Source organism: Telmatherina bonti (genome assembly GCF_933228915.1).
Source record: "Telmatherina bonti genome assembly, chromosome: 3".
Classification (NCBI taxonomy): domain Eukaryota; kingdom Metazoa; phylum Chordata; class Actinopteri; order Atheriniformes; family Telmatherinidae; genus Telmatherina; species Telmatherina bonti.
The window spans coordinates 6,681,003-6,753,091 of record NC_136621.1 but is presented as its reverse complement, the minus strand read 5'-3'; positions in this window follow the sequence as shown (position 1 = coordinate 6,753,091).

Below are 72,089 nucleotides of genomic sequence, written 5' to 3'. Positions count from 1 at the left end.
TGTCACAGTAAATGCTGGAAAATGAATAAATACATGAATCGGCAGAGCAGGTTACAAGAGATTGAGTTATCGTGTGGTGATATAATGCTTGATTATTTCTCCAGGCTTCTTTTGGGGTCGACTTATCTGACTGTAGCTGGTGAAGTTGTGTAAAATAAAACCAGATTTGAGAAAATGAGAAAAATGTTTTTGAATATGAATCAGATTTTTGTATTGTGGCATTGCAGGTTGGCAGATTCTATAATTCTCACTACAATCTACAACCTCTTATTAAAATGCAAATTGATCGCAGTTAAAGCTGGGGTAGGTAATGTTGGGGAGCAAGCTCGATTTAAAAGTGGCGCCCTGTCTTGGCTCCTCCCCCTGTCTTGGCCACTCCCCCTCTGGTTCTCCTCCTTGCATGATCCGAGGCTTTTTTATTCGCAGCTTTTTCCACCAAAGATTTTCTCTTTCTCGGCTATTTAGCAGGAGTCAAGCCAGCACAGATGTGTTTGGTGACATGCTTCAGACATGTTTTAAAAGAAATAAAAGCCTTGAATGTTAAAATGTGACATTTTTTGTTACACTAAAAATTAGATCTTTGTTTTAAAACCACACATTCATCGATGTATTTAAGTAAAATGTGAAATGATTAGATTTGTAATGTTATTATATTTGTATTGGTGAGGTAACTTCAGAAAGGATGGGTCATTTATTACAACCTAATGAAATCTTACACAGTTATAACAGCAATAATAACCACAGTCACAATAATGTTCACATAAACAGATTTGGTATCGGCAGATCTTCAAATTTCATTTATCTGTATCAGATCGGAACTCCTAAAAAGTGGATCGGTGCATCCCTAATATCTTCTTTAAGTCTATTGTGGAGAGTGCAGTCAGCTTTGCAGCATCTGCTGGAGTAGTAGCATAAAAACCAGAGACTTGCATCAAGCTGACTGGCCTCCACGTATTTGATAAACATGGATTTTTACTGACAGACAATAAACATCTCAACATTTGATGGAAAGAACAGCAGGACTGTACATAATAAATATCTGTATCATGAAAACACGTCATTGTTGAGGTCAGAAAGTTACATCAAACATCAATTCACCGAACAAAGCAAACTGACAGGTTTGTTATTTTTGCTGGACATCAGATCTATTTTTTTTTCTTTCTGTCATTTCACAGACAGGCAGAAATGAAAAAGCTTATTTAAAATAACGTATAAATAATATAGTTGCATTTGAGCAGAGAAGCATTGAAAACCTGCAGGACCACAGCCCTCAGTGAAAAACCCTAATTCAGCCTTGTGATCATGTACATAATATAATTTTTTTTTTTTTTAACCTGTCCTGTCCAGCATCTCAGCATACAGAACAGCAATCTGCGTGCCATATTTTTGCCAGACAGATTTGCTCTGTCAAGGGAGACATCTCATGTATATAGCTGCCCTTGATAATCTGAATATTTTTATTATTATGATAATTATTTTATTTTATTTATTTATTTTCCTTTTATCATTTTGCAATCATCGTCAGTCTTGATATGGCCTGGCAGGGAAAGAGGAAAAAAAAAAAAAAAAAGAGGAAATGAAAGGAGGAAAAAGAGAGACAGAAAAGAAAGGCGTGTCTAAGCTGCTAAGGTTACAGTATTTGCAAAGCAATTTAAATTACTGAAAAAATACAACAAGACATAAGTAGGATAGTGACAATATTCAAAAACAGACAAAAAAATGAAAAATGAAAGTAAAAAAAGTAAATGAATGAATAAAATAACAATTACAATACCAACCGTTATTAAACATACCTACAGAGAGTCATCAGCAACATTTAGTAGGAAGCAGAGGGGAAGATGAGCGCTTTGTGGGCGTGCACGTGTGACTGTTCAACCTGTGATCATGCAATCAAAGATCAGCTGAGTGCTTGTAGGGGAACACGACCACGACCCGAGGTGTAGGGGAGGAAGCCAAGGCCCCCAGGGCCCGGCAAGCCCACCGCGCACAGAGCCCGGGCAGGCAAAGCAGAGAGAGCCTCCGTCCCCCGAGCCCAGAGCAGTGGAAGCCTCCGGGCAGGCGCCACCCGGCGCGACGAGGCAGGGGCACCGGGTAGCACAGGGCGACTCCTCAGCTGGCCGCAGTAGGTGCCCCCACCTCACCGGGACAGCCCCAGGGCAGAAGGGCAAGCTCCGGCCCGCCAAGTGGAGCAGGAGGCAGCACCCCGGTTGTCCCCCCATCCCCGGCGGCCCAGCGCCAACACTCCAGGGGCCGGAGAGTCCCCGGCTCCAACCCAGACATCCATCCAGGTCCGGGGCCCGGTGCCACCAGCAACGCCAAGACTGCCGCCGACGGGAGGAGACAGAGCCAGAGGGAGGATCCCCTCCGCCATGGACCCTATTCCTACCCCACCCATTCCCAACCATCCCCCTCCCTCCTTTGCTTTCCGTTTATTGCAGGGAATCACACCAACAATGTCATCTTCTACCCAGTTACATTGTTGTCAATGTAATCAATATTGTTGTCAATATTGTTTCTATCACTACCCAATTTTCCTTTTACTAACGTGGAAATGCAGTCACGTGTTTTGATTTCCCAGTCTACACGTGTAACTACTCAGGTTGAAAACATGATCAAATAAGTTAAATACAATTTTTCTGCAATGCCACATCAGCTTAATGTTTTGATACTTCACAGGCATTTAAAGGCACGACTGCCAGAGTTGATATGTTCTTAAACATGGACAGATAATTCCCGACAACATCAAGCAACTCATTAGCTTTAGTTTTATTGGGGTAACTAGGGCACATTCACATCAGCCTTTTTTATCCGAATCCTAGTCTGTTTGCTTTGAAAGTCCGCTTCGTTTGGGGAAATGTGAATGCACCAAATGAATTCTGATTTAGATCAAAGAAGCAGACCCGGTCTGCCTACAAACACAAGTATCAGTCAGTTTCAAGTGGACCAAATACAGGAAGTGGAGTACAAAATCACAAAAATAAGGATTGCATTGTGGGTAAATCCTTAGCAATGGCGTTAAGGGTCCTCTGCCTCGTCTGGTGTCCATACTGCGTCCATTGTTGCAGTGTATTTCTGCAGTATACTTGCATAAGACACAATAAAAACCCAAAACAGTGAAGGTTTGTGTTTATCTCGCACGTGGATGAAACAGTTTTCTTCTTCACGTGGGTCTTGTCTTCTCTTTTGCTAAATCCTAGTGCAGCGCCACCTTTAGTGGGAATGAGGATATATTATTCTAATGGTTTGGCTCACTGGACCAAGGTGCAGCGTGAACGCCATCTCGGTCCGCATGGATACACCATGCTGAGTCTAGCGGACCCTTAGTCTCCAGTTGTGTTTTAGCACCACCATCTTTCCCACCATTCAGTCATGATGCTTACAGCGGTTTTACCACAGAAATGGCTGCTTTAGGTAGAAATGGTTTGCATTTCATTGATCATTGATTTATAGTTTAGTTGACTAGAAAGAAAAATAAATAAAAACATGTTTGTTTATTCATTCATTCATTATACAAACCGCTTAGTCCAATGAAGAGTCGCGGGGAAGCAGGAGCCTATCCCAGCAGTCTTTGGGCGAAAGGCAGGGTACACCCTGGACAGCTCACCAGGCCGTCGCAGGACCATGTTTGTTTAGTGTCCCAGTGAATGTGTTGCTTCTAGACCAGCTTTAATGAAAAACAGAAAGTGGAAAGATTTTGTTTTTCTTGCCAAAGGTATGCTGATTTCATCCCAGAGAAGCACAAACCTGTAGGTTTTAGATGTCTTCCTGCTCCAACACACCAGATTCCAGCCAAATGGATCCAACTGCTGACAATAATATGAATCAGGTGAGTTGAAACAGGGAATCTAAACAGCATCTAAAATTTGGACGACTGCATCTCACACCTCTTCCCTACCGCTGTCCTTGGAAAAAGATATTCACAACAGTAATATTACTTTCTCATCAGTGATTAGCATTGTAGATCAAAACATTCCAAAGATATCATGATGTAACTTTATGTGATTGATGAATTCAGTGGAAAAGACTTTGAGTATTGTGATGAATGAGCTTAAAATGTTTTGAATATAGTAAATGTTACCTATCATAATTAATTATTCTTTCTACTGGAATGCTCTTCCATCCAGAATATAATGATAATAATAAAAAAAAAGATTTAAAAGAAATAATAATTAGCCTTGGCATTCTCAGTCAAACAACAGTTCTTTTGCAAACACTTTCTGTTGATCATTCAAAAGGATAAAAGATTAAAGAAAAACAAAATGCAAAAAAAAAAAAAAAGATAAGTGACTGTCTAAAGCAGGACCTTTTCCCACTAATCCACTTTGCACTTTCCATACCTCCTGCTTGTCGTCTTCAGGGTGGCCTTGAGGGAACATAAAAGCCAGTCAAGTCACTTTAACTGTAGGGGATTGTTCCTGTGGGACCATCAAGAATAGTAAAATGGTTTGAAATTATAAGAGGAAAAAAACAAAGGATCTCTTTTTAGATGTTAATCCCTACTGTCTTTTTGTTGGACTTTTCACATTTACAAACACAAACCACCCTGTGATTACCTCCATTTTCTTCCAGTTTCCTTCCAATAGAGATGGATTCTTGGAACAAACACTGGTACCAGCTCACCCAGTAATTTGAACAAGGGATTTAAATACCTCACACCGTCCGTCCATGCCTCACATCTTCCATACCTTGCACCGTTCAAACCTGACACCATCCATCCATACCTTAGACCAGGGCTACTCAATTAGATGTTCAGGTGGGACAGATTTTCAAATAAAAAAAAAAATTATCAGAGCCACAAAATAAAATAAAGGAAAATAAACCAGTAAAAATAAATAAATAAAAAAGACACATTTACATTTTGAAAAATAAGTAGTTTATTAATTTTTCTATTTTAAATTCAGTCCCACATGACAAATGCACAAAATAAAATAAGGAAAATTCCAGTCAGAGCCTATTTTTCTCCTAACTTTTAACATATAAAGGTCATATCAAACTAAACTCTCGATGTGGTGTCTCCTCACATTATAATTTTTACACACCGCCACACACTCATTGCATATTAAACACATCGGTTTGGAGCTCGAACAGCAAAATAGACAAATACTGATCAGTCCAGGCGGGGTTAAATCTGCGGTTTTTGTTGTCAATTTAGCATTTTGGGACAGAGAGTGACATGCTTGCTAGCGCTACTCTTACAACTTCAAAACACAACAACATGCGCTGGGGTTAATGTTGCTAGGCAACCAAGTGTTGCATTCAAGTTCTCCTTGACTGTAGGATTGTGGGCCACTTAATCAGAGTAGGAATCACTGAAGGTTCTTGATTAATATCTTTGTTCTTTTACACAAACTGGGCCACATAGAAGTTGATTCTGGGCCACATGTGGCCTGCGGGCCGCCATTGGAAAAGGCCTGTCTTAGACCATCCGTATCTCACACCATCCGTCCATACCTCATACTTCACACCACCCGCACCTCATACTCTGTCCATATCTTACACTGTCCATACCTTACACCATCCATACTTCACACCATTCATACCTTACACCATCCATTGCTCACACCATTCATACCTTACACCATCCATACTTCACACCATTCATACCTTACACCATCCATTGCTCACACCATTCATACCTTACACCATCCATACTTCACACCATTCATACCTTACACCATCCATACTTCACACCATTCATACCTTACACCATCCATTGCTCACACCATTCATACCTTACACCATCCATACTTCACACCATTCATACCTTACACCATCCATACTTCACACCATTCATACCTTACACCATCCATACTTCACACCATTCATACCTTACACCATCCATTGCTCACACCATTCATACCTTACACCATCCATACTTCACACCATTCATACCTTACACCATCCATTGCTCACACCATTCATACCTTACACCATCCATACTTCACACCATTCATACCTTACACCATCCATACTTCACACCATTCATACCTTACACCATCCATACTTCACACCATTCATACCTTACACCATCCATTGCTCACACTGTGCTTATATCATGCAGTCCATCTATACAACACACCATCCATACCTCACACATCACACCATCCATTGTTGTTACTTTTACAGTAAACTGTGTTTGTTAATGTGTTAGGCCCACCGCCAATACGTCACATCATTCTTATTCCGATCATACCTCACACCATCCATCCTTACCTCACACCATCAATATCTTACATCATCCAGGGCTCACAAGATCTATCTCACACCATCCATATTTCACGCCTTCTTAACCTCACACTGGTCATCCATACCTCATGCCTCACACCATCCATCGTTGATCTTTTAACAGTAAATTGTGTGTTTGTTGATGTGTGATTTTTAAATGCTGGGTTAAAGATGTAATGTTTTGCAGACCTGGGATTTTATGGCCAGTGAGTAAAACCCGTTCAAATTAAGCTCATCCAGCCAAGGTAAGCTGGCAGCAATTTGCTCGCTTTCTCAGATGCCAACCTAACGTTAGCTGTTCCACATGGATCAAGAAGCAGCCTCCAAGAGAGTGCCCCATTTGAAGCCAACAGTCCTGATCTCTGCACAAGATCATCGCTTTGAAAAGACATTACTTATTTGACCCATGATGAGTGTTAACTGGTTTGACCTCTAAATTATGACCATTTATAACCATTAATGCTTTATATAGATATGGTAGAACCAGAGCACAGAGTAAATCTTATCATAAAGAACATAATTCTGAGAACCTCATAAATAAGGTGAGAAATACACAAAAACTGGTTCATTTTGAAGCCATGAAGCAAATTCCATCTTGTTTAACACAACTGCACAAAAGTGGCTCTGTGCCATAGGTGCGTGACCTCATCAAATAACAAGCTGGCAAGGTGTGTTATGCCCTGACCGCACAAACATCAGCTCCCTGAAAGCTTACTCATAAACTCTGACTCCCTGTTCTACATCTGGACCCTACAGATTTTTGTTTAAACCCAATAGACAAGCCAAGCTTTCTTCTTTTGTTTAAAATTAAATTAAATAACTGATAAAACATCAACCCATCCACTGTCTAACCCCACTTTGAGGTCAGGCAGGGGCCTGGATCCCATTCCAGTTGATACTAAATGAGAAGCAGGATAGACCCTGGATGGGTCGCCAGTCCATCACAGGACCGACTGATGAAACAGAGAAAAGTAAAAGAAATGAAGAAGAGAGCCAAGTGATAAGCTGCACACACAGGACATTCGATTTCTTTTCAATTAGAGGTAAGCGAGTGGGGGGGTAGGCAGTGGTACGGAGGACAGACTGAGTCTTGAGAGACTGTAAACCTAGAAAGAATCAGCCAGTAATATTGCAGAGGTTGTAATGTAAATGTAACTATTAAAATGACCAGATGTGATACTTTGAGCTTCAGAATGTAAATATAAAGATTTATACTGATAATTAAAGGTGAGTATTTTGTAAGTTGCCAGAGTAGTAAATTAAATCCTGATCATTTTCACAGCATGGGTTTCTGTTCTTCAGATCTGCGTTGGGTATACAATGAGAGGATATACTCATCATATACATTTGACACATGGTAGCATGACTCATTTTAGTTGACATCCTCCAGTTGGATAAAACCAAACTTCCATCAAATTACCACAAACATTGTCCAACTGTTCCCCTGTCTAAACAGGAGTCTGAGAGGTAAAATATGTCTGCAGATGTGAAAGGACTTGACTTTAAAGAAAATCCTTATTTCCAGCTGGTTGCTGTTCACATGTTTTAAAGGCAGTATTTGTTTTTAGCAGCTTCATTCTTCTTCCCAGGTATTTTACCTGTTTAAATCTATTATTTATGTATTTTGTGTAAATTAAACAAAGAAATTTAAATAAATAGTATGTCTTTGTGACAGATTCCACAAACAAAGTGCCTGAAATATAATTCCGAAGGGATTCTCTATGTTTTTTCTGCTATGTGTCGACACGTGATCATCCTTTCAGGTAGGAGCGGTCTCGTTAACCCAGCACACAGGTTTTCCCATATGTATGTATAGAACACATATTCCTGGTGCGGAGCAGTGTGGGGTGAACATGCTGGAGGATGAGCACTCATTATCCAGACTCACAGCCCTGACAGCCCCTCATAGAACGGTTGCTAAAACCCACTTCCAATAACGCCTGGCTTCTGGGAAACAGAATGGAAGGAAATGGAGAATTGTGCCACCAACATCTTGTTGTAAAACTGTTTTCAGATTTTACTGTAAAAGCAGCCATTTAGATTTGATTTTATTCTGCTAAATAATCCATGGATACATGACTTCTGAAAAATAAAAAAGACAAAATCTAATATTTCTCAGCTTCACATCCTGTTCGAAGGCCTGAAGTTAAAATTTAGTTTGGATTACTTTGTGTCTTAATGTGTCTTAATTTTTTTAATAAGTTCTCCGTTCTGTTAAAACAGGGCCTACTGTCACATTTTACTCTATAAATAGTCTTGATACTGTAGCTCATTTGAAAAAACAGGAAGATGGAAAAACCGCCGAAAGTCAAAAGAGCAGCATATTAACTGACTGTGTGTACAACAGAACAGCTTAAGCACTGAGAAAATATTAATATATCAATATATTTGATCTATTTGTGTCCTGCTTTCCTGTTCGCTATAAGCTTTTTCCATCCTGCCAAGGAAGCAGGACAACATTCTGATCGTAGGAGGGCTGGCTGAGCCACGCTGTTCCTTTTCCATATTTATGACTGAGAGGTGTGCAAGGAGTACCCCCCCCACCCCCCACCCCCCACTTTCTGTCTTCATCTTCCGAATATCTATCCATCTGTCCGTCTTTTCATAGTAGTTTTTCCACCATGTTGACAGTAAATTAATGGCTGTAACTTATATGTGTTTTAAACAGCTCTGTCTTCATAGTCCATGTTTTTTGTCTGTTCACGACATTTTAGTCACCATTACTGAACTTCCATCACTCCGCTACAGCAACAGCCCTGTGATAACCCCTCACATTGGGAGACTGGTCATCTCAAAATCTCACCCAGTGCAATAACACAGCCTTCAGAAAGACACTGAACTGCCACATTTCCCACAACATCCTCACCAGCATGTAGTTGTTTAGAATGTAAAACTTAAATGTGTAATAATAGGTACTGTGTTAGCGTTTGCAGCGCTTACAGCTCATTAATGGAGTCACCTGTAATACTGAATAAGGAAGATAAATTATACATTATATTGCAAATAAGAAAAAATCTCAAGTTGACTTGAACTATTATATGTTGAAATGTTGCTGGGAATGATGTAGACATGATCTATACAGTAAATATATTTTATTTAAAAGAAAAAGGAGAGAATATACTTTTTTCTCTTCCCACCATCAGTAATTTACCTAATCATACTCAATAACCATGCACTCATTGCTGACATAAAACAACACATTTTATTTATAATATACTTATAAAACACTACATTTTGAATCTCAAAGTGCTGCAAGTTAAAAACAAGAGAAACATAAAAACACATAATTTCATATAAGATTTAACTGTTTTATTAAACTGTTATAAGAGGGCTTATGGCAGAGAAATGTTGCAGAGAGGATCCAGTGTCCCTGTTAATGTGGATAGAGTCCAGTGGAGGACAGACAGAACAGGCAGATGAGGTGTTAAAAATCCTGTAGACCCGACAATAATTTTCATCAGGATGACAATTCTAGTGTCAACTTACCCATCCAGATGTTTGGGCTAGATAGAGGACAGCTCTTACACTTTATAACCTAAATCCATAATTAAATTAAATATTGGCACAAGCAGTTGACTTTGTTTGTCATACCTTCCAGAAACATACTGACAAAAACTCAGACACTAAAATAACATTAAGCTCCTTCCCCAACCCCAACATCCAGACAGATGTTTGCAAAAATATTCATGACAAGCAATACCAATGTACAACTTATGCAATATAAAATTATTCACAAGACTCATATCATGCAGTAGCAGACACCTGTTCACACCTCAGATAGCAATGAAAATGGCCTTCATTCAAACTGTTCTGAAGGATACTGAATACAGCTTGTGACTCTTCTATTATTATATAACAATAATCAGAATAATTTGACAACCGAGATTGTGATCTTTAGTTTTAAGGTAGCATAGTTATCATCTCTTTCTCTTATTAATATTCTATATGTTCCTCTTTATTTATTGAAGCTATTATTATTTCTGTGACAGCTAAGATTGTGATTTTATTTGGTTTTGGATATTAATATCACTGTTTTAGTTCTTGTGTTTCATTCTGATATATTTTCATCTCGACTCAGATGCAGCATGAACATGTAAGTCGTTCTCATTTATCACCTTGTTTATTCATGTGCAACCTTTTTCCCTTCACTGTTCTCTCCAATGTGTGTGTGTGAATAATAATAATAATAATAATAATAATAATAATAATAATAATAATAATAATAATAATGATAATAATAATGAGAAGACTCTGATTCACACTTTTATCCCTGAATTGGGACAGAATTGATTTCCTCTGCAGTGCTAGTTAGGGAAACTTGCAGGATGGAGGTTGACTCAAGAGGCCCACAGCTGCACTGAATCTCCTTTTCTTTCCTTTTCTTACCAGAAACACTGCAGTTCTCTTTCTGTGCGTCAGAGGAGCAGATGGAGACATTTTAAGTAGACGGACTGAAGAACCCCTTTATTTTCTGGCCCTTTAGGACACAAATCTGAACATAGCAACGTGTTTTTGTCCCGTTCCTTTTTTCCATTTTTTTAATGCATCCCCAAGGGGCAACAAATTGTAGCAGGTCAGACCACAATGAGGTTCATATTTAGACTTTAATTTTTTCAATTAAAATGTTAGGTAGCTTTTGTCATGCTGGTTCAGTCACTGTCATCTGCTCAAGTGGCTCCTCCTCATATGTTGGATTGGTCCACGATCTGTATCCATGGCAACAAAGAAGCTGTTTACTTGCAAAATCAACTGATTTAGCTTCCCAAATCATATTGAGTGAAATAACACAGTAAATCCAACACAAGTTGAAAAGGAAACAAAAAAGAGGAAATTTAAACTGTTTCTTCCAACCACTCTGATGTAAAAGTGAAATCACAAGCCAACCTAAAGGAAACATTAACAGGGACACAGAAGGAATACTGAGAATGTTGATGTGTTTTACTGAGACATGGCTGCAGGAACATATTCTGTCTGTCCACTGCCTCGTGACTGTATGAGCTGATGAGGATTTAAAAGTCTGTAGAAAGCCAAAGGAAAGTGGCCCTGCAGAGGTTTGTGTCCACCATTGAGACAATCCTGGAAATCACTCAATCAATCACTGTAAAGGACAGGATCTGCACAACAGGCATCAAACTGTCAGCCACAAGTTTTCTGTGATGTAACTTTAATTTTTCAAGTGCTTTTAACAGAATTCAGCTGTTCTGTAATGTTAGAAACTTCGTAAATCCAGGTGGAACGTCCACCAGCCACCAGGATTTATGACTAGCGTTTAAACGGACTGAAAGGTTGGGTGTCAGCAGTACTGGGGCACCACAAGAAAGTGTTTTCTCACCACTTCTCTTCACACTGTACACCTCATATCAGTACAACTCTGAGTACTGTCATCTGCGGAAATACATCAGTGATGGACTTGAAACCTACACAACCTCATAGATCATGTGTTTCTGCCTTTGAGAGGTCTCCTCGACACAACCTGCCCTACAGGTGGAGGAAGGTATTGCATATATCTGGACTGAGCATTTCCACAATGGAACAAACATCTTCCGCATCTGATTCCTTAATCAGGATGTTAGGTCCTCCTCAGAGACAGTAAGGAATGAATATTACATGCAGCACTTTCATCACACTGACTCATATTTGATTTGTGATCATGATAAAGGTAAATAATGAAACACTTTAATGAAAAACATTTGTGTTATGGTGGCAGTGGAGATGTGGACCCAAACGCAGAGATGATGGAAGCAGGGATGTAGGTTCCAGAAGGTTTAATTCAAACCAAGGCACTCAGGGGACCAACCAAGTACAAGTGATGCAACAAAATGATCCAGCAACCAAGGAATCAAACTGAAGGGTATAAATGCACAGAACAAAATGAGACACAGGTGAAACAAATTAACTAAATGAACCCAGGTGAACTAAATCAATAGAAAATCTAAGAAGCTAAACAAGAACCAAGGGAACTAAACAGGAAATCCTACAAAATAAAACAGGAAACCAGAAACTAAGACACTGAACGGAACCACATCATGACAATTTGTTAATTTAGCTGAATTTAATTGAGTTGTAGTTTATTTATTGTTAAAGTTGATTATGTTGTATGTGGCTATAAAAAAATCTGTGTATTGTTTGACATGAGCAGAGCTGCTGATGATAAAAGTACTTACAACACTTTAACATGTGATGTAATATGACAGAAACTTTAAATATTTCAAGACTATGAATGACAGTGATTATAAATGTGGAGGATGACAACAAACACGACTCAGTGACATGAATAACCCATGGAGTTCAGGAACATGTCAGAAAGAAGCATTAATATGGAGTGATCTAACTACTCATGATACAATCCACTTCAGTCAGCTGTTTTCAGCAAAAATGTATCAAGAGATTAACTAATTGATTTCAAAATTTGTTTTTTCAGCATCATAAAGATGCAGTGATAAGAAATAATCTTTTTTTTGTGAATATGAGACAGTTGTATGGAATTATTACTTGAAGATGAAGAAGCCTCTGGTCGAACATGCCTTGATTTTTGGAGATGGTGTGAAGACAAGTTCAGAACCAGAACTCGATCAGGCCCCAGGACAGACCAGAACAGAACCAGAACTCCTGGATCAGTGTTTTCAGAGGTTTGAAGCTGAAGTCAAGAAGATGCATAAAATATAATAAATATTCATCAAGAATTGCAAATAAAACAGTGTTGAAGAATAGATTACTGTAATCATTTATAATAAGTATGTCAATTAGATTAAATATTCAACTTAATCTGGCTGCTGTTTTTTTTTTAAACTTTTAACATTGATTTTTATTTTTGATTTTTATTTCTACCCATATTTTTCTTTATTTTTTATTCCAATAATCATATCTATCATATTTGCCTTGAAATTCATACAACACAACTTTCCATCTGTAAAACTCTTCATCTGACTCCTCTACTTTACATTCCTGGAGCTGTTGTTGCCCTGCAGCGTCGCAAGGCTGAGAAAACACACTTTACAACTTCTTTTTTCCAGCCCAGAGCATCACGTTGCAGCTACGTTTTGCCTTAAGACAGCATGTCTCTTCTCCCCTCAGCTAAATGTATTCATCCAGCTATATGCAGAGATTAACTTCAGTAAGCACTCAGGAGACGTGCTGCATTCTGCAGAGATTTTACTGATGCAACACATTACGTACTGTGTAAAACTGTAATACGGAATAAAGAATAAAGCACATTCAGTGTCTTCATAAATACAATGTACAATCATAAGTACAATGTAAAAAAAAATTATCCACAGGCATAATATAAGCCCCAGACTTAACATGTACATAATGTAAAAAACAGAAATGCTACATGCTATCATGTCCCATACTAAACAGTACAACAGTGAGGTTTCACCGATTCAGTACCAAACATATACATCAACAAAAACACAAATAAAAGCAGCCACTTAACATGACTAATTTACATAAAAGCTCAGTTATAGTCAGCAATATTCCAGATTGCGCCGTCTGTTGGCAGCACATTGTAGTAGCTCTGACTTGCTTTCTTGATTTTTTTTTTTTAAAGTACAAAGTCTTCTTGCATAAATACTACCTCAAATTAAGTATTTTTTTCTGAGGATTTCATGCCGGTTCGGAGGGTGTGCTGCAAGGAGGATTTTTCTGCATATTTTTGCTCTTTCAAGGATTGTTATGATGAGTTTCCATGGCAACTTGTTTACAATCGGGATCAACTGATTAACCTCTCCTAAATCAGGATTATCAGTAAAACAACACATCAAATCCCGATGGAGTTGAAAAGAAAGAGAAGAGGATGCAGAGCAGGAGCCAGAGAGCGGAAAAAGCGGTGGAGATAATAACCATTTCTCCTGACCGTCGTCATGGGTAATGTGAGATCGCTAGCTAACAAAACAGACGAGCTTGAGATGCTCACAAGTTCTCAGAAAGAATAGAGAGAGTGCAGTATTATGTGCTTCACCGAGACATGGCTGCATGAACACATCCCTGACTGTAATGTTTCTGTACCGGGCTTTAAAACGGTCCGTGCAGACCGCAGTAGACAACACAGCGGAAAGCTAAAGGGTGGTGGAATTGCAGTGCTGGTTAACCAGCGTTGGTGTCATCCTGGACATGTTACTGTCAAGGAGAAGATATGCACAAGGGACATTGAACTGTTAGCTGTGAGCTTCCGTCCATATTATTTACCCAGAGAGTTTACCTGTGTTATTCTGGTAGCGGTTTATATAATACCTGGTACCGCACCAGACACAGCCTGTGACGTCATCAGCTCCGTCGTTACTCGGCTACAAACACAGCATCCAAACTCATTCATGGCGACCTCCGGAGACTTCAACAACGTCTCCCTCTCTGCAACTCTACCTACTACCTACTCTATTTTATGCAAATATGAATAATGGATACAGTTGTTCTGCCCTGCCTCCTTTAGGAAGATCTGACCATAATCTAGTTCTTCTCACCTCCACCTACAAGCCCATCGTTCAGCAGCAACCAGTCATCACAAAGACTATCAAAATCTGGTCTGCTGAAACTGAAGATGCTCTTAGAGGAGGCTTTGAGGCTACAGACTGGAACGTCCTCTGTGAACCTCATGGAGACGACATCAACGCCATGACTGAGTGTGTGACAGATGACATAAACTTCTGTGTGGACAGCATCGTCCCAACAAGAACAGTGAGGCGCTTCCCCAATAACAAACCCTGGATCACAAGGGACCTGAAAAATGCTGCTGAACATCAAAAGAAGAAAGCCTTCAGGGTTGGAGACAGGGCGTTATTGAGGGCAACACAAAAATAACTTAAAACACAAACTAAGAAGTGCAAGGAGGACTACAGGAGGAAGTTAGAAAGTCAGCTCCAGCAGAATAACCTGAGGGATGTGTGGTCTGGAATGAAGAAGATCACCGGCTTCAAGATAAAGGGGGACCAGCCTGATGGAGGTCTGGACAGAGCTAATGAGCTGAACATATTCTTCAACAGGTTCAGTTCACCCCCTACCTCCAGCCCAACAGACCACACACCCTCCATAAGCCCACTGCTTTCCTGTCACGCCTCCAATCTGTCACCCTGCAGCTCAGTCATGGACCAGAACACAGCTTCATCTCCCTCCACATCAGGACATCCTGAGACCTCCACCTTGTTTGTCTCCTGCAATCAGGTTAAGAAGCAACTTGAGAAACTGAACCAGAACAAGGCTGCAGGTCCAGATGGTGTCAGTCCCAGAGTTCTCAAGACCTGCTCAACACAACTATGTCCGATTCTTCAGCACCTTTTCAACACCAGTCTGAGACAAAATAGAGTCCCAGTGCTGTGGAAAACCTCCTGCATTGTTCCAGTGCCTAAAAAACACACAATCAGCTGAACCAAGTGACTACAGACCAGTTGTCCTGACATCTCACATCATGAAAGTCCTGGAGAGACTCTTACTGGCTCACCTCAACAAGCAAGTAAACACCTTTCAGGACTGATTACAGTTTGCATATTGTAATGGACTTGGGGTTGAAGATGCCATCATATACCTGCTCCAGAGAGAACACTCTCATCTGGACCATTCAGGCAGCACTCTGAGGGTCATGTTCTTTCATTTCTCAAGTGCTTTTAATACCATTCAGCCTGCTTTGTTATGTGAGAAGCTCCATACATTCCAGGTGGATACCTCCACAACCACCTGGATCTATGACTACCTCACAAACAGACCACAGTTTGTGAGACTGAAAGGTTGTGTGTCTGAGATGGAGGTCAGCAGCACTGGTGTACCACAAGGAACTGTACTCTCACCATTCCTCTTCACACTGTACACCTCAGACTTCCAGTACAACTCTGAGTCCTGTCATCTGCAGAAATACTCTGATGACTCTGCAGTTGTGGGGTGTATCAGGGATGGACAAGAAGCAGAGTACAGAGAACTGGTCAGTCAGTTTGTTAAATGGTGCGGTGACAATCATCTCATATTAAATAGCAGCAAAACAAAAGAGATTATTGTTGACTTCAGGAGGAACAAGAATAAACAAAGCACTGTTTCCATCCTGGGAGAGGAGGTGAAGGTGGAGGAATACAAGTATCTTGGAGTTCATTCATTCATTCATTCATTTTCTGAACCGCTTAATCCAATTCAGGGTGGCGGGGAAGCTGGAGCCTATCCCAGCTGGCTTTGGGCGACAGGCAGGGTACACCCTGGACAGCTCGCCAGTCCATCGCAGGGCCCTTGGAGTTCAGCTGGACAACAAACTGGACTGGAAATGCAACACTGAATACATCTATAAGAAAGGTCAGAGCAGACTGTACTTCTTAAGGAAGCTGAGATGGTTTAACGTCTGCACCAAGATGTTGCATATCTTCTATAAGTCTGTTGTGGAGAGTGCAGTCAGCTTTGCAGCATCTGCTGGGGTAGTAGCATCAGAACCAGAGACTTGAAGAGAATCAACAAGCTGATCAAGAAAGCTGCTTCTGTGCTTGGAGTAACTCTGGAGCCGCTGGAGCTGATTGTCCAAAGAAGAATGCTGCACAAGCTGATGAAGATGATGGAGGATTCTTCACACCCCCTCCACGACACAGTGAAGAAACAACAAAGTGTGTTCAATGAGAGGCTTCTTCAGGTCCACTGTAAGCCTGAAAGATCCAGAAAATCGTTCTTACCAGCAGCCGTCCACCTCCATTATAAAACCTCCTCAAGTTAATTATTATCTACTGCAATATTGAATTTCCCTTTGGGGATGAATAAAGTATTTTTCATGTAATTAATTTTCATTTCGTGATGTGGTGGAACTGGACATTCTCATCATGAAGAGGTGGAGCTGGAATTTCCCATTGTTGTGGAAAAACGTCTCTCCCTCTAGGGTATAGGACTGCCCTGCATCCCTGTAGTTGTTGAAGTTACTTAAATCAGTCAGTTAACATACAATATTGTTTTCAGTGATGATTATAGCAGTATTAACATACATTTTTCTCTTTTCAGAACAGAGTTCTTATCTGTGATGGATGATGAAGTACTCCTCCTTAACAGAAAGAGCACTTCATTTGGACCATCTGACTTTTTCAGACAACAATCTGGATGACCAAAACCGATATTTAGGAAAAACAATACAGTACTAGCAATCTGCTGGGTCAATACATCCTGGACCAAACATAATGGGCTCATGCCCAGACTATCCTGGGCCAAGCGTGTTCTCTATGCAAAAGCAGCCAGTCAGCAAAAAGGAATTCAGCAGATGCCAGACAAAAGTTTCTGCAAAGGTAATAAATGGAAACTATTCATTTCTGAAAATGAATTGTTTTCTGTTTCCTGCTAAGTTTTGAAGCAGAAACTCTTTCCAGCAACTCAGAGCTAACCTTGGTATGATAGAAATGATTGTGTTGGTTTGAAGAGCAGCATTATTTAATGTGCTTTAAGTGAACTGATGTAGCTTTTTTTCTTCTTTTACAGATAGTATGTGTTCTTTAGTTCCTCCTGAGCCTCCCTCAGTTATTCTGTTCCTCACTTGAAGCAAATTCAGAAACATGCAGCTTTCTCTACCGTCAGATAATCTGTGATTGACCTTGTGGTCTTTTGAAGACAGCTGTGAGCATGTACTCTGTAGGATTACTTCCATCTGGTTTCGTTTAGCTGCTCCTCCAAGGCAGTTGGTGGATGTTCCAACAAAGGTTAGTCAAGCCCCGCTTTCCTTTCTTATCCTGGATTATTAAATTCTACTCATGTAGCAGCGCTCAGGTCTCTGGTTGTTGGCAAACAAGCCACATAAGACACCCAAGTACGTAGGAGGCCGGGGCTGTCCGACAGGGAATGATACAGGGATAAATATATCCATTATTTAAAAAGGTTGTTCAGATGTTTAAATAAAATATATTTTAAAGTATAAAGTACACAAATATTTATGGAAATAATGGACAATGAAAAAACGAAAAAACAAATGAAGAACAATCCCTCTGTACTAGAATAAATCTATGAAGAAAAAAATCTATAAATAATTCAATTAAACCGTAAAAGCAAAAAGTTTAAAGATAAGAATTCAGTTACCACAACAGTCATAAACTGTTTAAGTATTATTAAAATTAAATGTAATCACACACACACACCACACGACACAGACTTTTTGCTACTTTGGAGCATACTTTGGCATAAGTTTTACAAACTTTTGTTACACCTTATACACACACACGCACACACACATACGTGTATATATATATATATATATATATATATATATATATATATATATATATATATATATATATATATATATATATATATATATATTAGATTCTCCCAATATTCGGTTTGATTTGGATTTTGATTATAGGGTCACGATTCAACTCTTGATATTTTTCTATCTTTCTTACAGCAGACACTTTTTAAGGCTCGTCTCGTCTATGATTATTTGTTTTCAATAACTTCTGTACAGTAAATCTTATGTCAAAAGATGGGCTACATTTAGGTGATGCAGTTTTCATTATTCATATGTAGTGTATCACATTAGACACTTAAGGTCTAATTAAAAAATAAATTATAATATATAATATATAAATATATAAAGGGTAAATTGTCTATCCTCCCTTTCATTAGACATTTATATGTGTATGTATATATATATATATATATATTTCTCCCCAACACATCATTCGAACAGGGTCAATACATAAACTATGCTAGAAATAAAATAAAACATTTCCAAGCATATATGAGTGATGCCTGACCACATCCGCCTATTGATGATGTCACACACAAGCATTTTAATTTAAGGTTGGAATCAAATAAAAAACCGTCCAATAATCTTTTGTAGTTTAAAGGATAAGTGAGTTTCCTCCTAACGAGAATCCCTCTGTGGTTCAAAGACGTAGCCGTGGCAACGCACAGCAGGAGTCAACATGGAGCCTCGAATTGTCGGCAGGTAGATCCAGATGTGGAAATGGCATCTGCACTTCCCTCATTCACTGGAAAGACAGAGAGTCTGGAGTTGCATCCCGAGGCATTTTCAGTCATGATTTTTTCTCATTTTCTTTTATATTCTCCCAGTTTTGATGAAAACAGATGAGTTTCCAGGGGACAGATACCTGCTGGGCTGGGACTTGGGTTTAAACCTAAAAGCATCAGTCAAAACTGGAGCAAAGTTAAGGTTCCATCACTTCCAAATGCTTGCAGACACCTTCCAGAGCGAGCTGCTCATATTCAGTCACCTGTTGATGTGATTGATGGTGCAATGTGGTATTTTATCAGATATACACATGCTTAGGAATACAGAAATACTACACTCTATCCAGTCACCACCTCACATCCAGTCAGCTACTGCAAAGGGAGTCAAAGCTACAGCTCCAGATGACCTTACATGAGCCCCACGGTTGTCATGGCAACCCTATGCTTGTTCCCACAACAACAGGGCAATATTCCATTACTGAGCAGCATCATTTATTTATGATTTCTTCACTTTGAAGATGCTGTGTGTGTGTGTGTGTGTGTGACAGTGTGTGTGTGTGTGTGACAGTGTGTGAGTGAGTTTTTGTTTCTCTGTGTGGAAACACTCAACTTGTGTTTGTGTGTTTCTGTTTAATGTGTAAAGAAACACATTAAAGGCCTTTTCTAAAGCTGAAACTTTATGTTTGTCTATCACGGGCCTAGCTTTGAGTTTTCTGCAGTGTAATTTTATAAATAAAAGACTGTTTCCTGCCCGATGAAGTGTATAAATCAGGATGGACAAAGCCGGGGGACATGACGGCATGAATGACATGAACAGTAAGAATCTTAATGGATCAAAGATTGCCAACCAGTAATCAGTGTAAAGATGCATCAGGTACTTGAATTTAATTGAAAGTTGAACTTCATGATTTATAGAGATTTAAAAGAGAAATTCTTTGTGAAGTTCTGGCAAACACTCAGTACCAACAATCGGAATGAACATTTGGAATATTTAGATTTTCCCAGCTGCTGTAAAGGATTTCTGAAACTACAAGGAACAAAACAAATATCGTCTTCCAGCTAAAATGTATCAGTATTATTATGCAGTGGAGCTTATTGAGGATAAAAATAACATTTAGAAAACGTAGTGTTGTGACAACACATTTATAACCTGCTGCTGATAAGACCTGAACTGATCTTACATTTCAGCCTTAATTACTTAAAGGACCGGCTGGCCGTTCGGGGGAAGTTGATTTATTTTATATTAAAACAATAATGTATCATACTTCACAGAATGTGCCATAAACATCTACGTGTGTGTGTGTGTGTGTGTGTGTGTTTGAGTTGCCAATAACCTTGCATGCGTCCGCTTTCTGTCACCATCGGAGGCGCCTGCAGTCTGAAGGGAAGCATCTGGTTTCAGCATCTGTACACATACACACACATTGGAAATGTGTTTGATAGAGTCAGTGAATGGATACTGAGAAAGGTTATCTGTGATCATAGCTCGCAGTTAGAACACACACACACGATGGGGAGTGAAAGGAATACAGACATGGACACACATGCACATGTCTGGACACTTACACATGGGTTAATCAATCCATGCAGACGAGATTAGTTCCGATAAAACATGCACATTTACATTAAAGTGCAGGGTTTAAATATGACAGAGCATGTGCAGCAAATAATTACCGTAATCAAGTATTATCTACTGCTGTGAAAGTAAAGTCAGAGGATTTAGGCAGAAAAAGAAGCATTTTCATGTCAACTCACCTTTTGGAAGTAAAGAAACAACATGTCCTCGTTCATAAATCCTGACTGAAGAATAGAAATAAAGGATTATTACAAGTTACCAGAAAGCCTTTCTTTTGAAAACTGCTTGTTTGGAAGTGTTTGCATTTCGGTGAACACAGGACTGTTAACTGCTACATGGAAAGATTTCCACTGTAGATGATGTGATGACACCATGTGCTCAGACAGCAGTTGAAATGGGTTATTTAACATTTAGGTACATCTCTTTTTCCACTGTGACTTGTATCTGTAGCACAGCAGAACAAAGCTCAAGCACCAAAAAACACAGACACACAGCCAAGATGAGTCTGCAGGATGCAAGAGGACAATATTGCATTCATCCACACAGTGGAGTGAAGGAAAGAGCAATTATATACACTGCTAAGGGAACACTTAAACAACACAGTGTAACTCCAAGTCAACCACACTTCTGTGAAATTGAACTGTCCAGTTAGGAAGTAACACTGATTGACAATCAGTTCCACATGCTGTTGTGCAAATGGAATATACAACAGGTGGAAATTATAGGCAATTGGCAAGACACACCCAATAAAGGAGTGGTTCTGCAGGTGGTGACCACAGACCACTTCTCAGGTCCGATGCTTTCTGGCTGATGTTTTGGTCACTTTTGAATGCTGGTTGTGCTTTCACTTTAGTGGTAGCATGAGACGGAGTTTACAACCCACACAAGTGAATCAGGTAGTGCAGCTCATCCAGGATGGCACATCGATGCCAGCTGTGGCAAGAAGGTTTGCTGAGTCTGTCAGTGTAGTGGTTAGGGCATGGAGGCGCTACCAGGAGACAGGCCAGTACATCAGAATGTGGAGGTGGCTGTAGGGAGGCAACAACCCAGCAGGAGGACCGTTACCTCCTTCTTTGTGCAAGGAGGAACAGGAGGAGCACTGCCAGAGCCCTGCAAAATGAGCTCCAGCAGGCCACAAATGCACATGTGTCTGTTCAAACAGTCAGAAACAGACTCCATGAGGGTGGTATGAGGGTCTGACATCCACAGGTGAGGGTTGAGCTTACAGCCCAACACCGTGCAGGACGGTTGGCATTTGCTAGAGAACACCAAGATTGGCAAATTCGCCACTGGTGCCCTGAGCTCTTCACAGATGAAAGCAGGTTCACACTGAGCACATGTGACAGACGTGACAGAGTCTGGAGACGCTGCAGAGAACGTTCTGCTGCCTGCAACATCCTCCGGCATGACCGGTTTGGCAGTGAGACATGTCCCATACCATCCAATGAGACAAAAGCATGGTTGGAAGATTTGTCAACCGTACTCTGAGAAAAGCAGGGTAGCATGTCTTTTGGAACTGTGTCCTTTAGACAAATGACACACAGACCAACACTGCAAACCTCAATGAACCGAAACAACATTTGAAAGAAGAGAATGTGCAGAAAATTTAGGAGTTTTCTATGAAAAATGTTGTTTTATTAGCTATGGAATCGTGTTCTTACTTTTCACGCTCTGACTGAACTTTGGTTCAGATGTAGTTATTATGAAAAAAATAAAATATTCTTACAATTGTATTGGAACAGTTTGGTAGTTTCGAGTATGTTCAGGCCTCCAGGGGGTCACAGTTCTTTTACCATTGCTTTTTCCATGTAGTTTAGTGCTGCTGCCTCAGGCAATGGTAAGTCACAGGAAATGATGCAATAGGAACTTTATCTAATCTATATGACGAGTGGTGTTCTTACAATGATGTCTGTCTGAATGTCCACACTGTTGCCTAACCGATCATTTACTACATAGGGCTACACTGCTTTGTGCACTCATTCTGTTAGCAATTATGGCTATTTTCTCTTTGTCGCGGATCATGTGACTGCCTACAGTCACCACGGTAACCACTACGCGTCTTTCCAAATGATATTTGGTTTCCTCTTGCTGTGAAGGAACATTCACACCAACATGCAGACCACACAGGATCCTCCTGTTAGGCAATTTATTCATTTTATAAAGAATGAAAAAAGTCTGAATATATTTGAACCTGAATACCATCCGGTCAAAATGAATATTTTCCTTTTGGCCAGATAGTAACTAGTAACCGAGAAATAAACCATTTCTGAATTTCAAGGTCTTAATTGTGTGTATTAAACGTGAAGGGAGCCATTAAGAGGCCTGTAAAGTATTTGGCTGACTTGCTCCGGCTGCATCTTCTCCTCTCGGGGTTTGTCTCGGGGGAATTAACTGAGTGTTAAAAGCATTTGCTGCTAGTTTCTGGCTAAGTGTGGCTGTGATGAGGAATCGCTTGACTTCAACACATGACCCTGTGTCCTCTCCACAACACTGCCTGCTCTCTCCTACCAACAACTCATTCACTTTTTCTGCTGTTCCTTTTCTCCATGTGACCTTCATCCCAACCAGTGTAAATCCCCATCACTGTACTTCGTTTTTTCTCATTTGGTTATTTATGAATTACAGTTTTACAGTTATTGAAAACGAACAGATTTAGCGCTGGAGGTCGACAAACTTGTCTTATCTTCTCTGGTGGAGCAGCTGACAAACTGCTGGAATGTTGGTAAAGTTGCATGTAGGAAGATGTTGTTGAAGTCATAGACATCATATCTACATAGACACCGCATTGTATAACGCTGCCGATACGACATCTCATCACACCGCCATCTTGGATGGGTCTCCCATGTGCCTCCAATGCATTATTTGTAAGGTGTAGGCCCAACCACAACAATAATTTCACATATTTTTACCTGATTTTTCTGACAGTTTGGTTTGTTACAAAGAGCAGAGATATTGTTATGATACAGATCACTGTAAAACATTAAAAACAACGTGCTTTTATGCTAAAATAGTTTTTATAATGCTATTCAACTGAGACATAAGGTAGCTACAATATAAATAATTGTATAAATTAATTCAATACTAACATGTTTGATTATTTATTGATGCATTTGGATTTATCTATCTATTTTTATCTGGTTCAATCAATTATTATTCAACCTTGTGAAATGTAATTTCACACAATCTGTTTTCAATATTTTGCCTGTTATTGCAACCGTATGCTGAACAAAATACGGGAATAGTTTCTTGCTTTCTCTTGACTACGGTTGACTGTTTCTTTTATTTATGTTTATTAATTTATCAAAATAGAGATATAGTTGTACAAAGTCTGAAAATAAAGTATTGTATCAAAACCGTGCATTTCAAAAGTTACCCAGAAAAACACTCGGAGAGCGTAAACCTTTAAAAGTTCCTTGATCCAAACGGTGATCTGAATCACCACCAAAATTAAATCAGTTCTTCCTTTTCACATTTCCAACAAGTCCTGAAAATTTCATGAAAATCCATCCACAACTTTAATTATCTTAAACACGGACAGACAAACAAATAAAGCCGGTAAAAACAGAACCTCCTTGGCGAAGGTAATTATGCTACCATATAAAACTCTCATTGTGAAACATCAATATATTTTTTCATAAACACTGTATTGGAGTAAAATGTATAATTTGCATCTAGTAGATCATTCACTGTGTCACATTATTTATCAACCAATTATGTATAAGTGTTTTGTTTGTGTGTTATATTTACGCGTTGTTCTACAGAAAACAGTTGGGGAAACATGTGGGGAAACCACATTGACTCTGCAGCAAAACTCGAAAGCGGAGACCCATCCAATATGGCGGCGATGCTGGTTCACTCTCTAGCGGTCAATGAGGCGTCTACAAATATATGATGGTTGAAGTCTCCAGAGGTCATAATGAATGTGTTAGGATGCTGTGTTTGGAGCCTAGCAATGGCAGAGCTAATGACATCACAGGCTGCGACTTCAGCAGTATCAGGTATGATGTAAACAGCTACCAGAATGACAGGTAAACTCTCTGGATGAATAATAATGAGGGAAACTCAAACATGACAGTTCGATGTCCTTTTGCGGAGAGATGTCCGTGATGGAGCCAACAGTGGTGAAAAGCTCTGCAGTTCCACCTCCCTTTAGCTTTTCTCTGGATTTCTCTTGCTGGTCTGTTCATACAGTCTCACAGCAGGATCCAGACACACATAATCCTGCATCCTGTCATTTATGTTAGCACCTCAAGTTGGTGCATTTTGCTAGCTAGCAATCTGACGTGACCCATCAGGACGGTTGGAGGAACCTGTTTTTCTCTCTGTTTGCTCCTGCCCTGCACCCTTTTAAATCCTTTGGGACTTGGTGTCTTATTTTGCTGTTTATCTTGGTCTTAGAGAGATTATTCGGTTGACTCCACTTTTAAACAACTCATCTGTTGCCATGGAAACTAATCATAACAAGTCTTGCAAGAGTTCAAATGATGGAGAAATCGACTGAGCAGCACAGCCTTCAAACCAGCCTGAATTTAATTGTCCTGAAAAAAACCATTGATTGTATCCAAGAAATGAAAACGGTTCCATTTGGACATGCTATAGTTTTCATTCATTCATTCATTCATTCATTCATTATCCTAACCGCTTAATCTGATGAAGGGTCACAGGGAAGCTGGAGCTTATCCCAGCTGTCTTTTTGGCAAAGGCAGGGTACACCCTGGACAGCTCACCAGTCCATCGCAGGGCCGTATGGCACATTGTGGGGGGGAATTGAAGAAATACTTGTTGTTGGAGGTATTGGGGTGAAATGGGGTACCTTTAGCATTATTCATCACCTTCAGCTTAGTCTCACGGCTACCATCTTTGCAGTTATCATGTTCTTTCACAAGCTGTTTCTGGTCCGTACTGGTTGCCGGATAATATGTCCTTACTGTGCAAACTGCTTACATGGTAGTTTGTGTATAGTTTGAGCTAGCACACAGATAAATGGATCTACATCTTTGTGTCCCTTTGTGCTGGAAACCATCAGGACAGATTACAGGCCCTCATGGGGACGTTTGAGCCCAGGAACGTACACTTGTGCTAATTAGCACCTGAGGAGTTGCAGAAGAAGGATAGATCTGCATGAATGCAGCATATCTGTGATTCATTTATTAGCACAGTTTGTTAGCACCCTGCTTCTGGCAGGTCCCCACCGGACAATTCCATTAACGTGGTTCAATGAGCGTCAAGTCCCAGGATGCTGATGAGGCTTTTTTTCTAATAATACACATTAATAAAATTCATTTTTACTTCATTAATCACGATTAGGAAATTCTGCTCTGCATTTGACCCGTCTGTAGATGCACTGGAGAGCAGTGGACTGACATGTTTCAGCACTGGGGAGCCACTGGGAGGAGTTAAGTGCCTTGCTCAATGGCCCACAGGGGTTCACCTCTGTTAGCACACCAGGGACTATAACCTGAGTTATTTAGACCCAAGTTCACCTCTGTAACCACTGGGCTACCACTCCAGCTTTAACATAATGTCCTATATCATTCATAAAGGAATTGATATCTCTTGTGTGAGATACATCAATATAAACAAATAAACATATGAATAAAATAAATATAAAATAAATCACACAGAAACTGAAGTAGTTTAGTTGTAGTGAGGAGCAAAGCGTGGTTGAAATTTGAAGGAATCCCTGTGGATACATTGATGTCTTTTTGCTTTGATAAGGAGCTGCAGAATCAACAGGTAGTGCAGATCTTGTGTTATTTTCAGCGCAGTGATCAAACTGTAACAGGACAGAAGCAGTGTAGAAACTCCTGGACCAGCTTTTCACTTCTCTCTCCTGCAGCTGTGCAGTCTCTTCAGTGTTGCTGGATGTCAGATCTCCTCCCAACTGGAGGAAAACAACATCATTCCCAGTCAAAAGGTCAGAGATCAGATTGTTGTTTATAAGGAAAGAAGCTTTTTCAGTCTCGCATCACGACTGGACTGAAGATGTTCAGAAAGTGAAATTCTCACCAAGGCACTTGCAAGAAATTGGATTAGCTGACCAGAAGTGACCACAGCATCACAGGATCAATACCAGAACCAAGAAGGCTGGTGGTCTCGGAGGATGGGTGACATCTTTACATCACTTTAAAGATGGCGAAAAGGGTAAATAGCTGAGACATTTTGACTTTTCAGCCAATAGATGACTAACCGTACTTGTTAAACCGTCATTTGTAATGAGATGAAGGCTAGGAGACAGAATGATGCCCAGACTGGAAACTCTTCATCCTGAAGAACACCAATCAGCAGTGATTTTTTCAGAACAATACTCTGATCTGGGTTGTTTGGATTGATTTGTCCTGGTTTGGGTTAATGAACCTCCAGGTACTTCAGAGTTTTGTGGCGGGGCCAGAAGAACAGAATGGAAACTATGCTGAAGAGGAAGGAGCAGAGGAAGCTCTGCCTCAAACATATGAAACTGAGGCTGTTTATTTTGTCCCATCAATTAATATCCTACAGTATCATCTTACCAATTTACACATGAACAGAGTCAGCATCTCCTCCTGCTGTGTTGCTTCTGGTTTGGATGATGTGTTTTAGTTCTTCATATGTGAAGAATAACTGTCTGCTCCTCCAAGGTGACGTAGCTGCTTTGGAGTGGTTTTCCATGCGTGTGATTGGTTGGACGCTGCAAACTCCCCCCCATTTGGATCAGTGTGCGCACACTGATCCAAATGGAGAACCCTGGTTGGATTACAGAGTTGATAACCATCCAGATCCTGCATGTCTGGGTTAAGGTTAATCCCGCTTCGTCTGTTTTGATCCGTATGACGTGTTGTTAGATTTAAGTTGCATTTACACCTGGATAGTCTGGGATCCTTGGTTGCATTGAGCTGGGAATACTGGAAAACGTTGCGTCTTTGGTTTCATGCAGCTGTTTAGTGAAGCTAAACCACCTGAACAATCTGGTGCGATTACACTGATGGCAACGCTTTGTTTCTCTAAAACCACTGCTGAGCAGAAAGAATAAAATCCTCCTCATTTGAATCTCCGCCTGTTTACTTTACCTGCATTTCTTACTCCATGTTTAGCAGGATTTTACTGCAATGGTGTTTTTTAATAACAGTGAGTAAAGTCACATTATTTCATGTTTTTGTGTTCAAAGACAAATAAAGTTCATCTTGAATGTTGAAACAGAAACATTTTCCGCTTCAGTCGTGAAGTGGTGAATTCTCGGACTCCAAACATGAAGCAGACCAGCATTTGTCTAAATTTCTACTGATCTGTCTACTAAACTGTCTAAGTTTCACTTTTATTAATATGTTTATTATTTGTATTCATATTTCCCAGTGAGACAGTCTGATGTTGGTAACGTTCTGCTGTTCTGGTCGGGTTTTCTGAGGTTAGATTAATGAAAGATGTGGTCGTATGACAGAGGGAAATAAAAACTTCCTCTTGTTGCTTCATGTCTGATAAAAACTTGTTTCTGCCCAGTTTAGGAATCAGAGACGACAATGAGAGGATTCTGCAGCAGCTCAGCGCCGTCACACTGCTAAACCGTTCAACAAGTGGGTAAGTTCCACTCCCGTTCATCCACTTTGTCTCACAGCTGCTCAGAAAGTCGGTTTATAAAAGCACATTCATCTGAACGTGCTGTGGGCTTTATAACCCTGAAAGGAGACGCAAACCGACTGTTTGCACTGTGGTCTGATCATATGGAGGGAAGATGTGATCTGTGAAAGCAGGTGTGGACGGAAGGATGAGTGGAAACGATAAAGAAATTAAATGCAAATTTGTGCTTGTGGAAGGCAGCTCTTGAGTTGAAGCTGTTTGTGTGTAATTTGTGAGTCATCTCAGAGGTGGGGAAGGTGGTGCAGCATCTGTTTCAGCCTGCTCCCCACTCATCCACACTCTACCTCCTCAGCGTACTTTCATAAATGTGGAATAATACGCTGGATTTTAATATTTTTTTGTTTGCTTGCTTTTCTTTCCTGCCAAAAACAAGTCAAGCACCAGGTTATTAAGGTGTAATTAACCTAAATTTCTCCCAGAGTGACTGCAAAGTGCTCACCTGTTCTGGCCTTTTAAAAAGCCTGGAGCTGAATGACAGTTAATTCTCCCAGGTCACCTTTACTGCAGGGTGATGAGTCACTTCACAGTTTCCTCTGCTGCTGTGACAATTTATTATGTCTAAAAATGATAAATAATATAAATGATTTGGTTTATCTCCCATATTTGGTTTATCTCCCAGTGGAATAAAAATGTTGCTTAGTTACAAATTATTCATTTTACAAACTGGAGTTCGGTCCATAATGATACAAGCATTGAAAATATTCACAGATTCTGCCAAACGTGAGGGGTTCAGCAAGTATTCCTGTTATCCTGCACACACACACACACACACACACACACACACACACACACACACACGTGATGCGGTTGTTTAGAGCTGGTAGGTGAAGAATCAGCTGCACGTGAGTCACTGTTGTGCATTGTAAAGCATCTGGTTGCATCACAGGAAAGAGTACAAGGGCTGTGTCCAGATGTTCTCACCATTTTCTAGGGGTGTCTGAATGTCCAGAGAGAAAAAAGTATTGCACTCAAATTTTACCCACAATGTATCTTGAAAAGTAGTGAGCATCAATGGTCACTTGTTGGGTCAAAATAGACCACAATGCATTGCAGAAGTGGTGGAAAATGTTGCAGGTCACACGAACGTCAAAGCAGATTAAAAAAAAAAAAAGAAAAGCTGTAAATCCTTCATTTTTTATCTTGATTAGTTCATTAGATATGTAACAAAGAAAGAATAAATACAATGTAAGAAAATGGAATATGTTCACACACGTGTGGATCACATTTGGAACGGTCAAATCATTGATTTGAGTTTCTTCACTAAAACATGATAAAAGTTTTGTGGTTGTCAATATTTTCATGTGTTATGGAAACATGAATTATATTGTTTTTCATTCATGTTATATGGTTTAAACTATAAAACACAAAATATATAAAACTACTCATCGTGATTTTATATATAATTTGGACATGACATACATCATGTGACCAGTTCATTTCAGGTAAAGATGGCGCGCTACATATGGAGGCAGAAAACTTTTTACAGATCTTGAAAGAGAAAATTGTAACTTCCATCTTTTGTATCTCCTTCCTGCTCAAAGTGGAGCCTCGCAGGATGAGATTTTACCAGAATTACAGCTTATATGCTAAACACCTGGGGGGGGCTGTAGTTCAGCAGAAAGAGCAATCGTCTTCCAACTGAAAAGTTGGGAAATCGATTCCAAGCTTCCCCTGACTATGTGCTGAAGTGTCCTTGAGCAAGACACTGAGCCCCAAGTTGCCCCCTGATGTGCCTTTGGATAAAAGCGACTGCTAAATTACTATAAAATAGAACATCTGCTAATCGCTGTTGTTCTGAATATGATCAAATGAAAAGACGGCTGTTTTGTGGAGAATGTTGGTTATATTGAAATTTTATTTAAAAGCAAGATTAAAGACTGAACACTGAGTTGGCCGGCAAGATTAAATAAATGACAGCTAGCTTGGCAAAGCTGCTCTTTATTTCCAGTCTGCTGATGTTTGTTTGACTGTTGAAATAAAAAGGAACAAAAGAACTGGAATACCAACAACACGTTTGACTACTATCATCATCAATAAATCTCTTAGTGTAAATATGTAAAACGAATTTAGGAAAACAGGTTTAAAAAAAAAAAAACATATATATATATATATATATATATATATATATATATATATATATATATATATATATATATATATATATATATATACACATATATAAATATATATATAGTATATAAAAATTAAAATAAGCTGCTTGAAGGAGGTCTGCGGTCTCACTGCGATTTTCTGCACATGGACACAGAGTCTCAATGGCGACGTCCTCACGTGGACACAGAGTCTCAATGGCGACGTCCTCATGTGGACACGGAGTCTCAATGGCGACGTCCTCATGTGGACACGGAGTCTCAATGGCGACGTCCTCATGTGGACACGGAGTCTCAATGGCGACGTCCTCACGTGGACACGGAGTGGAGTCTCAATGGCGACGTCCTCATGTGGACACGGAGTCTCAATGGCGACTTCCTCACGTGGACACGGAGTCTCAATGTCAACGTCCTCACGTGGACACGTAGTGGAGTCTCAATGGCGACGTCCTCACGTGGACACGGAGTCTCAATGTCAACGTCCTCACGTGGACACGGAGTCTCAATGGCGACGTCCTCATGTGGACACGGAGTCTCAATGGCGACGTCCTCACGTGGACACGGAGTCTCAATGGCGACGTCCTCATGTGGACACGGAGTCTCAATGGCGACGTCCTCATGTGGACACGGAGTCTCAATGTCAACGTCCTCACGTGGACACGGAGTCTCAATGTCAACGTCCTCACGTGGACACGGAGTCTCAATGGCGACGTCCTCATGTGGACACGGAGTCTCAATGGCGACGTCCTCATGTGGACACGGAGTCTCAATGGCGACGTCCTCATGTGGACACGGAGTCTCAATGTCAACGTCCTCACGTGGACACGGAGTCTCAATGGCGACGTCCTCATGTGGACACGGAGTCTCAATGGCGACGTCCTCATGTGGACACGGAGTCTCAATGTCAACGTCCTCACGTGGACACGGAGTCTCAATGGCGACGTCCTCATGTGGACACAGAGTCTCAATGGCGACGTCCTCATGTGGACACGGAGTCTCAATGTCAACGTCCTCACGTGGACACGGAGTCTCAATGGCGACGTCCTCATGTGGACACGGAGTCTCAATGGCGACGTCCTCATGTGGACACGGAGTCTCAATGTCAACGTCCTCACGTGGACACGGAGTCTCAATGGCGACGTCCTCATGTGGACACGGAGTCTCAATGTCAACGTCCTCACGTGGACACGGAGTCTCAATGGCGACTTCCTCACGTGGACACGGAGTCTCAATGTCAACGTCCTCACTTGGACACGGAGTGGAGTCTCAATGGCGACGTCCTCACGTGGACACGGAGTCTCAATGTCAACGTCCTCACGTGGACACGGAGTCTCAATGGCGACGTCCTCATGTGGACACGGAGTCTCAATGGCAACGTCCTCACGTGGACACGGAGTCTCAATGTCAACGTCCTCACGTGGACACGGAGTCTCAATGGCGACGTCCTCATGTGGACACGGAGTCTCAATGGCGACGTCCTCATGTGGACACGGAGTCTCAATGGCGACGTCCTCATGTGGACACGGAGTCTCAATGGCGACGTCCTCACGTGGACACGGAGTCTCAATGGCGACGTCCTCACGTGGACACGGAGTCTCAATGGCGACGTCCTCACGTGGACACGGAGTCTCAATGGCGACGTCCTCACGTGGACACGGAGTCTCAATGGCGACGTCCTCATGTGGACACGGAGTCTCAATGGCGACGTCCTCATGTGGACACGGAGTCTCAATGTCAACGTCCTCACGTGGACACGGAGTCTCAATGTCAACGTCCTCATGTGGACACGGAGTCTCAATGTCAACGTCCTCACGTGGACACGGAGTCTCAATGTCAACGTCCTCACGTGGACACGGAGTCTCAATGGCGACGTCCTCATGTGGACACGGAGTCTCAATGGCGATGTCCTCACGTGGACACGGAGTGGAGTCTCAATGGCGACGTCCTCACGTGGACACGGAGTCTCAATGTCAACGTCCTCACGTGGACACGGAGTCTCAATGGCGACGTCCTCATGTGGACACGGAGTCTCAATGGCGACGTCCTCACGTGGACACGGAGTCTCAATGTCAACGTCCTCATGTGGACACGGAGTCTCAATGGCGACGTCCTCATGTGGACACGGAGTCTCAATGTCAACGTCCTCACGTGGACACGGAGTCTCAATGGCGACGTCCTCATGTGGACACGGAGTCTCAATGTCAACGTCCTCACGTGGACACGGAGTCTCAATGGCGACGTCCTCATGTGGACACGGAGTCTCAATGTCAACGTCCTCACGTGGACACGGAGTCTCAATGGCGACTTCCTCACGTGGACACGGAGTCTCAATGTCAACGTCCTCACTTGGACACGGAGTGGAGTCTCAATGGCGACGTCCTCACGTGGACACGGAGTCTCAATGTCAACGTCCTCACGTGGACACGGAGTCTCAATGGCGACGTCCTCATGTGGACACGGAGTCTCAATGGCAACGTCCTCACGTGGACACGGAGTCTCAATGTCAACGTCCTCACGTGGACACGGAGTCTCAATGGCGACGTCCTCATGTGGACACGGAGTCTCAATGGCGACGTCCTCATGTGGACACGGAGTCTCAATGGCGACGTCCTCATGTGGACACGGAGTCTCAATGTCAACGTCCTCACGTGGACACGGAGTCTCAATGTCAACGTCCTCATGTGGACACGGAGTCTCAATGGCGACGTCCTCATGTGGACACGGAGTCTCAATGGCGACGTCCTCACGTGGACACGGAGTCTCAATGGCGACGTCCTCATGTGGACACGGAGTCTCAATGGCGACGTCCTCATGTGGACACGGAGTCTCAATGTCAACGTCCTCACGTGGACACGGAGTCTCAATGGCGACGTCCTCATGTGGACACGGAGTCTCAATGGCGACGTCCTCATGTGGACACGGAGTCTCAATGTCAACGTCCTCATGTGGACACGGAGTCTCAATGGCGACGTCCTCACGTGGACACGGAGTCTCAATGGCGACGTCCTCATGTGGACACGGAGTCTCAATGTCAACGTCCTCACGTGGACACGGAGTCTCAATGGCGACGTCCTCACGTGGACACGGAGTCTCAATGGCGACGTCCTCACGTGGACACGGAGTCTCAATGTCAACGTCCTCACGTGGACACGGAGTCTCAATGGCGACGTCCTCACGTGGACACGGAGTCTCAATGGCAACGTCCTCACGTGGACACGGAGTCTCAATGTCAACGTCCTCACGTGGACACGGAGTCTCAATGTCAACGTCCTCACGTGGACACGGAGTCTCAATGGCGACGTCCTCATGTGGACACGGAGTCTCAATGGCGATGTCCTCACGTGGACACGGAGTGGAGTCTCAATGGCGACGTCCTTACGTGGACACGGAGTCTCAATGTCAACGTCCTCACGTGGACACGGAGTCTCAATGGCGACGTCCTCATGTGGACACGGAGTCTCAATGGCGACGTTCTCACGTGGACACGGAGTCTCAATGTCAACGTCCTCATGTGGACACGGAGTCTCAATGGCGACGTCCTCATGTGGACACGGAGTCTCAATGTCAACGTCCTCACGTGGACACGGAGTCTCAATGGCGACGTCCTCACGTGGACACGGAGTCTCAATGGCGACTTCCTCACGTGGACACGGAGTCTCAATGTCAACGTCCTCACTTGGACACGGAGTGGAGTCTCAATGGCGACGTCCTCACGTGGACACGGAGTCTCAATGTCAACGTCCTCACGTGGACACGGAGTCTCAATGGCGACGTCCTCATGTGGACACGGAGTCTCAATGGCAACGTCCTCACGTGGACACGGAGTCTCAATGTCAACGTCCTCACGTGGACACGGAGTCTCAATGGCGACGTCCTCATGTGGACACGGAGTCTCAATGGCGACGTCCTCATGTGGACACGGAGTCTCAATGGCGACGTCCTCATGTGGACACGGAGTCTCAATGTCAACGTCCTCACGTGGACACGGAGTCTCAATGGCGACGTCCTCATGTGGACACGGAGTCTCAATGGCGACGTCCTCACGTGGACACGGAGTCTCAATGGCGACGTCCTCATGTGGACACGGAGTCTCAATGGCGACGTCCTCATGTGGACACGGAGTCTCAATGGCGACGTCCTCATGTGGACACGGAGTCTCAATGTCAACGTCCTCATGTGGACACGGAGTCTCAATGGCGACGTCCTCACGTGGACACGGAGTCTCAATGGCGACGTCCTCATGTGGACACGGAGTCTCAATGTCGACGTCCTCACGTGGACACGGAGTCTCAATGGCGACGTCCTCACGTGGACACGGAGTCTCAATGGCGACGTCCTCACGTGGACACGGAGTCTCAATGGCGACGTCCTCACGTGGACACGGAGTCTCAATGGCGACGTCCTCACGTGGACACGGAGTCTCAATGGCGACGTCCTCACGTGGACACGGAGTCTCAATGGCGACGTCCTCACGTGGACACGGAGTCTCAATGGCGACGTCCTCATGTGGACACGGAGTCTCAATGGCGACGTCCTCACGTGGACACGGAGTCTCAATGGCGACGTCCTCATGTGGACACGGAGTCTCAATGGCGACGTCCTCACGTGGACACAGAGTCTCAATGGCGAAGTCCCCATGTGGACACGGAGTCTCAATGGCGACGTCCTCACGTGGACACGGAGTCTCAATGGCGACGTCCTCATGTGGACACGGAGTCTCAATGGCGACGTCCTCACGTGGACACAGAGTCTCAATGGCGACGTCCTCACGTGGACACAGAGTCTCAATGGCGACGTCCCCATGTGGACATGGAGGCTGCTGTCCATGCAGGAAAACCATCAGACCGCCAGCCTTTCTTTCCGTTTGAACTCAGCCTCTGCGTGGAGGCGTCTGCGCTCTCACAGCGATCCTGGATTCAGATCAGTCTCACAGGAAATGTTAACACAGGAAAAATACAAACATGACAAATGTGTGTAAAGAAGTTAAATAAGCAGAGAGAAGCTCAGAAAGCAGAAAAATGCATTGAATACAATAAACGTTCCATTTTTTTTTTGTTCTGAAACTTTAATGCCTTCTACAGTTTATCCTTATCTCTTTACTCCCAGACATTTCTGCTCTTCAGTGAAGAAAAATAACATTTATCCACTTAAAGGGACGGATAAGCCTAATTTCTATGAGGAGACATACTTAACTTCAAAGGAATTAAATGAATGCTGTTAATGCAGAACACTGGGGACAAAACAAACAAACAAACATAAAAATCCAAGTTGATGGAGATCTTGTTTTTCTCGTTTGTCTGCACTCTCCTCCTTACACACACAAACACACACACTCAACTCTGCATTGTGGCTGCTTGTATAACAGTAATGAAATTTTAACAGTGGTTGTTGAAGGTTAAACAGCTGTTGTGTTGAAGGAATTTCAAGTTAAATGCTGAAACTAAAATATCAGGATTTCCTTCAACAGGATTCATGTTAAGTTGGGGATTTTTTTTTAACAATCTTTAAGTTGGACATGAAGAACAGAGTCGGTACCTGCTGACTGATCACTTTTGGGCTCCATTTTTCTGCTCCCTTACATACATAAACATGGACGCTTGTTTCAAACATTGTCTTACGTCTCCATCCTCATACTTCCATGCATCTTTTATGTTCATCCACTAGTTGGCAGTGCTGAGTTCAGAGTTCACCTCCACGTTCTGACATATCTGTTAGTAGCTGTAACACATAACACATCGCTATAAAGTTATTTACAACCGTCCAAAATCACCGGAAGAAGAAGAAAACCACAAAGATATTTTTATTGCTCTCAGGTTCATCTTCTTCTTCATTTTTTCCTGTTTCTTTCTTTCTTCTATGGTTTGCTCCTTTCTCTGGTTGAGTGTGAGCTATACAACTCAACACCACACCGTGGGTTCCGGTGGTTTTCTGCATCAACTAACAGACAGCTAAGCTCCTTGCAAATGGACCATATTACAGCATAAACGATGCAGAAAACTGTCCGTCTGTCTGCATGTCCATCTTCTGCTGCTAAACATGCTGAAGCAAACCACGGTTCAACCTGCTTTCAGTGCTGCATTGCAGCGGTTTGTAACAGGAAGTGGTGTGTATGATGTGATGAAGGGGATTGGACAATGACTTGAAGCTGACTTTTGTACAGCATGTAGAGGTATCTGAAGATGTTCTGGCTCAGTACCGTAAGCGTATTTATATGCAGTATGAGCCAAATACACAAGTTAATGTGAACACTTTCTTCTTCATGTGGATATTGATTGTATTGTAGAATTTAACACAAAGGCTTTACAACTAAAAGCACAACTTCCACACTTTTCTTAATCCTACAACAGCTGTTGAACCCACCAATGATATTTCCTATACACACACATATACCACCCCCCTTAGTCAGCTAAGTGTTCCACCTGGATCTCCTGGGACTGCCTCGTATCCAGGCTGATCCACTTCTGCCTCATACGTGCGCCTTAAGTTAATAATAGAACATTTGTACATGCAGGATAAATTCTGCAGCAGCGAGCTTGCAGGAAGGTAACGTGGATTTCAACCTGACAGATGGATCAGATCATTTAAGTCTTTTTTTTTTTTTTTTTTTATCCCTGAAGCACAAAGGGAAATATAGAGGCATGATTTTTCAATCTTGTTTTTTTTTTTTTTTTCTTTCATTATGGTCTGTTGATTGATGATTACAACCAATTCTGATAAGTTTTATCTTTTATTATCAGCCCAATGTTAAAATTGTTTTTACTTTGTGCAGTGGGTTCAGCTGGAAGGATGGTTACATCAAATCTAAAATGCTGTTTGGGAAACAAAAACGCTTCCAGATTTTCTCCTTTCGTACTCACATCCTGGGTCTGAAGAGATGGACAGTTCTGCAACACATCAAACCAAGCTGTTTCAAAAGCACCTGAACTCTAGTTTTGATGTGTAGACGTGTCCTTGCTCTGCTCTGAGATTCTATTCATGTATTTGCTGTGATTTCATTTTAAAGAAGCTGCTTTGCAGCAAAGGCAATACCTGTGACAATCTCTGTGGCAATACCGTCATTTTGGCCCATTTTAATGATTGTGTTTGCTCTACTCCAGTTACTGCCAGAGAAAGATGGTAAATCTGTGTAGCATCTGTGTCCGTCTCCACTATGTACTATTCTGTGATCTTGTCAAAATAATCCCATTCATGAATCAGATGCTTTTAACAGTGTGGAGAGCTGCGACTAACAGACTCTGTCTGAAATAAACCTGTAAAAGCAGCAAACTCCTCAGGTATTTACAGGGATAAACATGTTCGCTCAGTTTAAGAAATCCACTTTTCCATGTTTTTAAACTTTTCTTAGAATCTTATGTATGATGTACATTTTACATAAACCAGACCTGCTCATAAATAAAGCTGTGTGGTGTGAAGAAACATGAATTTTCCAAATTCATCTCCTGACACAGATGAAGAGAGGGACACATGCAGGCTAGGTGGAGGACAATAGATCCTTTGTGCTGGACAAGCTGAAAGCTTCTACCTGAACAGGAAAGACGAGGGGGCATTGTATCATAAAAAAGAAAGAAGAAAGTAAGCTGTGAGAAGTAAATCAAAAGTTCACCTCAGTAAATACACTTAATGTGATGTGAAGTTTAAAATTCTGTGTGAGGAGAGCTGCAGAGGAAACAGCAGGAAAAAGAGATGGATTATATGAAGAGAAAGGAGAGAATGAAGGACTCAGAAGAGCTTGGAACTTGGAATCAATGAACTCATTGTTAATGGGAGCTGACCTTCCCCTTCCCCCTGCCAGCATCAGACTGTCACCCCCGCCCTTCTCAGGGTATCTGTTCTTGTGTTAGGTATCCAACGGCCACTTTACATTTCAGCTAATAGCCAGATGCTTGTGGGAAATACAGTCATTATGCATGTCGGGTTTGTTTCTCTACACAGTTTGAACACAGTAGTAACGAAACCAGTGTTGTTTTCATGTTTTGCAGGATTTGAATGTCATTTCTAATCAGAGGGGTGGTGTGTTGTCCAAAAACTTTCATCTTGTTGGTTTCTTTGTTTCAGTACCATTTCAAAGTTTTCACAAATTCTCGTTCACACTCACCTGGTAGGCGTCAAAACTCTACTGGTTTATAGATAGATGTATAGATGATTTTATGCATGGATGGAAGTATCTGATGCTCCATGACCACTTTATCCCCCTCTGGAATATCGTCCTACTGCACAAGGCAGTCACAGTCCAGCCTGTTCTCAGCTGTGATTTCAGCATGGTGGTAATGAGCTAACATGTCTTCTTAGACCCCATCGGCCCTCTCCACCTTCAAGAATCTCTTCAAGACTCCGGGGTTCAGTTGAGTAGTCAAAAGAATCACCTCCTATCATCTTTTCCCGAGCTATTTTCTTTGACCTTGCTGGGAAATGTCAGAGGGTTAAGGAGAAGTGGCAGTAGAAATTCAGAAGGACTGAAGGAAAAAGGCCTGTGCTGCAATCCAGTCCGACTGTACATCATAAAGTCTGCAGCATGGCACATTCACTAAATATTCTACTTCCACTAAATTCAATACTTGATCTGATGCAATCGTCTCACAATATTAGAAGCAGTCTTTTTTTTTATAAGATATATTAAAATAATAAAATAGAACTGGTCAACAAGGTGTCATATACCTCTCACTCTGTCATCATGTGTCTTTTTGAATCACGCTGAAAGAAATAAGAAAGGGATAATTTAAGCTTATTTACTTTGTAAAGGAGCTCAGAGAATTCACACAGTTCTGAAGAAAACCGATGCCAAAGCCCTGTTTCTACCAAACAATAGTACCAGACGGTACCAGACGGTTTGGTTCGATAAACCCTGAAATCTGTTCCGTTTCTATAGCAAATGCACCTTGATACCTTGATACCGTGATAGCTGCATCAGCTACATAACAACATGATGATGTGTAGCAGTGCCACACCTTCCTTCAGTAATAGCTAAAAGGATAATGACCCAGAACCAATACAAGACATTGAGATGGACATCTCATAGAGAGAGATTCAGATAGATAGATAGATAGATAGATTGAAAGTATATATATATATATATATATATATGTGTGTGTGTGTGTGTGTGTGTGTGTGTGTGTGTGTGTGTGTGTGTGTGTGTACATTTAGTTTATAAATAGAAGAAAATATCTGACAGTTGACAATTGTATTTATTAAACAAATTAGGACAGGCTGTTTACTATGTATAATGTTGGCTTGACTGTATTATTAAACAGTCAATAAAATATTACAGTAAAAAAGATTTTAGGTTTATTTAGATAAATCCTTTAAAAACAGCAGATTAGAATTACATATTTGTAGGGTAAAATGGAAAAATAGAAAAATTGATTTTCCTGCTTAGTTTTTTTTTTTCCAATATTTTTTGGTTTATTATTACTTTATGTAATTGAACCCGCCATTTTTCAAAAGCTGATAATCTTAAACATGATAAAACACATTCATCTTTTTCATCCCTTCTTTTTTATCTTTCCTATTTTTCATTCTGCGCTTCTCTTGCTTGTAATTATTTTTTCACTTCTGATGTCTGTTCTTTTCTTTCAAGAGAGCCAAGTGTTTCTCTTTTCCTCATCCCTCTCTTTTTTCTAATCTGAGTAGAGAGGGGGGATTAGGTGGGAGAAAGGGAAAGGTAGGAAATAGAGAGGCAGAGATTATCCCTCCAGATTTCCACTTGTGAGCTCAATGAAGCCGGTCAGATAACATGAGAGGAAAGGAGGGAAATGAAAAGAATGAAGGGGGATACTCACAAGGTCAGGGAGGAGAGAGGGATGCCAGAGGAGAAAAAAACATAGAAAAAGAGGAGAATATTAAAAAAAAATAAAAATGACAGATTTAAATAATAAAGCAATGCTTGGATTATTTCATATGATTAGTAAGGCTAACCTAATCGTTGTGGGAGCAACTGGGACAGATGGACAGAAAACCTGAGGTAGGATAAGATAACAATGCAAGGCAAATAAAACTGTATTGAGCCATTTTAATACCCAACCCTATCTATATCTAGCTTCCTGTTGATAATTATAGATAACATGTAAACTTTAACTCTACTAAATCTTTTGTTGCTGTGCTTTATTTATGTCATTCATCTTAACTGGCAACACGTTGTCAGACTTCCTAATGTAAATTTGTAAAGCAGAAGTAAATTACTTTATGTTGCCTCTTGATTGGTCCAGAAGGAAGTGAACTTGCTGAAGCACACTCAGCTCTGCTGAGATTAACTTGACTTCTATGACTTTCATGATAAATTGAGATGTTTAGAAAACTGGTTTGTAGTCATTGGGTCCAGTTGGTTGAGAGGAGGAAGCAGAGGAGGTCTGAGGACAGACAGGCTAGAGTTGAAGAAAGAGAAAGCCTGAGGAAGCAGACAGGCTACTGGTGGAGACAGATGGGATCTCAGTTGATGTGGAGGGACATAAGTCTGTCTTCAGGTCTATGACTGAGCTGTAGATGGAGGTCTAATGGGAAAGTTGTAGATCATGGAGTGTACCTGGTCTGTTGGACTAGAAACAGGGGGTAAAATAAACCTGTTGAAAAACATGTCCAGATTTCCATTAATCTGAACCCACTATAACTTGATGCCAGTGTTCTTCATTTGTATGCCTCATGTCCGTCACATGGCTGCATAAGATTTGTTAAAAAGGAAGGTCTTCAGCTTGAATTTAATTGAAAAGAGGATGTCTGCATCCCGAACCTACATTGGTAGCTGATTCCATAAGAGAGGAGCCTGATAGCCGAAGGCTCTTCAACCCAAAATACTCTTATACTCTGGAACCAAAGTACCCTTTCAGTCTGAGAGTGAAATGCTTAAATGAAATTAAATTAAATTAAATTAAAAAATACTTTATTCATCCCCAAGGGGAAATTCAATATTGTAGTATATAATAATAACTAGAGGAGGTCTTGTTCTGGAGGCTGATGGCTGCTGGCAGGAATGATCTTCTGTATCTTTCAGTCTTGCATCGGACCTGAAGAAGTCTCTCACTGAACACACTTTGTTTCATCACTGTGTCGTGGAGGGGGTGTGAAGAATCCTCCATCATCTTCATCAGCTTGTGCAGCATTCTTCTTTGGACAATCAGCTCCAGCGGCTCCAGAGTTACTCCAAGCACAGAAGCAGCTTTCTTGATCAGTTTGTTGATTCTCTTCAAGTCTCTGGTTCTGATGCTACTACCCCAGCAGATGCTTTAAAGCTGACTGCACTCTCCACAACAGACTTATAGAAGATATGCAACATCTTGGTGCAGACGTTAAAAGATCTCAGCTTCCTTAAGAAGTACAGTCTGCTCTGACCTTTCTTACAGATGTAGTCAGTGTTGCATTTCCAGTCCAGTTTGTTGTCCAGCTGAACTCCAAGATACTTGTATTCCTCCACCATCTCCACCTCCTCTCCCAGGATGGAAACAGTGCTTTGTTTATTTTTGTTCCTCCTGAAGTCAACGATAATCTCTTTTGTTATGCTTGTATTTAATATAAGATGATTGTCACCGCACCATATAACAAACTGACTGACCAGTTCTCTGTACTCTGCTTCTTGTCCATCCCAGATACACCCCACAACTGCAGAGTCATCAGAGTATTTCTGCAGATGACAGGACTCAGAGTTGTACTGGAAGTCTGAGGTGTACAGAGTGAAGAGGAATGGCCAGAGTACAGTTCCTTGTGGTGCACCAGTGATACTGACCTCCATCTCAGACACACAACCTTTCAGTCTCACAAACTGGGGTCTGTTTGTGAGATAGTCATAGATCCAGGTGGTTGTGGAGGTATCCACCTGGAATTTATGGAGCTTCTCACATAACAAAGCAGGCTGAATGGTATTAAAAGCACTTGAGAAATCAAAGAACATGACCCTCAGAGTGCTGCCTGAATGGTCCAGATGAGAGGGCTCAGTTTTAGGCCCTCTTCTCTTTTCTCTCTACTTGCTTCCACTTGGTTCCATACTTAGGAAGCATGGTATTTCTTTCCACTGTTACGCAGATGACAGTCAGATTTATGTCCCTCTCAAAAAGAAAGATGCATATTCTGTTAAACCACTACTCAGGTGTCTTGACGACATAAAGGCCTGGATGGCTATAAACTTTTTAAATTTTAATGAGAAAAAGACAGAGGTGATGGTTTTTGGTGGCACCACTGGGGCCCCCCTTGTAGATCTGGGTCCCTTGGCCCAGTTCATTAAGCCAACCATCACAAATCTTGGGGTTAAAGTGGATACTGATCTCAAGCTCGACTGTCAGATCAGTTCAGTCGTTAAATCGAGCTTCTTCCAGTTGAGGCAGCTGGCCAAAATTAAACCTATTCTTTCAAGGCAGCACTTCGAAACAGTAATCCACGCCTTTGTGAGCACTAGGCTGGATTACTGTAATGCACTTTATGTGGGGGTTAGTGGGTCCTCCGTGGCCCGTCTTCAGATGGTGCAAAATGCTGCTGCACGTCTTTTAACTGGCACACGTAAACACGAGCACATTTCCCCCATTTTAGCCTCACTTCACTGGCTGCCCATACGTTTTAGGATCAGTTTTAAAATTCTTTTATTTACTTTTAAATCCCTCAATGGTCTTGCCCCGCTCTACCTTTCCGAGCTGCTGCAGCCTTATACACCCCCCCGCTCTCTCAGGTCAGCTGATCAACTGCTCCTGAGTGTACCTAAAACGAAGCGCAAGCTGAGAGGTGACCGTGCCTTTGCTGTGGCAGCTCCTAAACTATGGAATGATCTGCCTCTCCACATCAGACAGGCCTTCTCTCTGTCTGTTTTTAAATCTCATCTTAAAACCCATCTTTTCTCCTTGGCTTTTGACACCATGTGAGATGTTGAATGTACTATTATTTTTATTTTATTTTTATTATTTATTTATTTTTTTGTTTTGTTTTTGTTTATTGTTTTAATTGTATAGCTGTTTTATGTCTTATTCTTCTGTACAGCACTTTGGTCCACTGTGGTTGTTTTAAAGTGCTTTACAAATAAAGTTGGATTGGATTGGATTGGAGTGTGCTCTCTGGAGCAGGTATATGATGGCATCTTCAACCCCAAGTCCATTACGATATGCAAACTGGAATGGGTCCTGAAAGGTGTTTACTTGCTTGTTGAGGTGAGCCAGTAAGAGTCTCTCCAGGACTTTCATGATGTGAGATGTCAGGACAACTGGTCTGTAGTCACTTGGTTCAGCTGGTTGTGTCTTTTTTAGGCACAGGAACAAGGCAGGATGTTTTCCACAGCACTGGGACTCTATTTTGTCTCAGACTGGTGTTGAAAAGGTGCTGGAGAATCGGACATAGTTGTTTTGAGCAGGTCTTCAGAACTCTGGGACTGACACCATCTGGACCTGCAGCCTTGTTCTGGTTCAGTTTCTCAAGTTGCTTCTTAACCTGATTGCAGGAGACAAACAAGGTGGAGGTCTCAGGATGTCCTGATGTGGAGGGAGATGAAGCTGTGTTCTGGTCCATAACTGAGCTGCAGGGTAACAGATTGGAGGCGTGACAGGAAAGCAGTGGACTTATGGAGGGTGTGTGGTCTGTCGGGCTGGAGGTAGGGGGTGAACTGAACCTGCTGAAGAATATGTTCAGCTCTGTCCAGACCTCCATCAGGCTGGTCACCCTTTAACTTGAAGCCAGTGATCTTCTTCATTCCAGACCACACATCCCTCAGGTTATTCTGCTGGAGCTGACTTTCTAACTTCTTCCTGTAGTCCTCCTTGCACTTCTTAGTTTGTGTTTTAAGTTATTTTTGTGTTGCCCTCAATAACTCCCTGTCTCCATCCCTGAAGGCTTTCTTTTTGATGTTCAGCAGCTTTTTCAGGTCACTGGTGATCCAGGGTTTGTTATTGGGGAAGCACCTCACTGTTCTTGTTGGGACGATGCTGTCCACACAGAAGTTTATGTAATATGTCACACTCATTCATGGCGTTGATGTCGTCTCCATGAGGTTCACAGAGGACGCTCCAGTCTGTAGCCTCAAAGCCTCCTCTAAGAGCATCTTCAGCTTCAGCAGACCAGATTTTGATAGTCTTTGTGATGACTGGTTGCTGCTGAACGATGGGCTTGTAGGTGGAGGTGAGAAGAACCAGATTATGGTCAGATCTTCCTAAAGGAGGCAGGGCAGAACAACTGTATTCATTATTCATATTTGCATAAAATAAGTCCAAGATCTTATTTTCTCTGGTGGAGCAGCTGACAAACTGTTGGAATGTTGGTAGAGTTGCAGAGAAGGAGATGTTGTTGAAGTCTTCAGAGATCGCCATGAATGAGTTTGGATGCAGTGTTTGTAGCCGAGCAATGACGCCACAGCCCGTGTGTGGTGTGGTACCAGGTATTATATAAACCGCCACCAGAATAACACAGGTAAACTCTCTGGGTAAATAATATGGACGGAAGCTCACAGCTAACAGTTCCATGTCCCTTGTGCATATCTTCTCCTTGACAGTAACATGTCCAGGATGACACCAATGCTGGTTAACCAGCACTGCAATTCCACCACCCGTTAGCTTTCCGCTGTGTTGTCTACTGCGGTCTGCACGGACCGTTTTAAAGCACGGTACAGAAACATTACAGTCAGGGATGTGTTCATGCAGCCATGTCTCGGTGAAGCACATAATACTGCACTCTCTTTATTTTTTCCTTGTTAGCATATCGAGCTCATCCATTTTGTTAGCTAGTGATCTCACATTACCCATGACGACGATTGGTAGATTTAAATCTCCATGGCTTCCTCCTCTGTCTCACTCCCTCTCTGCATCCTCTTCTCTTTCTTTTCAACTCCATCGGGATTTGATGTGTTGTTTCGCTGATAATCCTGACTTTGGAGAGTTTAATTAGTTGATTCCGATTGTAAATATCTTTTGTTGCCATGGAGACTCATCATAACAAGTCTTGAGAGAGCCACAAATATACAGAAAAATTTCCCTTGAATAATTAAATGGAGTAAATGAAACAATTAGACATTTGATATACAATGTAGCTTGGTCATGGTGAATGAAGGAATTAATGTTTTGAGTCATGTGTTGTGTTCAGAAAATCCATGTCTCCCTCCCTGGACACTTCTTTTTTTGTATGTTTAGCAGCATTTTCAAGTCTGTTGATCCAGGGTTTGTTACTGGGGTAGCATGTCAGAGTTCTTGTTCGGACAAAGCTGATGTAACCGGTCACACAGTCAGTTATGCACCAATGCCCTCTCCTTGTAGTTCATAGAGGAAATTCCTGTCTGTGTCCTTAAAGCATCCGCTTAGAGCATCTTCAGCTCTATTACACCAGGTTTTAATAGTCTGTGTGAAGATTTGTTCCTGATAATTGATTGGCTTGCAGGTGAGAAGAAGCAGATTCTGGTTTGATCTTCCGAAAGGAGGCAGGGCAGAGGAGCTGTATGCATGTGTTAAGTCTGGCATCCTATTATCTGTGGCAATGCAGCAGACAGTAGTAGTTTAGTTTTCTTGTGTTATGCATGCTGAATGACAGTAATTGAACCTCAAAACCCTACAAACTGTTGGAAGGTTAGTACTAAAACAAGACTTATGGTTAAAATCTCCAGAAAACGGCATAAACAGTTGGGATGTTGTGTTTGAAGCCTTTCAACTGGGTTCATGATGGCACAGGCTGCATTGGTTTCTGTTACGATTCACAGAAAATCCAGAAAAACTTGTGTGAACTCTCTTGGTAGATAAAATGAATGTCAAGTCACAGCTAAGTTCTGTGTCACAGGTGAAAATCCACCCCTTCAAAATGATGCGGCCACAATGGCGCCACCTGTTTGAACAAGTTCCTTCTGCTTTTTCTCCTCATGTTTTAGTCTCCTAACAAAAGCTGTGCACATTAGTCTCAGATATGTCCCCGCCACTATGTTGTTATGTTTATGTCTCTGTGAAACTATAATGCAGCATTTCTGTGTTTCCATTGTGCACACATTAAAGCTCATCCATTAGGTTTGGTAGCAACGTCACATTCGAAAGACCATGCGGGGAAGAAATGATCTAATTTGCCTTCTCTTCCTTGTTTGCCAGTCTCATCACCTCTTTGGGACTTGGTGTGTAGTTTCATTCATGAGTTGTGTTTTGGAGAGGTTAATCTTTTGAACCCACTTGTGAACAACTCTCCCATTTGCATGGTAAAGCATACTAACAGACATGTAAAGTATCCAGAGTTAAAAAATAAATCACTAGAAACAGTCTGTCAGCATCTGTGTGACATGCTGATGGCCTGACACCCCATGCTAATTCATAGCAAGGCTGTTTGTTAACCAGTGGTTTACATGCTTTTAGATGCTAGTCATTAGCCTCTACATGCTAATGCACAGCTGATGGATGATAATAGATGATTTAACTGTGTTTAATGCTCAGCAATAAGTTACAACCTAGATCTCATCTGCTGATTAGCTGCCAGTGCTGGGTTATGGTTGGTTGAATGAGTAGCTGATGTCAGCAGTGATAAAGCTGTGTTTGGCATGTACTTTGCATATTAGAACTAAACAACCTTTTACTGTTTATATTGGTTAATCTGTTTGTCATGTGTGCTGCGCAACATTGACTTTGTGTTTGTGGACTTGGTTCCATGATGGCATTTGGGACAAATGTTGCCCAAAGGTCCTTCCAATAGATAGTGGCAGTGTGGTGAGAGTATGTGCACATACTCCCCTGAGCTACTGTAAGGGTGACCTCAAAGAGACATCTTCACCTTCCAACAGACACAGACCCTGGAGGCTGCTGACAGTTTCAAGTGGTAAGATCAACAAGAGAAAGCTGACAACTTTGTTAAAAACCCAGACTAAATAGCTCCTTCCTGCTGTAGACGCCTGCCATCAGTTCTGATGAGGATAAGTGTTGCATAGTTATGCTTTCCAAGTAACACACAGTTACTAGTTGTTCTATAGCTAATCATTCTTATACATTTGTCCTCTGCTTAGCATAAGCCTTCAGATACAGTTAGAGAGAAGAGATGATTTCATGCTCCGGACTCCACACAGGCTTTGTGCATTGATTACGCATCATCCAATCTACCTTTTTTTCCTGGTGGAGGGGGTTTCACAGCGACAAAATCTAGGTGCAGCCCAATTATCTCAGCACATTTTAAAGGTTATGTTTAGTATCTCAGATTACCTGAGTAAAGATGAATGTTCTCTAAGAGAAAAACACATGACTTCTAGCAAACGAGGCATAAATGATATTTTTCTGGACTGAACTGAATGAATACGGCACAGATACTGAACTGAACACAAATCTTAAGGAGAAAACCAGATCAAAATGGAGAGATCTCCTCTCACAGAATGATCCTAAAAATAAAAATAGAACCTCTTTCTGAACTTCAGACTTCGTGCTTCTCATTCGCTGAAATCTATCAGTGGTTTTGTTGTTGCAGGAAAGCCAGAAGCTCAGATCCCTAATGTGACATAACAAAGCTGATTATATTGCATCATCTTCAGCCGCCTGTGAAAAACAAAACTTACAACCATTTGAATTAGTCCTGTTTTCCAGGAGCAATGTTTGTGTGGCAAAACTTCCTGGGATTAAGCAGGTGGGAAAAGGGAGACACGTGATGCCACCAGGACTCAGATGGAGGGTCTGGACTGGGACGCAGCTACATGACGACTAGTTCGCTGACTGGGTACTAAAACTAGGATGGGCGAGTTTTAAGGCAATAATTTGGACTTGTGTCTAAGTTTTTTCCACTTTAACATTCAAACGTAATTTAAAAAGCAACCAGAATGTTGAGATAAACCAAGAGAAGAAAATCCCAACTGCGGACAGAGGAGGAGGAATTGATCTTTCTATTCTGACTGACAGCAGTGAAAGTTTCATTGATAGACTCACATAAAGAGGAAATGACTTTAATCCACATTAGTTTTTCTTCAGTGTTCAATGAAGCACAGCATTTTTAATTAACAGTTTAATTATTGATGAAGCCTGATCAAAATCCTTATGAACTTCTTACCTTAATGAACTGCAAACTGATATTTGCATTCACTCCTTTTTTCTCCTCTTCTGCTCATTTATTCTCCATCTGAGTCCACATGCTGCGTTTGTGGAAATCCAGGACCCTTTCAGTCCAAGTATATAGATTCAGCTTTTCTGTCTAGGATCAAATCTTTTTTCATTTTGCTCATTTCTGCTATTTCTTTTTTCCATTTTGTAGGTTTTTTTTTCTTTTAACATAAAATCTGTTTACAGTTTTCTTGAAATCCCACATGTATAAAACAAACCTGTAAAGATCTGTAGCCTGGCTGTTCTGGTGGAGTAATAGTTTGAGTCTTCTGCAGCCCATGTGGAGCTCAGAGTAAAGCCTTAAACTCAGATGGGTTGAAGAGAACATATCTGAGGTGTAGGGCACCTGCAACATGGAGATGAAGGAGAAGGATGTTTAAACCTCTCTGTCATGGGGAATCTAGATCTCTGGCAAACATGAGTTGGAGTGCTGACAAGGACACGAAGGGAATGTCTGGAATGCAGAACTTATTTCAGACTCTGATACGTCTCTAAGCAGCTCTCAGACTTGACAGCCAGGGAGAGACTTACACATGTTGATGAGAAGGAAGGCCTCTGCAGGCCAGATGTTTCCGTCCATGTTCACCTGTATAACCTGCAGCCCTGCATGCGATCTTAAGCTGTCTCTGACCATTTTCCCTCCGCTAACCTTCACCCTTCTCTGCTTCAGAGAAATACTCACATGCTTCAACAATGTCTTTGCTTTCACTGAAGACATTTAGTCAGAAAACACAAAACAGAGAGATTTTCCTCAGCTGGAAGAAGACATTTCCAGCACTTCACTGAATGTACAGCTTCACTTCTCAGCAGTAAATAACTGTTTAGCGGTAAACATAAAGAATGAACACAATACTGTAGCATAAACACATTTCATGCATGACCTTCTCCAGAGAGAAAAATGACACAGCTGATATCATTAAATGAATCAGTCGCACACGCTGCTCAGATTTCTCGTTGGAATTGACTTCAGGACAACAGAAGGACACCAAAGAGAACCAGCAGGTCTAATGAAACCATTTATTCATTAACTTTTCTACAAACTACAGAAAGACTAAGAAGCAGCAAACATGTAAATATGATGTTTGTTTGTTTAAAAATGTAGGAAAATGAAGCATAAACTGAGAGAAGAAAGAATTCATGTCTGAATCGGACTAGAATAAATGTAATGAGCTGTTGTTGGTCAGTCTAGATAAATGATTACTACATGAACATTGATTCCCTGTCACCAGCCTGTGTGACACCCACCATGTTCACAGCGATCATGTGGAGGAATCCGTCCCCATCAGAGCGGTTTTATATTAAATGAAATATAATTTATCTCAGGAGGAAAAATTGAATGTTGTCGCAGGGTTTTGTTTTTGTTTTCTTCTTGAAATAATTTTTTATTGCTTTTATTTTAATTATTTTTTATGGTTTGAATTTTAAAACTGTTTTCTTGTACATGTTTTTAATTATTTTTTATTTGTTGCAATTATTTTTTAAATGATTATTATTTTGATTTCTTTATTTTATTATTTTTAGGTTGTTTTTTTTGTTGTTGTTGCTATTGTTTCTTTTATTTTGTGTTTGTCTATTTTCTTTTAAAAGTGATATACAGTTCCTGTCCTGGATCAGACCTTTCTTTTGAAATGACTCGTAAATTTCTCTGATCAATAAGGAACCAATTGGAAAATGTGATGTTTTCTCTCTAAACTTACATGCAGTCTATTGATGAGACCTGGAGATTATCTGCAGTCCAGTCTTACTGGTTAGTTTGATTAGATCCTGATCGGCTCCACTTCACTTCTTTCTGGATCCATTTGTTTCACCAGGATTCACAAAGAAAAAAAGATCTCTGCTGTTTACTTGTGAAATTCACATTTCAGGAATAAAAAGACATATTCACATCATTGCAATGTTAAAGCTCAAAGAATTCCTGCTTTATTACTGTAACAGCAGAAGCTGACTGATATTAGATAACAAGTTGTAAATTATGCTTATTGTCATTCATTTCTGAGATTTTTTCCTATTTTAAGAAAAGAAAAATGTGATTTAATACAACCATATGTGTAATAATATTTAATTTAAAGCTAATTTAATCTACAAAGATAATATCCTATGATTAGATTGTTGTTGATTTTCTTGGGTCCATCTGTGGAAAAATATATATTTTAAATGTGCAGAAACTAACAGAGCACACTGATGCAGGTGATGGAGGTCTGTGCACCTCAAAAACCTTTTATCAATTCCTTAAATTGTCAGTATGTGCAGGATATCTGAAGCAGTATTGGTGACCAGCAAGCTAACAGCTAACTGCTAACAGCGTCAGGTAGCTCACTGCGCTGCGCTGCATTACTGCTGGGAAAAAAACATGACAAACCAGTGGCTTTACAGGTGCATATGTGGTTTTTAGACTGAAGCAGCTGCTGGCTTCAGACTTTGAGAGGCTCGACATGATCGCATGCAGACGCCACCGACAGACACTTCCTGTGACAAACTAACTATTGCTGCCTTAAACAAAAGCTTTCATTCCAGAGTTGCTTCACAAAGCTTCCTCACAAAGAGACATGATTGAATTAGCAGCATTTGTCTGCCTCACCTGACGGGAGCAATCAGCCACCTCCGAACATCACCGTGCACCTGTGTGTTAACATCCTGCTGCTTTTAGCTCACCCCCAATTCATCCCAGAATAATCCTAGCAGCGCTTTGTCTCAGGCCGGTGAGAGGAATCTGTAGGACCAGATGTGGAAAAGGAGGCTTTGTCAGTCATGATTCTGATGGATAAATATAGATGGAAACAGAGACGAGAGGAAGACAGAGGACAGCTAGAGAGGAGGAAGGTCTCTGACAGCGTGGTTGTAATCCTGGAAAACCTTGAAATGAGTCAAATTACTGAAAATAAAACGTAACAGCAGCATGATAAAGAGAAGCAGGAGCAGCATCTGCTCTAATAAACTGAAAATGCATGTCTTCATAAAAACATAATACTCACCCAGTAGCATCGTGTGACGCTCAATTTAAACATAATCGGAGACATTTGCACATACAAACCTTTGCAGAAATCAGTTTTATTAAATGTGCAAAAAGACTTCTTTAATTTCATTTCTTCCATTAATCTGCCTCTCTCTGAAATAATGACAATATGAAGTTACAGCAGAAGTTAGTGGGGTCCTGTGATGCTGGAGGCTGCTAGACGCCAACACATGCTGTACACACTGAGGAAAGAAACGTTGGTGTAAAAGCTGCGAATGTGGATTCCTGTGCACTACTTAAATTCACACGATATTTCATTTATCTGTATTTATTCTAACTTAGAGAGAAATTAAATGAAATGTGTGAAACATGAGGCAACAGGTTAGCTTGCTATGCTGACGCTCATGGGATCACGTTTGAAACGTCTCATTCATGAGCTGCCCGTACATGTTTCGTTAACAAAGGTGAGGTCCCACAGTTTCCAACTTCTTCCTGTTACCATGGAAATGGGTAAAATGATGATAACCTCAGAGTACAGTTTGGTTGTAAAGTTACAAAAAACAAAGTGAACCATTAGTTAAAAAAGGAAGAATGGTTCGTATTCATTTTAATACAACACTGTCATTATCAATCATTTTTTTAATGTAAAGAAATTCTAGAAACACCCAGTTTCTTTTTTATTTTAATGTAAAATCTTAGAATTACAATAAATAAATCAAATGGTTAAATTTTATGTATATATTTACGTAGACAAATACATAAATAAATTCCTTTATATTAATCCCCTCTTTTCTGTGTGTGTTTTTTTTAGTTTAACTGAGCATTTAATTTAGAAAATATCAGATTTTTATTAGTTTACCCCGAACTCATTTTTTATTTTGGCTTGTGAACATTGTATAATTTATAAATGTGAAAGAAAAGCAGCTAAGCTGTTGTTCCACTGATGCATCTCATCCCTCCGTCTCTAAAAGTGAAGCATTGGCTGCAGCGCAGACTTCTGATGAGAGTAAAAGAATAAAATGTGTGATAGTTTATGGTCTCAGTGGGGTCAGGGGTTGGTCGGGGGGGTCGGAGCTTTTCTGCTGATGCAGGAAGGTTGTAAGGCCGCTGGAGGAAATGAAGACTCACCGCTTTTATCAATACTATTGCAAATGAATATCTAATTACAAACTCATTTTGAGAACTAATATCTGAGTATACTTATTTCCAAGCTGATAATGATTGCTATGAAGATGCGTCTTCTTCTCTGAGCTCAACGTGTTTCCAGCACTCGTGCTTTTTATTTGTTAGTAGACGCGTGAGAAATGACCAATATCAGCTCTGTCAGTAACAAACAGGAAGCGGTGCTATGTTAGTGATATCCATTAGAAGTGGGGATTTATGGCTTTTTAAAGGCCAGTGCTGACTGGACAGTCACTGATGGCCAGAACAAAGCGGATAATGATGATGTGCTTCTGTGATGAGGAATGAAGCAGCTGTGATGGCGACATTTTTTCTTGTCTCTTTAAAACTTGTAGTTTTAATGGAGTTTCTGGAGAAATTAAAAGAAAAAGAAAAAAATGAATTGCTGAAGAGAGCCTTTTCTGAAGGCGCAGAATCTGCAGCACCTCTACGCAGGACCAACCAGGAAAAGCTTGAACCTGGATCTTCAACTGGGTCCCTACAAGATCTGCAGTCCAGCAGGTTTTCAATGTTTCCCGCTCCAACATGCATGACTCAAATGAAATGGATCCAACAGCAGATGAGGAGTCAGTGCGCTGAACCTCACCGGCTGTTGAATCCATTTCATTTGGGTTAAGTGTGTTGGAGCAGGGAAACATTGGAAATTTGCAGGACTGTGGACCTGTTGGGTCTAGCTCGTTAGTCGGTGTGCAACAATATTACACGTCATTAAAAAATAATTACAATAAGTTTTTCAAATGCAGTTTTACCATGAAACATGGCTGCACTGTGACTTGGCACAGCATTTTAGTTTATCACTATTCCGTCTTTTTTATAAGAACAATTTTTTTAAATGATATAAATAAACTGAAATAACTGAATTTAGGAATTAATCTGTTTGGTGATTTCATAGTTGCTCTTGGTGATTCTGATGTGAATACAAATGTTTGTGACCTGTCATATCGTACCATACCGATCGGTGGATCCTGAAACGACTTGAAAACACATTGTGACTGAGATCAAGATACAGGCAAACATCAAATCATCATCTGTTAAATTCATAAACAAGCATATTGCGATCAGACTGCGATTTACACTCCTGATGAACATCCCTGACAGGAGCTCAGAGACAAAGCAGTGAAAACATACAAATCACAGCCAGATCATAAGCTCATGCTTTAGACATCCATTTGTGCCAGACGCATCAGAACGGACACGCAGACACATTTTCTGTCTCAAGTTACCAAATAACATACATACATACCGACATAGCAATACTACTGGAAACCACGGGGGGCAGTGTTGTGTAGCTGGCATACAACCAGAGAAAGGAACAAACCAGCAAAGAAGAAGAGGAACGGGAAGAAGATGAAGCAGAAAGCAGCAGTTGACAACAGCAAGAAAACTTCTTCTGGTGTTTTTGGACTGTAGTAAACAACTTTATGGTGGTGCGTTCCCGCTGCCAGCCAGAGTCAGAACGTAGAAATGAAGCAGGAATGGACTTTAACCCTGTGATGTGGGATTGATTAAATAATTTATTCTTAATCAAATTCTTTTTTTCTATATTTTACTACAGATTTTTTATTTTTATTTTATTTGGCTTTTATTTCTTTTTAGCTTTTCTATGAAAAATATGAGCAAAGTGACATTTAATTATAGTTATATGGTATAATTGTTCTATAAAAATATTTTCCTGCTGATCACCGAAACAGACTTGCTAATTTCAGTATGTATATGAGGTTCTATAATATCTGTATTTATTCTACAGTAAGCTTCAGTGTTGGATGACTCCTTAATGTCCAGTGAAGTAGTTAACTTGCAAATAAACCCTCCAAACCATCAGGGGCCATCACAGAGCTGAAGATCCAGTGAAGCACCATTGCATCCAAACGATGGTGGGACTGGCTGTGCGTGCTGAACCTCAGCTGAACCTGTGGATCATTTCTCAGAGAGGAATCTTTGCAAGGCTTTGTGTTTGACTCGGAAAGAAGGTTGTGTTTGCTTTGCAGGTTCAGTGAAGACTGCTGATCTCTCTGTGATGCAGTTTGCTTTTCCTGCAAAGCAACAGGCAGATAAAGGAGCTGACAGCACTTCATGTTGATGCTTTTCTTCATAGCTGAAAGTGTTCATTTGTCACGTTGACAAGCACTCAGACAAGCAACTTTAGCTTCCTTTATCGCCCAGCAGAAGGCTGCCTCCCATTCTGAAACAGATACAGAGTGTTTGATGGATGCAAAGCAAAGGTGTAGGGTTGCTTTTAGCATTAGTGGGGACATAAAACTGACCCACAGAGGAAGACCAGTGCTTTCTTCCATTTATTGATAAATAATTATGGATTAGATTTCTCTAGGTTTCTTCAATTCATCCAGATAACTTCACAGTATTTATTCCCACCACATTTATCCTGTGTTATAATAAAGTTCTGTTTTCATTAAGTATAACAGAGAAGGCAGGACACCTGAACAAACAAAGGTTTATAATACAAAATATTCTTTTCATCATTTTTTTAAGTCAAACTGATTCCAGGATTATCTTACTTAACGTTCCTGTAATCTAATGACCTGAACACATCAGTAGGAATATTTATTTCATGTTAATAATTTTCAAACCAGAAAACCATTTGTACTACAGTGCTATCATGAACATCACACATGTTATTCAATCACACAGAAGAAAAAAACTCTACAACTTAATGAGACCTTGATTAGCGTTAAATTACTATGTTACAACATCATCTTTATAGATCCTAAATGAACTGGTACTTTTATAGCACTTTTCCAGTCATGGAGAGCAACTTGGGGTTCAGTGTCTTGCCCAAGTGCACATAGTCAGACCTCCCAACTTTCCAATTGAAAGATGACGGCTCTTCCTGAATTACAGCAGCCCCTATGAAAAAGGGGAAAAATAACATTTATATTTGATCATTGGCTAATTGCTTATGCATGGAATACATAACATTAGAGTACAAATTATAATGGTCACTTTTTCTGGGATCTTTACCACATAAAAATGACCTTACTGTGTAAAATGTAACGTGAAAGTTAATATTTCACCGGATATTATTTAATTCTCGCTCTCTCTCTCTCTGAACAACCTGAAAGTTATCATTCTGTCACCTGACAAAATAAAACTGATACATGATTAGAAAACAATAAGTAACTATTATTAGTGATTCTATAGCAGCAAAGAAAACAAGCTGCAATGGTTAAAGTGAAGCCTATGCTGAAGTGCCAAAACTGCAGTTCCTCCTTCATCCACTAGGGGCTACAAAACAGAGCGAATCCCCATAGACTCCCATGTTAAAAGGACCAACTTCACAGCAGAAATAAACATGCTTACGGCCTGGTTCAAAAATCCATTTTAGGTTCAATAGGTCAGGTTTACCTGTGACAACTATGGGGAGTGACTTTTTTTTTCTAACTTACAAGTAATTTAATCTTTAGGGGTGTGTCCTTTTGATTGACAGGTTCCCAATCTCCTGCTTCAAGTAAGAACGTAGAACAACTGCGATGTTTAGCCAGTTAACAACGTGACTTAGCTTTAGCCCGCTGATCTCCATTAGCTGGTTAGCTCCTGTTATCGCCAGGTTAGCTCTCTTAACTCTTAGCTACAGGCAGCTCGGAGTTTGCTCGATGTCAATCATCCACCATGACGCTCACAGCCCCCCCTTCAGCTTCACCTCTTTGCTCACGCATGCCCCTGCAAAGATGGTGATGGTAGGAACTGCCCACCGAGCTTCAATTCAGCTCTTCAGAAACCTAACGGGTGACGTCACGGAGGCTCCATCCGTTTCTTTATATACAGTCTTTGGTTAGGGGTTGAAATAAGGCGGAACTTATCAGTGGTTGACTGATACAGACAACTTAGGACTTGATTGGACTATGTCCCTGCTGTCGCTCCATGTTGTAAATCTGAAGGTACTGAAGACTAATGAAATGAAGTGAAAGGATCACACCTGGTCCATGTGATGACTGTGTCAGTTGGAAGACTGTCCACATCCCTCCTCTGGCATGAATAACTGCTCAGTGTTAGCAGGGACTTAATTTTATGGATAATCAGTGTATAATGTAATCATGCAATCAGCATTTGTACCAAGCAGCCTTGTCATTGCATGTGTTGTAAAAACATGTCAGTCAGAGAAACAGTCTGGTACTGGCCTGGTGCCAGCCTGGTACCAGTCTGGTACCAGTACACCAACCTCCCGGGTGAATGAGTTTATCATTTAAGAATAAAGACAAACGTTCCCAGGAGCAATGTTTGTCTAAAAACTTTATATAAATGCTTTTTTAATGAGAATCTCACTAAGATGTAAATGAATTAGACGCATTTCCTCCAAAGCTGCAGTCAACATGAGCTCCTGACATGGAACAGAATCCTTTTTCGTTCATCTGGTTTGGTCTGTGTGCAGAGAGAAAATACCTAACGACAGCTTTGAGAGAATAATTATGTACAGCGCCTCCTGTTCCTCTGAATCATTCAGGGGCCCCCTGCCAATATGGCCCTTGCTCACAACATGACACACTGATTATCTAGCCCAACATAGATGGGATGTATGAATATCATGTACCTGATTAGCATTTGGCACCTCAGTGTCTCTGCAGTAAGCATTTCTTTAAACTTTGCATGTTCTTTTGTTTGCCCAGGCATCCTTCAGCTGCTTCTGTCTTCCTGCAGTCCAAGGACACGTAGATCAGGTGAAATGCAGATTCTGACATACAGAACATCCACGGTTTTTACAAAAACTCATTACTCTGAACAAAAGAAAATAATGGAAAATTAATTAGGTTATCAATACTGAAGAACAGATGTTGCTCTTCATGTCCTGCTGCTGTTAGAAATGATCAACTTCATAATATTAATGTAGAACATTTGCTAAATAAAAAAATATGAGTCAAATCACGAACCCTAAACCAGAAGGTGCATCATAACACACCACATGGCTATTAATAGCACGCATATACATGTATTTGTGCAGGTCCAGAAGGTAGCGGATTTAAGGATCAAGGTCTCAGATTATGTTTGTAAAGCTGCCTGACCATCACTGGCAGCCATCAGCGTTATGCTGAGACCTCAGCTTTTTGTCCCTTTCCTGTCAGCGTCTGATGACGAAACAGGATCATCAGCAGCGAAAGATAAATGTGTGATTACTACACATATCATTATTAAATCTGTATTTTAAGTACTTTAATTACTTTTTATTGTTTGCCAGAGAACTGGATTTTACGTAAGCTGGTCTTGGGTGGGGGAGGGGCCGGTTATCAGCTCTATACCAACAAACCTCGGGCTATATGTAAATGTGTATCAGCAGTGACATTTGCTGTATATTACACATGATTACCTGAGAAGAGCTGTAATGTCTCTCTCATGCAGCCGCAGTGCCTCTTCTCTCTGCTATCCGTGATCACGTTGCCGTCTGCTTTATCTCAACATCTATTAAGTAAAATTAGCAGCAGAAGCCTGAATTATGAACATTATAATAACTTAGTCATCTGAGGTCTTTTTGTGACCGTGCATGCAGCAGATGGAGGAAAATGTCCAGAAACACTTTGTTAGATTACATTCCAAACCGTAGAAAAAGAAAATTTCACTACAAAATCTCCCAGTATGTCTTGAATTGACGTTTTCCCTCGATAATGGAAAACCAAAAGGCTTCCGCTGCGGTTATTGCTGGAAGCTTCTCTCCAACCTTACAGGACACAGTCACATAAAACAGGCTCTAATGGTCATTTATAATTTCTGAAACTGATGTAGAAAAACAGAACAGCTGCCCGACCATGAAGGAACCAGCAACTTTATCAGTTCATTCAGAAGCTCAGTCGTTGTTGACAGAGGTAATACAGGTTATTACTTGGTTAAAGTTGGTTCACGTCGGTGATAGTGGGTTGGTGCTGGTTAAAGTTGGTTAAATGTTGCTATTACTAGCTAATGCTTGTTAATGTTTGTTAATGCTGGTTAATGTTGGTTAAAGTTTGTCAGACTAGTAAAGGTCACCATGATGAGAAAAGGATCATGGCATATGTGAATCTGGATAAATTACAGAATGTTTTTGTCATTTTCATACAGTTGCAACGACGATATGTTTTTATTTTTCTTTCTTAAATCTACACGGCAGAAGTAAAACTGGCAACATTAACATTGTGAGCCATCAGAAATGGTAAGCTGTACTTACATAGTACTTTTCTCCTCATATACATTGAACACATAAAGTATTTTTACACTACGTCACATTCAACAATTTACAAACGTGTGTGTGTGTGTGTGTGTGTGTGTGCGTGCTACTTGTCTGTAGCTGCTTTTTCCTACCTGACCTAACATCCCTCCCCTGACTAGTAATAAGAAAGCTTGATATCAACTTTAACATGGTGACATTATGCAGCTCCTGATAATGAACGCTACCATTTTACCATGTTGCTGACAGCATCATGTCCTGCTGGGATAATGAGGTGGCAGTTCTCACACTTTACTCCTGTAGTCGGAGGATGTTGTTGCATTTATCAGGTAAGAAGTCAGGAAAGCTTGAAAACTTAAAATTGAACTATTTGCTGTTGTTCAAACTTGTTGCTTCTGTCTTTATCTCCACATGGTTGCTTCTGTCTTTACATTTCCTTCTGTAACAACAATTCAATTCAGTTCAATTCAACTTTATTTATATAGCGTCAAATCACGGCAATGCCATCTCAAGACGCTTTACAGACAGAGGGGAAAACATAATGAAGGCCAATTCATAACAGCCTATATAAGGAAACCAACAGATTGAGTTGAGTCCAACTCAATCTCCCATCCTGAGCAAGCACACTGGCAACAGTGGGAAGGAAAAAACTCCCTTTTAACAGGAAGGAAACCTCCGGCAGAACCCGGCTCAGGACAGGCAGCCATCTGCCTCTGCTGTGTGGGGGGAAGGGGACAGAAAGACAACAGACAACAGGAACTGCTACTCCCGGCCAGGGAGACCTGCTGAGACGGGAGACATACATGTTAATGATGCAACACTGTTATGGGGGGGGGGGGGGGGGGGGGGGTAAAAGAAAGAGATAAAGAGAAAAAGAAAGAAGCTCAGTGTATCAGGAAATGTCCCTCAGCAGTCTAAACCTATAGCAGCATAACTAAGGGATGCTAACCATCCCTAGCTATAGGACTTATCAAAAAGATAAGTCTTCAGCCTAGTCTTAAAGGTGGGGAGGGTGTCTGCTTCCCTAACACTAACTGGGAGCTTATTCCATAAGTGAGGGGCCTGATAACCAAAGGCTCTGCCTCCTGCTCGGCTCTTTGAGACTCTAGGAACCACAAGTAAGCCTGCAGTCTGCGAACGAAGTACTCTGCTTGGTATATAAGGAACTATGAGGTCTTTGATATATAGTGGTGCCTGGTTGTGGAGGGCTTTATATGTAAGGAGAAGGATTTTAAATTCTATTCTAGATTCAACAGGCAGCCAATGAAGAGAGGCTAAAACTGGAGAAATATGATCTCTCCTGCTGGTTCTGGTCAGGACTCTGGCTGCAGAATTCTGGATCAGCTGAAGGCTTTTCAGGGCATATTTAGGACAGCCCAGTAATAGAGAGTTACAGTAATCTAGTCTCGAAGTAACAAAAGCGTGAACCAGTTTTTCTGCATCACTCTGAGACAGAATGTCCCTAATTTTGGCTATATTACGTAAATGAAAGAAGGCTGTTTTAGTAACCTGCTTAATATGTGGGCCAAAGGACAGGTCAGGGTCAAATATTACTCCAAGGTTTCTCACTGTAGCACTGGAAGCTAAAGTAATGCCATCCAGGTTCATTACAAAACCGGAAAATTTAGCTCTGAGTTTTTCAGATCCAACGAGAATTACTTCAGTCTTGTCTGAGTTTAAGAGGAGAAAATTTCTAGACAAGTCTTTATGTCTATGAGACAATTTTGTAGCCTATTGGGCTGATTTGTTTCATCTGGTTTAAAGGATAAGTATAGTTGAGTATCATCTGCATAACGATGAAAGTTTATTCCATGCGGTCTAATAATTTTGCCTAAAAGGGAGCATATATAGTCCTTTTTTGTCGTCCTTTTTTGTATATCTAGCAGGATTCAAAAAATTCCTGATTACAGATTTTGTTGGACTGATGATGTGTCAGATATGCAGATCGATGTGAGCTTATGACTGCTGAGTGTTATCTTGTGTTTTCTCTTTCATTTATTTCATCTGCCCAGGTTTCAGATGAGGTTCGGGTGACTTTACCTAAGAAAAACTCAACTTTTGGTTCTAGTTTTAAAACTACATTTTAATGGTTTAATTCACAATGAACTGCAAATGAAGAACCAGACCAGAATAATTAACTTAATAATTATCTTTGGTTAGAATCTGTATATGAAACTCAATATTTCAGATCATTTTTCTGTGTTTCATTTTTCCAAAACAAAAGTTTTCACAGATATTAAAGAATATTATTCAAAACATGAGCAAACTGTTATTTAAGCACTAAAAGTTGTGTTTCTGGCAGAGGAAAGTTCAGCTGATTCCATAGCTGCTGGTTCTCCCGGCTGACTTGTGGTTCAGTTGTTAAGACTAACAGAGGAATCCTTTCAAACCCCTCACTTCTGACCCCCCCGGTCTGGTTTGTCACGAACATAACGCTGGCTCTGATGCACATAAAACATCTGCAACATTCGTTGTTACCTGCCATTAATTCAGAAAACACAAATGGAAGTTTAATGATATTACACGCAGATCAACATCGTTGTGTTGCCCTTCTGCACGTTATCAATCACAAGTGATCAATCCTTTAAAGCCCCCAGTGTGATTATGTTTGGCCCTCGAGGCAATATGAAATGGTCCACTCATGTACTGCTAATATCACAAACCCAGAATGCTCTAGTGGTGTGTTGCGTCAGTCAGGACAGGACCATCCTCCTCTGTAGACAGTAGTCATAGCAACTTGAAGTGACTGCAGCAGAGATGGTCAAATGAGTCCAACCCTTCAATGAGGCAGTGTTAGTGCATGATGAAAGTTTGAGCCTCTAAGTCCAGAAAAAAGAAAGAAAAAAACATTTTCAAATAGAGCCGTAGCAGAAACGCAGTAGCTGAATGCACATGTGATTTTGCCACCAATCTATGTGGTTCATTGTCATGTCTGGAAGGTTTTTTCAGTAAATCTCAACGTTGGCCCTCAAGTTTGTCCAACTTTTTATTTTGGTAAATGTACATTCGAGTTTGACACCCCTGCTGTCGAGTAACAGCCAACATGCAAACACACTACGATCAAAACAAGTCAAAGAAATCAATTAAGATTTCTTTTAAAGCTGCAAGTAATAATGTATAACATGCATAGTGATAAATATTTCCTTTGATAATTAACTTCACAAGCCTACAATCAGGATTTGAAGGTGTTGCTACGATGAATCCCAGCAACATGTCGTGGCTGAGAGGACGATGGTGATGAGATGAGACGAGCTGTGTAACATTTACAGTAATGAAAATCTCATCTGTTTGAGTGTAAAACTGAGTTAACTGTGTGAATAAACAATCAATATGCAGAACAAGCACAAATGAGTCAAACAAGCAGATTACATGATGCAAGTCTCAATTCAATCATGTAAAAATCGATTCTTCTGCTCAACCGTAAATGAACTTGCTCGTCTCTGTGTTTGAAGCAGCAGGATGTGTGTGTGTGTGTGTGTGTGTGATACACAGAATCCATGTAAACCAGTAGAGAGAACACACCATTGAGTTCTCATCGAGTGGATCTTAAGGAAAAACACAATTTGGACTATGTCTGATGCTGCATGCCTTCGGCATCATTACTGATTTATCCCAACGTATTGGCAGAGCTTTACAAGCAAAACAAACGGTGTAGGACCAGGATACACCTCCTGACCCAGCATGAACCTAACAGAGCCCTCAGGTCATCTGGATCTGGTCTTTTATCACTTCCCAGAGTCAGAAGCAGACATGGAGAAGCTGCATTCAGCTTCTATGCTCCACATGTCTGGAAAAACTCCCAGAAAGGCTCAGATCAGATGAAACATCCAGTTAAGACCCTCCTGTTGTCTGCTACCAAACCACCACACCGGGTCTCCTGAGCATTCATAATAATATAAAACTGTATTAAAGTCCGGTCCAAGACAGCAGCGGCACAAGGGAGATGAGAAATTCCAGCGACTGACAGCACACATGACGTTGTAGGCAAGCACATAAAGTATGGATTTAAACGCTTTTAAAGCTAAAAGTAACAAGAGCTCTAAAGTAAATCTTCTATATGTGTCAACATGTTGCAGATCCACACCTACATGCTGTGTTTGTCCACCTCTCCTCCAGCTGTAGCCTCTTTTCAGGTTATTTACTTTTACCTTTCCCCAGGTGGAGCCTCACCTTCTGGGCAGAAGGATGGTCTCTCATCGATGGAGTCTGTGTGTTGCTTCTCTCTCATTCTGTTTCTGTCCTTCTTCTCGTCTTTGTGTCTCTGCAGCTGTGCAACAGCATGCCTGAATGTTCGCCAGCAGCACCAACAGAAGCATTATGGAAGTAAAAGAGCGACGTCCATACTGCTCTCTAACCAAGAGCCGCAAGGAGAAGGACGGCCAGTACGCGGGTGAGTTAACCCCGCGAGCGCTCATTTAAACGACTCGCTTTCAGCGTCATTCAGTCGTGATCCTCAGGCTGTGAACATTTACTGGCCTTGTGAGCCGAGAGACGCTGAATGTGTCCAACTACCACGTTAGTTTGTGGTGACGGAATGTTGCAACTCATGTGAAAGACAAAAATGTCAGATTAGCTCAGCTTTTTATGTCAGTACATCAGCTTCTCAGCAGCCAGCAGAGACCCACCCCCACCCCCAAGCCTCAGTGGCGCCCCAGGCAGGAATATGGACAGGTGCCCCTCCCTCAGGGCAAATGTGAAAGCACCTGAGACCCTCAGCATGGCTTGAAGAGGCTCATCACTATAGGTGGGGGGAGGCAATAAATGCGAAAGGTAGTCTGCTTTTCCACTCCCCCCATTCATACAATGGGGCTCAAAAACAAAACCACATTTTCCTCCTTATTTATGAATATTTCTACAGTTTTCAGCCTTAGATGTATAATTTAATCTTTGGATGTCCAGAAAAGTTATTTATGGTCATTTTTTAATATATCTAAATTTGGCTCTGATTCAGCCGTTGAAGCTGACTTCACTTGTCGAGGCATCTGGTTCTGCTGTATTCCAGTTTATCTGCCTCTTCTCGCCCTTTTTATGGCAGAACATAGTAAAGGTTGGCAGTTCAAGGCCCGGTTCTGTTCCGGACATGTTAGATAAAGTTGTGGATGGAGACAGAGTGAGTCTTACCAGAGATACAGGAGCAGGTCAGTCATTAAGAAAAAACTCATTTAGACGGTGAAGAAAACTGCTCACTAATCATCTGCTGCACTTGCAGCCCCCTAAGTAATTAGTACACTTGTTCATTCACCCATTATTTTTTTTTTCTATGCATTCACCTGAAACCCCCTCAGAGGTTGCATCTTGTTTAGTTTAGTCATAGTGTTGCTTCATACATCACTTCTCCAGACGTTACAGATTCTACTGGTAATGTCAGCATCCAAAGCTCCATTTGTGCTTTGATAGAAGTTCACAGATGAAAAGTGTTTTTGGTTTTGTTATCCTAACACAGAAAACATTCTTTTAAAGTATTTTTTCATTTCATTTTTATGTTTTTAAGTTGTGCTTTGTGTCTGGGGTGTTGTTTGTCTCTTGTCACTAAAAACAGCAGTACCCAGCTTAAACTGAGGTTATGCACTACTTTAATTAGCTCCTCTGCTCTAGAAAGGCAGTATTTAATGATTAAACATGTGGAACAACATGTACATGAAGTAGAATAACTCCATCAGAGGAGATGGTGTAGCAACAAACCACTGTGCTGACTTGAAGGCGACAGATCTACACAGAATGGATTCTGGTTTTATCTGCTTTATAACAAAGCCATATACATATATATATATATATATATATATATATATATATATATATATATATATATATATATATATATATATATATATATATATATATATACCACTGGCTGATCACCGAAGTGGCCGACATAAACAAGTCCTATCAATGGCTGGAGAGGGCTGGACTGAAGGACAGCACAGAGGCACTAATCATGGCAGCACAGGAGCAGGTCCTGAGCACCAGAGCGATCAAGGCCCAGATCTACCATACCAGGCAGGATCCCAGGTACAGACTATGCAAAGGAGCTCCTGAAACAATCCAGCCCCTCACAGCAGGTTGCAAGATGCGAGCAGGCAAAGAATACATGGAGCGCCATAACCAAGTTGCTGGCGTAGTGTACAGGAACATCTGTGCAGAATATGGACTGGAGACCCCTAAGTCCCAGTGGGAAACTCCCCCCAAGGTGTTGGAGAATGAGAACGCTAGGATCCAGGGCTAGGATTCCAGATCCAGACAGATGAAAGGGTGGTGGCCAACCAAGCAGACATAGTGATCATGGATAAGCAGCAGAGGAAAGCCGTAGTGATCGATGTATCCATCCCTATCGATGGAAATATCAGGAAAAAGGAGCATGAGAACCTGGAGAAGTACCAAGACCTCAAGGAAGAACTGGAGAAGACCCGGAGGGTGAAAGCAAACGTAGTACCCAATTGTGATTGGAGCACTGGGGGACATGTCCCCCCAACTGTAGAAGTGGCTCCAACAGATACCTGGTGAAACATCAGACATCTCCATCCAGAAAAGGGGAGTCCTAGGAACAGCGAAGATACTGCGTACTCCCAGGACTCTGGTAGAGAACCCGAGCTTGAGAGATGAACAGCCACCCGGCCTACCCTGGGGAGATGGGAGGGGTGGGTGAGGGAGGAGTTGTGTGTAAGGATTTATCATCTCCTGAAAACATTCAACAAAGATCAGTGTTTTCATTTGCAGCTCAGAAATAGTTGTTTATGTCTGCATCTCCAAGCTTCAGTATTTCTGTGATTAGACCAAATGTTCTTCAGTCTGCATTTTATTACTGCGAGTCGTTTATTGTAACAGATGTTGTTGTTTATTGTTTAAAGCTCAGAAAGTTCAGACTCTTGCAGACTTGATTAAAATGAACTTTGTAGAAACGCTGATCCACCAACGTTGGCCTCATGTCTGTCTGCACATCTCTTTGTGTTCGTTCATCAGGAGACAGTGAAGACTGTGCAATTGGCCCCCAGGGTCTCCGGGTCCCCACTCAGAAGTCCTACTCATCAAGTGAAACACTAAGGGCCTTCGACCAGCACCAAGACCAGACCAGGTTAGAATCCGATGAAATATGTATGATATCATCCTACAGATATTATATTATTGTATTGATCAGATATCTTATAGTTGCATATTTTTACGTTACCTTGTATGATAAACAACATTATTCAATTTCTGACATTAAAAAATTAAACAATAAGAGCACTCGGAGAGCGCAAGCCTCCGCCGAGGCCTTTAAAAAGTCCCTGGATCCAAATGATGATCCGGATCAAAACCAAAATTAAATCAGTTCTTCTTTTTCACAACAACTCAAATTTCTAGAAAATCTGTCCAAAACTTTTTGAATTGTCTTAAACACAGACAAACAAACAGATAAACGCTGGTAAAAACATGACCTCCTTGGCGGAGCTAATGAGTCCTACGTAACATTTTTGGTAGATGATAAATGGAATGGTACTTATATAGTGCTTTTCCAGTCATGCCAACCATTTGAAGCATTCTACACAACATGTCACACTCATCCTTTTACACACACACTCAGGCCTTGTCCACACGTAGCAGGTATCCCACTAAACAAAGATATTTTTTTCTGATTTGGCCTGTCATTCACACAAAACTGCAGATTTATGCATCAAAAACGGTTCTTTTAAAAACCTGCAACCAAAGTGAAGATGTGTGAAAACTCCATCTGCAGGTCTGCCTGTGGACATATATAACCAGAGTTTTAGGTTTTAGAACGTCATGCGACATACCATGACGTCACATGTTCGACTTTTGTTTTTAACAGCATGGACGTCTTCAAAACTGTGTTGGTGTCTTGTGTTGTCCAGGCGCTTTGTGTTTGTTTTTACACTGCCGTCCATACCGCTCCACATAGACGACCAACAGCAAAGGATGAGATTATTTCCCACCACCTACCCATATCACGCTAGTTTGCTATGCTTATGAATAAGATTTGACACAGTTATGCATCCAAACTCATACCCCAATAGGCACATCAGGGGCAACTTGGGGTTCGGTTTCTTGCCCAAGGACACTTTGGCACATAGTCGAATCAAGCCTGGAATCAACCTCCCAACTTTCCAATTGAGAGACAACTGCTCTTCCTCCTGAGCTCTCAGGACGTTTATAATAACTTTAAGATTTAGATGCACACATTTGATCATTGATATCTACTTTGTTGCTATATTATTATTTATTATTATTTTTATATTAATACTGAAACAATAATTGCTGTGATTCTTCAGTTTTTTACATTTTGTTTACTATGTGTAATGTGCAAATTTTCATTGAATCTGTAAATAAAAATCAAACAAACATCAAGCCTCAATAGGCCAGTTTAACAGCAATGAATGTAATGTAATGTTCAGCTACTTTATCCTCATAGATGTGTGTCTGTGTGTGTTTGTGTGTGTGACAGGAACAATCAGACATTTACAAGAACAACTGCTCATAGGTCATTAATTAAATGAAAACATTTGTAAAGTGAAGAACCAAACAAAGGCTAAAACTGCATTAGTCCAATTTTTTATGTAATAATTTCAATTAAAACTGCTCTTTCTTATTAAAACAGAGGACGTCTCTCTTTTGTTCCTAACAGATTATTATACGGCACAACGAAAGGACACAAAGACATGGTTCATCGGGAACAGGATGATTATAACAGACAAGGTGAGTGTTAATGCACACGCATGCTAACTTTAACCATTTAGATCAATAGCTGAGTGTACATGGAGCATTTCAAGCAGATTGTGAACACATCAGCTGCTCCTTTCAGCCTCAGTATGAACGGATGATCTATCCGATCGAGGGGATTGGTTTGAATCGTTCAACATGCCAATCAACAGGAGAAAACAAATATGTCTAATCTCGTTCTGATGACGTCTTTGGTGAATAACGTTTCTGACTGAACCACGTTGAGTCAGCGGACAGGATGAGATTCAGGAAAGACTTTTTAAAAGGAGGCAGCAGAAAAGTAAAAAAATTAAATCCCAGTCGTCCAGAAGAGGCAGGAAAGTGGCAGCAACTCGCCATCTCCAGTCAGCAAAAGAGAAACACAATCTGTTTCTGACATAGAACCCCAAATTTAACCTCACTTTCTTCATCAGGTACAATACACTGCCGTCGAATGATGTCGATCAGTATACCTCAGAGGTTCCTGAAGTCAGTCCTCAAGGGCCGCTGTCCTGCAGGTTTTCCATGTATCCCTCTTCCAACGCACCTGGCTTCCATTGAATCAGTGTTTCTCAAGTCCAGTCCTCAGGTCCCTGCATGTTTTAGACATGATCCTCCTCCAAAGCACCTGAGTCAGATTATTAATTGACTAATTGTTATCTTTGCAGCCTGTTAACGAGTCTTTATTTCATTCAAGTGTGTTAAAGTAGGATTGTCTATGGTAAATGGACTTGTACTTCTATAGCGCTTTTTTAGTCATGTAGACCACTCAAAGCACTTTACACTACTTGTCACATTCACCCATTCACACACTCATTCATCACACTCATACCCTGATAGGCACATCGGGGGGGCAGCTTGGGGTTCAGTGTCTTGCCCTAGGACACTTCGGCCTGTTAGGGGAAGCCTAACTTTCCAGTTGAAGGACAACTGCTCCTCCTCCTGAGCTACAGCCGCCCCATATATAACATGCAGGGCAGGGGGGCCTGAGAAGTTCTGCACAATGACTGATACATTTTGAGTCAGGTGTGTTGGAGCAGGGAAAGATGGAAAACCTGCAGGATTGTGGCCCTTGGGGACCGGAACTGGACACCCCTGGTACCTGATGAGGTTTCAGCTGGAATTCCTGAAGGGATAAAAAAAAAAACATTCTGCCAGAAACTTTTTTTATTTGTGTTTGTAAACATCGAGAAACAACCGGAGGTGAAGCAGCTGGTCCTGGAAAATACTTCAAGCTGTCTGCAAGTCTTCACAAACCAAGTCAATGGTTCAATTAGTAAAAGGTTACGTCATCTGCATAAAAATGATCAGTGGCAGTTTTCACTGTTATTTACATGAACTGTAAACAGTGTGGGTCCCGGAACACAACCCTGTGGTACTCCAATGGGAACAGCTAAAAAGCTGAAACAGAAACTATTATACTCCACACTGACAGGCTTCGTTATGACACAACATCCTGAAATTCGACTTCAGACACATCAATAAAACCAATAAATCTGTGCATTTCCTCTACTGCCATGTTTTTCCAGCTGGGGGTTGAAACCCCCGTTTGGGTTACCAGACTATTTTAAAAGATATACAACTTAGAAAGAAATTAGAAGAAATTTGGGATTTTTACCACTTGGATCAAATTGAAGACGTTAGTGCAGAGAAAAATCTGTGTAATCTTCACCTTAATCTATTTTTAATATTTTAACCTATAAATTAGTAGAAATGTAATATAAAATCAGAATTTGGCATAATTTCAGCCAGAGAAGCTGACTCTGGGCATGTAGATGCCTTGTCACCACGGTGAACCAAATCCACCAAAAATCACCGTATTCCTGGAGAGGCTGACAATTTTCCATCCTGACATTTAGAGGCAAGGAAAGTTTATTTGTACAGGACCTTTCCTGTACAAGACAATTGAAAGTGCTTTCCATGAAACATTAAAGGCATCATCATCATCATCATAGATGATGCTCCAGGATGAAACATCAGATATTTTACACATTAACCATTCAGTTGTTGCGTGGGGGTCGCTAACACCAACTCGCAGCTGATAAAGTCTGAGGAGTTCTGCTGTAGTGGAATAAAGATGCAGCTGTTCAGGGCGGCAGGGATGATGCTGAGACCAGGACGACGGGTCAGGCAGAAACGGGCCTGAGCCTCATGTTTTTATCTGGTTAAAACATTTCATATTCTGGAAGTGATGAGAATTTCTACCCACTTTGTGCAGTGTCTCTTCCTCCAGAGCACACCAGGCTTTCCTTTTGTCACTTCCCAGTTGGCTTCCAGGGAGAATGAGCAGCAGGAAAAAAGGCAGAACTGTGAACCTTTTGACTGAGTAGCGATGAAAGAGTGACTCACCTGCAGTGTCAGATGAATCCACCTCTGCACTGACTTACCCACACTGGAGCTCCTGTAACTGCTTCATCAGGGAGGAAACAGGCCATTCTGCTTCAAGCCCACACCTCCTCCACATTCGTTTCACTTGACCTCCCTTTGACCTCTTTCCCCAAAGCCTGGAAACCCATCAGGGCTTTACTGAGGCCAAAAGGCACGACATGACAGTCAGGATCAGTGGAAGCATCTTTTTACAGTCCACTCATACACTCTGAGAGTCCAACAGAGGTAGATTCAGTAAACTGCTAGTCTGATGTGTATTCGTAAGTAAATGATTCTTCCCAGGACTGTCGCCGAACGCTGCAATCATCCACTGAAGGTGACTCATTGAAGAATAAAGAAGATGGTAAAATCCATATTTTTTTTTTTAAAAAAGGTGAAATTGTTCCTCAGCTGCAATTTCAGCAGCATCAATATTTTAGGAAAGAAAAGAAAATTATAATGACTCAATCATCTCTCCACCTTTGTCGTGTCCACTGTCTCCAATTGGAGCTTATTTAAAATTCATGTAACTTTTAATTGAACAGCGTCACTCCTCAATTTGTTCATTCATTTAAGAAATCTTTCATACTTTCCTCTTTTATTTGTTCATTAAAGACTCGTGCTAGTATACACACTGACCGACACAACTTAAGCCATTTTTTCCTGATATTTTCATTATCACACCATAAAGGTATTCTGTGCTGTGTTGTTGTGAACAATGTGAAATGAGAAGCTGCTACAGACTGTCTGTTCTATCATTTACAGACAAAGACGTTCATGAGAATTGTTGAAGAGGTGGAGAACAAATGAAGGACAAAGGCGGACCTTGTAATGTAGGATTCAACACAGATGGAGATGAGGAGGTTACTATGGCAGCCAGATGTTAGGTGTGCAGTGAAGTAGGACTGGATTGATTGTCATGACCTTAAATGCAGATGAAAAGGCCTTAAATGCATCTAATTTATGAAGGCAGGCAGCTTGACCAGCATCTTGATTAGCCTGAGCCTTTGGATGCAAAACAGAAAGACTGTATATGTTGCAGTCCTGCTGAGAGTGCTGGACCAGAGGCCGTTGTAGAGAATTAACCTCCTTTTCTCAGGTTATTTGCTTGTGGCGACACCGAACAGGTGTGCTTGGAAAAAGAGGAAAATGGAAATGAGAGGAAAATTGCAAGGACTGTTCTTAAAGCTTCACTTACAGTGAAAATTCAAACTACATGCGTTTCTTTCAATTCCGGCTGCGAGTTTCTCAAAAAAAAATTACCAGAAATGAGGCACAACCTAAAAAAAAATCAGGCTGAATTAACGTTCGTGGTGAAAATCTCTCCCTGGGAAGATAATTGAAAATATGTTGGTTTGATCCATTAAAGGAACAATCCCAGTTGTAGCAGATTAAATGTCAACTTGTTTGAATTAACTCCGAGAAGTCCGACGCCATTTATCACATCATTCCTAAAGATTTGGAATTTCTTTTCTAATAAATGGATCAATGTTGAACAAGCTTCACATGAAGACCTGGCAATCACAGCATCCTGGTACCGTTTAGCTTCATGTCTTACTGGATAAACAGATGTTAGCAGCGCTTTAACAACAAAAATCTGACATGCTCACGTCAGCAGTTACCGCTGGAAGAGTACAGATCCATTCTGATCAATCTTTATTCGTTTATATAGAAACCAAAACATCAGTCAACCAGGTTATTTTTGTCAGTTATGCATACATCACTGGCACATGCATCAGAAAGCTTCAATGTCCGTGTAAATGTACAGAGCTGTGAGAACAATGCAGAAAGTTGTTGTGTGTTTGACTGTTCTGGTCGAAGAGGAGAGAAGTCACGTAAACGTGGAATAAGTTTCCACGGCTTTCCTGTGGAGAAACACCAGAGATTTACTGAGTTTTATAAACCAACAAGACAAACTGGCCGCCATGCCTGATGGCCAGCCTGTCCCCGTGTATGAGGAGAAAAAGAACCTTTTCCTTCTGCGCAAGTCCGCCTTCGGCCGTGTTCCACCAGATGTTCCATGAGCAGAACGCAACAAATAAATATCTTCCTCAGCCAGCATCAAAGGGATAGAAGGTGATTTTTAGTCTGTCGATATCAGGAAAAGCCAAGTGAGCTGTAGGTCTCAGACGTCCTGCTGAGGACAGCTTCATCCAGAGCCCGGAAGGTTCCATGACCTGCTCATCCCCGCAGGAATGGGTGTATATCTGTAGAAATGTCAAACCGGTGCAGAGTGGAAATTTTTCTCATTAACTGTCCAAAATACCAAAGAAGGATCTTTAAAACGCATTTGAAGACGGCCAATGATGGATCAGTTCCCCTGTTTCACAGC